The sequence below is a fragment of the Toxotes jaculatrix genome, chromosome 7, assembly GCF_017976425.1.
Source record: "Toxotes jaculatrix isolate fToxJac2 chromosome 7, fToxJac2.pri, whole genome shotgun sequence".
NCBI lineage: Eukaryota > Metazoa > Chordata > Actinopteri > Toxotidae > Toxotes > Toxotes jaculatrix.
In genome coordinates, this window is record NC_054400.1 from 23,839,356 (window position 1) to 23,900,303 (window position 60,948).

Here is a 60,948-nt window from a genome sequence, read left to right on the forward strand (position 1 = left end):
ATCTACTTCTGTCACGTGGACATGTTAGGGTATAAAAGGTTTGACATGGACCAGACAACCTTACACAGAAGGGTCCCCACAACAGACACAAACACCACTAACCTCTTTTACCTCCTACTCACTGTCATGTCAAATAGTATGGGGAGATTCTACAGAGTGAGCCCACAGACTGTATAAGACAGAGTGAGCCACAGAAGTACAGTCGAGTACACAAAACAAAGCCCAGACTCAGATGTTGCAAGAGGCTTTTCCCCACCATACACCATATGGCAAAGAACCGCAAAGATGGAAGCACATAACAGCTGAAGTTACAACTTACATCAGCAAAGACACTGTCCCAGTTTACACGGTCCACAAATGAGGGTTTTGTGAGTTGTTATTAATATTTATATAAACTATTTATTCATATATTGTTATCTGCAATTTCCAGATTTCCCCATTGTGGGACTATTAAAGGTTTATCTTATCTTATCTTATCTTATCTGGATATGAAATGACCTATATCAGGATATCAGATCTTGGTCATATTGCACAGACCTATGTTTAACTGGTTAATTGTGTGTTTTAATTTTCAAGGATGAGCTACAGGATTTAAGCAGCCTATGGTTTGCAGGGGAGTTTAAGATCTCTCCAGTTCAATACTAATGCACACACACACAAACACACACTTTATTCTAAGGCACAGGGCCTCTGTGCCTCTTACCTCAGACCCATTGCCTCTCATGACGTGCTCAGGAATGGCATAAATCTGATTTTCCATCTCCACCTTTTGCTTGCCATCAGCCATGACTTTGACCAGGAGGACTCGGAAGTTGGATCCGCCAAGGTCAAGAGCCAAGAATTCACCTTGTTCTTTGGACAAAAACAAAAACAAAAAAATACAGCATCAATCGCATTCAGCATCACACACACATACCCTAACCCTTAACCATCGCAACTTAATGCCTAACCTCAACCTGAACCCCAGGTTAAACCTAATTCTAACCTGAGCCCTAAAACCAAATTAACCCTTAAACAGCCCTTTAAGGTGTAAGGTCTATAACTCTAACCGCTGCTCATAAAGATAAAAGTACAAATACACACATACACGCAGAAACTCAGGAGAGTTCCTTCCTCATAAAACAAAAGTGCATTATTTACATCCATGTTCATATCAGCTAGCAGTCTTCTTCTTCTCCCCCTTATGCTGGCACATTGTTTTTTTGCCATCTCTAGCTGTCAGTCAGTGGACTTATGTGAAACCCTGGGCAGGAATATGTACTGCATCAGAAGTAGGGCAGCAACTAATGATTATTTTCATAATCGATAACAGATTATTTTCTCGACTAATCGAGTCGAAAATCACTTAATTTGAAAAAGGGGAACTAGCAAGTATTTAACATTTTTGCTTGTCAAATGACAAAATGATTATCAAAGTAGTTGACAAGCATGCTTGTGCATATATGTGTGTATTCTTGTGTGTGTGACAGTAGAGCAGTGAAACAAAAAAAAAAAAACGGAAAAAAAAAAGACTTATTCATCAAAGTGTTGATCTGTTAGTGGCAGCCGCTAGTGTTTGAAAACTCCACAGGTTGCTTTAAATCATACTGTAATATAGTCACAGCAGAAACACACTACTGACACGAGAAACCAGCAGGAACCGGCTGTTGAGAAAGAATGGAGACAGAATTACATTAAAATAAAAAAGCAATATACTGTTTTCTAAATCATAAACACGGTTATCAGGCCTGTACAGATTGAGAAGTACTGATGCATTAATTTCATACATTTTCAAACTAAAACCCGCATCTGCCCAAAATACAGAGGGAATTGCTGATTCACTGTTCTCTATAAAAGGTTCAACCACATTGTACCTCTGACTTCACCTCAGTCACTGAAGTCAGGGTAAGTGTTTCTCAAAAGCTGTGATCAGAAGAGCGAATCACCATAAATCATTATTTGGCAGCACATAACTACTGCTGCACTGTCCTGTGTGAGGCTCAAACTGTTGCACTTCTGGCCAAACCCCAACTAACCTTGTAGATAGTCTGACTGGACCTCATCTCTGAACCTGAACACGAATGACCATCAGACCATCTACATAGTTAGATACCACTGGAGGTAACTCAGAAAATATAGTATGCTAACTTGACATTGTGACAATATAACGTTGTGGTTTTGCAGTAATGTGTACGGGACTACAGTTACACACCTGACTCTCTGTGAATGAGAACAGCCAGATGAACTTAACACAGAAGTCTCATATGAATGGGTCTAATGTGGACTGAGTGTGTGTTCACTATGCCCACTTTATATTTCGTATATGAGAGGAGTGTTACCTGTTCCATCAGGAGTTGACAGCACAAACGTGGGCAGCATCTTGACAGCAGCTGTGGGGTTGGTGTCTCTGCACAGGCCTCTGTCCATCTCTCGTCGAAATCTTATTGACACGTCCATCACAGTCTCATCTGACAGCTGAAGATGGTGAAGGTATTTGTCCACCTAAACCATTTTGGAGGAGAAATATTTCAGACAGTTCCACTTAAGCTAAGAAGTCATCCATGGGGCTACAGAAATAAGTAAATAAATAAAATAGTGAATGTACCGGTATTATCATTTGATTTAACAAGCTATATTCAAATTAGACACCTCTGCATTACAACTTTCTTAGGGTTCCTACATTTTGCTTAGTGTATGCAGTATATAATGTCCTCCCAAGTTTCATATAAGGTCTGCGAGGAGGAGTGTGTCAGTGTGGAGCAAAGCTCAACAGCAGCATGTTGGAGACATGGTGCATCTGAAACAGATGCAAAACAACCTTGGCTGCTTGCTCAGCAGAAGATCTGCTTGTATTGCTGACTGACCTGCACCATCAGAGTGGATACTGTTCATTTAAAGTGCTGGTACCTTTATTTAGTGCTGCAGTGTTGCTCATTCACTCAAAGTGCAGAGTGTAAAATTTCTCTAACATAGGGGTTAGTGTGCAAAATGACTTCTTCCCCACTCCGGTTCTAAATTTAAGAAAGCACAATCTCACTGTTTTCTGACTACGTCCAAATTTGTGTAGTTTGGGCAAACCTCCAACACATCATCAAGGTAAGCAACAGAGAGTGCCATGTAAAATGGTGCACCACGAGATACTGAATGGACACTTCTTCTGCAGCTCCACTATCAGTTGTCCAATCAGCTTCCTTTTGGTTATCAGTTTCCTCCTTCCTCTGGAACAACCTCCCTGACTCTGCTGAGGCCTTTAAATCCACAAAAACTCATGCTTTCACTTTGAGATAGTGTCTGGTTATTTCATTACTTCAGGCCTTGTACATTATTACCATTCTCCAGCAGGTTGCTCTCAGTCTCAATGAATCCATTAAACATAGTACCTTCATGGCATGGAGCATGCTGTCCTTCAAATATCAACTTCATTCATCTGTTTGATGAGTTTCTAACTCATCTGTCCTATGTTCATGACTAATGTTTCATTTATTCAGTTGCTTATAGACATTTAGCTATGATAAATAGCCTCATTTTGCCAAAATGTCATCTTGTGTATTCCTTCAAAGAAAGACAGGGATCCTTGAATCAAGTGTCGAGTGAAGGCAGAAGTCGAGGGTTCTACTTCTGATTATAAGACAGATTTATTTATATTACTTATTTTCCCTTAAATCAAGGGTGGTAATTTTCAACAAATTTTCAAACTTAAAGTGTAATAAATAAGATACACAATGCTGTATAGATTGTTAAGCCTCGAGGCAAATTTGCAATTTGTGATACTGGACTATTCATATAAAATTTGACTTCATTAAATTTGGACTTCAGACAAAATTAGCTTAACAAAATAAAGTGAGTGTGAATTTTCTGTATGAGACCACAGAAAACCAGATCTGAAAATCAGATTTTTCCATCTCAGGTTAAGAAGTGAGTGGAATAAGACAAAATACGGGTTTAACATTCACCAAAGGAACAGGAGCAAATGCAAAGTTTTGTTTCAGGTGACACTTTTGTGCAATCAAAGGTCAGCATTTTATGTGTGTCTGCATTACCTTATTTCAGACTTCTGAGACCTATTGAGAGTGGTGAAGGAAAACCATACCAAAGACAAAAGTTCTCAACACAAATGTGTTTTTACATCTATGTGTTTTTGACTGCACTGCTCCCTTGTGTGAAATGTGTGAATGGCTACCTCAAGGGGACCTCAGAGAGTATTTCCTCATTCCACTGTGTTTACTATCAAAATATCAAAACGTAAATGAGTACAGCACAAATGCTATAATTTCCGTCTGGAACTGCAGAAGATTGCACGAGACTTCTATCACAAAATGTACTGAATAAGAAATCAAACAACAGATAACTGAATGAAAGTGACGACCAAACACATGCGGTGCAATATAAGCAAATGAAGCCGTTTGCAAAGGCCTTTTCCTCAGAGGAAATTTTGACTTGCCATTGTAGGGAAAGCACAGGTGTCACTAATAACATTAACAATGGCTTTGTTCTATTCAAAAGTCTAGTGTCTAATGTAAGTGGCAGTGTGACAGTGAGCCATCATGTACAATGCCAGGACCTTAAACACAAAGCAGCTAAATAGAATTCAGCCATCACTTCTTTTATCATTTACATTTTTATTTTTCTTACTGTGAAATGTCATAATGACTTCTGTGAAAAAGACCTATTGTCTCTTATGCCAGGTCGTATTGTCCTTGGTCACCTCGTCCAACATTCTTTCACTTATCAAACTGCTTCTGCAATCATTTCATCAAGTCCGAGCGCTGCACAAAATACAGTCTTTCATTGTGAAAAGTGAACAGAATAAAACAAAATGAATCCTTGTTAGTTGTGCTGACAAAGCTTAGTTCTTCCATGGTGTCACCTATGAACTCCCAGCCATTTGGAGTAGTGGACATTTACTAGGGATTCCTGCAACGGACTGGCTGGCGGGCTCCATGCAGGTTTAGATGTGTGCGTGAGTGAGGGGGTCACACATTTTTCTCATCTTATAATAAATATTTAAACCCAGTAATGTTTGCATTCTACCATAATATACTGTTAGCTGGCTATGAAAAAGCAATTAATGAGAGATTAACCAAACAAATTATCATCAGGCTGCCTTCACGTGCCAGTCAGAAACACAGCTTAAGCACTGGGCAGAGGTAATACATAAGAGAATTACACAGCCATTACTTAACTATCATGTCTGGTGAGTGAAATAATGTGACACTGAATATTTGAAAAAAACAACACAATGTAGAAAAGGCTTAGGGTTTTCCCGCTGTCTAATCCACAGTTTTATGCAGGCCCACCTGCAGACTGTTTGATCCATTATTGAACATTTCTCTATTTTCTTGTATTTAATGCTTCAGAGTTTTGCTATGTTTCAATTCCATACTGGGTAATAATGCCATGCATAATGATGCACTACACATGTGTCATTATAGAACATGAATTAATACAACATGTGCATCATGGACATTAGTCTCATGTAGTCCCCCAGTGTTAAGATGTTGCAGTTGGAAAACCACACATAATTAGTGACACTAATACTGACTGCATTCATTTTATGTTTATCATTTCCAGACTTGCTCTGGCCTCCTCACTATTTATGTCATTAATTACACTTCTATCACTGTATTGTTTCTGCTATAACAAGTCAGAAAGTCTGTTATGGAAAAGGCCTATTATTTCCACCTATAGTGTCCATCAAATGTGAATTAAGCACATATAAAGAGACCTTTAACTATATTTAACTTAATCAAAGTAGCAGAGAATCTGACCCAGTATATCAGGAAAAGCACAGCACAAATAACGATGGCTCTGTACCATTCAGTGTGTCCCCAGTAAATCATGACAGTGTGACAAGGAGCCAGCATGCACAATACCTTGAAACAAATTGTTATGATTAGTCACAACTGTGCTTTTCCTACTGTGACATGTCAAAATGTCTTCTGTGTAAAAGGCCTATTGTTTCATAATGCCTGGCCTCACAGTCCCTGGTCATGTCTTCCTATGTAAAGATCTGGTGTACATACTGCATGTAATGAGCCTCACTATTTTGTCATTTCACAAAGTGCTGTCTCATTACTTATGGCACCCAGGCCTTGCACTGACACATCTTGAAGAGCACACAGTTGATGTTACCTGCCTTTGATAGGGACGGATATTTAGTCTGAGCCAGAGCGGACGTGGAAACGTCACTACCTACCTTCCTTCATACCTGCTTGACCCGTTTTGACTTTGTCACACTAAGGCCACACATTCAAATGTCCCGCGGTGATACACCAAATTTCCCTGAAACAAACCAAACTAAGCGTTTTATACCAATACTCACCTTATGCGCTTGGTCATCATGGAGTTCGGTGCAGTAGTTAGCCAGCAGACTGGAGGCTAACATCGTTTGTTACTGATGTGTGACGACTTTACGCCCCGCTTTAGACAGGAACAAAATATACAAAAAGAACACTTTTCGAAGCGATAGCTTAAAAAAAAATAATAATAATATTTTCACCCGTCGCTCGGTGTCCTGTCTACAACTCTTACGTTACAATTGTCCTTAAAAACAGGGTCGTACTGTTGAGAAACTTCCAACTTCCTTGACTTGGTGGCTCGTTGACGTCATCCCCTGTTCGTGGCGCTGATTGGCTGCAGTGAGGGCGCGGTGTGGATGTACAGGAGCCTGGAGAAAATTCCCTTTCTGCAAAGGCCATGCAACACATTCCTCTTCTGTACACCACTGCTGTTTGTTTGTTTGTTTGTTTGTTTGTTTGTTTGTTTGTTTGTTTGTTTGTTTGTTTGTTTGTACACAATTTAAGTATTGATTTACACTCCACTACTACATATTCAATTCACTGGTGTGCTTTTTACTCCACTACATTTATTTCACGTACTACGTTCACTACTACTATATAAAAACTGCATTTCCGGAATTAAATCTAACAATGAATTATGACGTGAAATACATATATATACTTTTATGAGATTATTGTTAATGATGAAGTTACATGTAAACAATTTCTCTTTAAACACAGTGTTGTATACTTCATCAGTCTCACAGCCTTACAGGCCACACATACTCCTTCATATAAGAGGTTACATTCCACAGACACATCCATGGCACCTGTTGCAGCTTGTGACCAAAGCCTCTATCATTCCTTACTACAAAGGAACAAGCAGAAGCTCCTCTATAACACACTGTATCTGTGTGTGTCACCCTCATCTGAACACACTTGAAAACATGGCAGGACACCCCTCGAGGTGACATAAGCAGTGATAGAGGTATTATAGGAATAACTTTATAACTCAAGCTTTAAAGTTATGTTTGGTTGCAGGGACTGGCAGTAGTTTGAAAGAAAAAATAGCTGACACGTGATCAAAGCGTTCCTGATTGAAATGCATGGATCAAACTGCTTATGATTTTGTTTCTTTCACATTCTTCTCTTGTGCAAATGCTAACAGAAAAGCCTCTCATGTAATCTCTCATTTTTATGATCAGTTGTATAGTACAGTTTGTGTCATTAAACACATTTACCAGCAACAGCAATAATGTTTGGCAGTCTGACAAAAACATGCTACATGTGTCTTCAGGTAGCAGTCATTATGTATATGGCAGTTCCAAGGATGCATCTGAAGGGGAGAGCTATCTGTGGTCTTGGTGAACTGGAAGGAGGAAATCTTCCACAGAACAATCTATCACCATATAAATTTGACATTCCCACCTAATTCTACACGTGAAAGTGGTCTTAAGTAGTCTCAGATTTGATTTTAAATGATGACTAGAACAGTGCTTGTATCTGTGCGCAGATTTTATACAAGACATAAGTCAATTTTGAGTTTGTTGTGCTGAGAAGGTTAATGCAGGTTTGCAAATTCGCATCCCCAAGCCCAAAACAAATTGAACTATCTGCTCCTTTAATAGTGACAAAAGCATGAGGCAATACCATCCAAATCCATTTTGATTTAACATTTAAGATAAGCTATGCAGGGAAATATTTGCCAAATTAGAAAACACTAATTCAGCCATGGCTGCTCTTGCTTTATAACATTTCAGAGGTGGCAGTGATGTTTTGATGATGAGTGACTTCTAAGTTGTTTATCAACTGTATTCGTACTCAGGGTCAATTTAAGATTTATACAACCCCGGTGCAGCCAAAAGCAACTTGGTATATATAAAATCAAAAAATCAATTAAAGAGGACATTTAATTAAAGCCACCCGTTTTTCATTGCTATTAGCCTCACCTGTTTAAAACCTTCACCAATGTGCAGTGAATAGTTTCTGTTTTACTCTACAGTAGACCAAGACTGGTCTGCAGCAAAAATAAAAGCCCCATTTTATAAGAAAGGACTGAGTCTCAGCCAAAAACCTAGAACAAATGTTTGATTAAAAAGAAGTTTAATGCTGAAAAGTATGTGAAATACAGTTTGTGCTAGAGGGGAAGGAGCCTGGAAACAGGACAGGCATTGCAAATGATTCTTTGAGTCTAAGATTCACCCTGTGGTGAACTTGCATCATAAGTGATGCAAGTTGATGTTTCAGGTCTTTCACCATCAGACACTCTCACTCAGGAAACCCAGCCAGGGTGGATTAGAGCCCTGGACTTGTGTCCCAGCAGCAGCTCACTCCTTCACTCCTCCAGATCCATACCGTAGCCATCTGGAGGCTCTTTCAGCAGCTTCTGATATGGCCTTTATAGTTCTTCTCTCTGCCACTGCAGAAGTTTGATTTATCTGCAGAGAGAGAGAGAGAGAGGCCAGCAAAGCCCCCAGATCCAGACTGTATGGGTCTGCAAAAAGCTCTCCCTTCCCATTCCCGGCACTGCTCTACCAGCATCTAATATTTGGGCTTCTTTTTCTGTGCCTCTTCAATGTGATCTTCTCAGGCAGCTCAAAGAAGTGCACTTGCTTTGAGGTTTCTGAGAGTAGGGGAGTGGCTGCTTACCCTGGTACAGAAACAGTGACCAGTGAGTCACTGTACTGAATAAACCTCTTGACATTGTGGACTGTACCTGGGGTTGCTTTGCTGCTGTTGTGAGAGCAATGTGCCTCTGTGGTGAGCAGTTGATTGGCTGATGTGACGCCCACTGACTAGCGTCATCACCCCGTTGTGGAACCAACAATAACAGGCTCTTAGAATGGTCTTGGCACAGCTGCTCAGGATAAAGGTACAGTGACTTTACCTTTCAGGTTATAACAAGCAGTATGAGATAAATAAGGATTTTTTGAAACTGTGAACACTGCAGAGGTACTCTTGTGAAGTACCAGAATGAAAATATGGAGCCGGAAATGAACATGATAGGTCCCCTTTAACTTGCAAGAGTGCAAGAGTGTTCATGATCCTCACAACCTGATGCTCTCCATGGCCTCACCATCTATTGTCAGTGGAGGGTGGTGCCCTGTGCGGGCCTTCCTGAAGTCTTTGACCATTTTCTTGGTCTTGTCAGCATTCAGGAAGAGGTATCTTTCACCAGATCTCCAATCGCCAATTCTGTTATTTCCTAAAATTATTTAATCTTTGAGAATGATTTGTGTAGAAATTCAAGCCACTGCCAAATGTTCTGCACTTTAATAGGCCTAAAACTATGAATCATGTAACTTTTCATATAAAGTATTTTTTCTCTTCCCTTCCTAACTCCCATCTTTATTCTTCCTTCATTAACTTCATTTCTTCATTGTGTCCTTCAGGTTTCTTTATTTCCTTTCTTCTCTCACTCCATCCATACCTTTTGCACATTGGGTCAGCCTACAGAGACTTTTTTAAAAAAAAAAAACTTATTGTTTTAGTGCATTATTGTTTTAGAGGTTGAAATACCAGAACTCCAGCAGCAGCTGAAGTGTGAACACATGGGCTCCAGTCTGATCCTAAGTTCAGCTCACCTGTCTGTTTTCACGCAGTCTCACGTGGCCTCAGGCAGGGTCCAGATTAACCACACAGCACAGGTGTGATCCCTCACCCTCCCAGATTCCTCCTGTTATTTTTTTTTTGTTTGTTTGTTTTTTTACATGAGAACATGACATAGCACAGAGAAAAAAAGAACTGGTGGGAGGCATTATATTGTCAAGTTTAACATATGTTGCTAGTTAAAATGAAGGTGCCTGCGGAGGAATTAATGAGCGATATTTTGAAGCGTTTAACGGGAGAGTCTGCGCTGCCCGTCTACAGCAACATTGAAAAGTTCAAACGAGCGAAGGACGGTTTGTATTTTGTCGCCGAAGATTTCAACGAAACTGTGAAAAAAAGAGAGCTGGTCAACGCCAAGGAGCGACTGAGAGTGAGTGTTCAAGTGGAAACTACACTGTAAGGACCGAGAGTAAATGTGTGGTTGTTTGGTAATGTGTTTAACAGGGAGTACTGAAATAAGAAGGGGCAGCTCCTTCAAACGCCGTCAGGTTAGCTAACATTAGATGGCATGATGTAGCTAGCTTAGCTTAGCCAGTTTAAGCAGGTTATGGTCTGTGTTCATGTTTTTAATCATTGTGGTGGCCAACGCAACACAACAAATATACCGAATTTACCTGTGGCCATACGAAGCAAAAACATGGACCCAGCCTTGTTTTTAAGGGGTCTGTATTTGGCAGTAAGCCTGACAGTTTTAAATTTCAAGATTTCTTAAATGCAGTTTGGCGCAAAGCAGGAGAAAGCAGACTAGATGTTCACATTTTCACTGTTCAACTTGGAAAACAAATTAATTAATGTAAAAAGTTATATGATGTAAACATTTTTTTCCCTTCATTTCCATTTGTTACACATGACTTAACTTGGTATTGGGATGATACTAGGCCTAATTATAATGATGTGGCAGTAAATGATTTGTTTTGACGTTAGATTATTGATCTCAATGTCAAAACAAATCACAGTTTTCACAGAGTGTAGGTGGGAAAACTCTGCTGGATACATCGGTTTCAAATGCAACTCTTAAATATTGACTGAGCCTGCTGCATTGAAACTTGAACTCTACATTATAATCAGATAAGAGCAAAGAAAGGAAACATCATTACCACTTCTATTGCTTTTGCATGATGTGCTGGGTTTTGCCAACACAAAGACAGCTTAGATTGCTGCCAGGGAACAATGAAATCATTGAGACCTTGTAGCAGTCTAAGTATGCTCGTTTTGTATTAGAATGAATTTCAGTCGTCATACTGTTTATATGAAGCTTCAGCCTCTTTTCTGTGCAGATCAGGAACTTGAACACAATGTTTTCCCGCTTGAAGCGCATGGTGCCACTAATGCGACCAGACCGAAAGCCCAGTAAAGTGGACACGCTCAAAGCTGCAACGGAATATATTCGATTGCTTGTTGCAGTTTTGCAGGACACTGACAGTGTAAGTACGGCATTCATCAGGACTCCATCAAATGAAAAGTGTCCTCTGTTGTTTTCCAAGGACAGCACTATCACTTATTTTGAAATGTTGATTGGTGTTATTTTCTATTTCTCAGCATGATGGCAGTGGGACTGATTTCCTAAAGAATGCAATCACTTATGGTCAGACTGAAGGCTTGGGCAATGACCTATGGAGAGTGGATGATGTGAGTGTTACTCGTCTTTTCCACTGTGCAGTTGTGGTGACAGGTGGTTTGACACAGTTTAGCTAATGTAAACTAAATTTGTACTTCTAGAGCAGCCAAATATTCTTTGGAACTTATACACATAAAACTGTGCAGATGGGGATGTCATTATTGCGTGGGTGACACAGAAGCACCATATGATGCCCTTCTCAGTTTAAGCACTGGTGATATTGAACACTAATCAGCAGCTCTGTGTAAAAGCATATACTAAATGCCATACATACTATGAAAATGACTGACAATAAAAGGCAGTGTTTTTGTATATTCCTACAGCTGTACTCTTGAATGCTGATTTTAAAATAGAAAAACGGCTATGAGGTTTTAGAACTGCATTTTAGATTTAAGGTGCATACGTCCATGTTGGCGGAGTAATATAAGAATCACAACCTATTTTATGATAGAAAGCATCAGAGCAGTGATCCCAAATTGTACAGACAAAGTAAACAATTTTTTAAAAGCAAAACTGAAATGTTTCTGACTGTCCAAGTCACCTGTGTTTCACTTACTAAGGATCAGACTGGAGGCTAAAAGCTCCTGCAGCAAACAAGAACTAATGTAAATTAAAACACCCTTGGATGAAACTTGAGTGCCAATCAGTTGGGTATCACAGTACCAGAGGGCCATGAACAGTTGGTGTAAGCTGAACCACCTGCATCTCAGTGTCAGCAAAACAAAGGAGGTGGTGCTGGACTTGAGGAGATCCACGACTCTTGTTATGCCTCTTTCCATTGGGGAAGAGATGGCCGATATGGTACATGAGTACAAATACCTGGGTGTCCACTTGGCCAGGAAACTGGACGGGAGCAGGAACTCTGCCACACTCTACAGAAAGGGCCAGAGGCTGCTCTTTTTCCTGCAGAGGCTCCAGTCCTTTGATGTGTGTTATCAGACCGTGGTGGCCCACACCATTTTCTACACCGTGGTCTGCTGGGGCAGAAACCTGAGGGTGGCTGACACTAACAGATTCAACAAACTGATTGAGGAGGCTGCCTCACTCCTGGGGGTGGAACTGGACTAGAGAAGGATGTTATCAAAACTCCTCCAACATGGACGTCGTCTCTCACCCTCTACAAAGTGTTGTGGTGAGCCAGAGGAGCACGTTCAGCCAGAGACTCAGAATGAAAGTGCTCCACTGAACACCACAGGAGGTCCTTCCTTTCTGTGAGCATCCAGATATGCTCTTCCTCTCCTTTCTGCACAGACTCCATCACTAGTCTGCTGTTAAACCGCTGTTTGACCCACATTGCACTTTTCTTTCAGTTCACCTTTGTGAAGGGTGAATTGAGGGACTGTCGTGATTCATATAGTGTCTGACAACTAGGCTGCTGCAAGACTGTGAAGTGCTTTTAAGTCAAGTTAGACAATTTAAAAATCAATTCAAAAACTAACAGCAGGCAAGCAGTCAAATCATAATTGCTGTTTGATCTCAAGTTCAGTGTGCTGGAGAACAGAGGCAGCACAAGAGAAATGTGTCGCTGTACATAGATTGCAGTGTAAATACAGCTGTGTTTGCATCTCTAAAACAACAATTATATCATTTTAGGGCTGGACTGTACATTAGTACAGTAATAATTTCACTGATTTCAGATTGTTTTTGCATGTGTAACACTGTTAGAATCAACTTATCATAACTTGTCCTTATTAATAATTTTCAGCCAGACAGCAAACTTTCCATTACAAGTAAAAACAAGAATAGCAATAGCCACTATACTATATAAGAGCAAGTAAGTTCAAAATTACAAGTCAAGCAGTAAATGTACAGTATCCCTGAGCAGTGTTGTAAGCTAATAGTGCAATGACAATGAATGAAGTCACTAAGCAGAAAATGTCACAGGTGACTATGATTCAGGTCATCCAGGCAGAGTGTTGTTAGCAATAACCTTGTTTCAGCAGAACTGTTACTTCACAAAAAAGATTCTTCATTGTCCCCAAACATATGATGGCACAGAGAAGAACTTTTATATAGAAATGTTTAGTTGCATTCTTGGAAGAGGTAATATTTTGATTTTGAATTTGTGGACAAGGGGTGTAGGTATTCAGTCTACAGCTTTAAAATGAAATTCTTTTATTTGTTGGAAATGCCTGTGTCTGACACTGTGGTAAGGAACTGTTCAAAAAGGTGCAATCTGATTTCTACATTGTAAGTAGAAAATATTTTGTTATTGTGTGGAGAGAGTACAGTTAATGTAAGGTACTCTTACAATTTTGATTTGGTTTGGAACATTCTGAGCATATGGATTAATATGGAGTTTTATACTTTTTATACTATAAAAATGTACAGTAATAATTGTTTTCTGCCTTAATTTATTAAATGTCATTGATTCACTTCAGGCCTAAAGCAGGAGTGTGTTTGATAGTAGGATGCTGTGTGTCTTGATACATTTTTAGTTACACGTTTCTCCCTGACAGTTGCTGAACATGACAGACGAGCACATTGAAGATGGATTCACTATGGCTCCAGACCCGGTGACAGAGGACGGAGAAATGACCAGACTGGTCTTGCAACATTGTGTGATGCCTGCGTACCAATTCATCATCCAAGTAGCACCTGATCAGACTTCGGTAACTCATTTAACTTGCCTTACATTATACCTTATTTTATGCTTGGTGTTTGTCAGCTACATTTCTAAAGCTGGCATGTGCAGCTAGAGCAGCAATTATGAAGATGCACTATTGATGTGTGTTATGAATCAACGTTGTGCAAACTCTCCCAATGAGCCTGTCAGTCAGAGAGAAAAACATTAGTCATGACTCTGTTGTTTCTGCTTCTGAGTAGATGTGTCGTGGCTGTGCAGTTTGTTTTTACCCTAGGGGGTTTTACACTTAATTTGTGCATTTTATCAGGCTGAAAGCACATTTATTCATTTATAAAATCATAAAAATGGCTGCTTCCTTCCTGATAACTCACCCATAAGATTAAAGCATAGGTAACAACACCATTTCGTTTTTTCACATTTCGTGGTAAAGAAAAAAATAGGATTGAAATTCTAATAGAATTGAAATTTGTGCTTGTGCTATTGCATCCTGTGTGGAATAAAAGAAAGAGAATGCTGTTTGCCAATACTTTCAATAAGACAGTTCACACTGTCCAAATACAACAGACATTCTTTTTACTTTGTAATCCCACAGAACTTCTTAGACAGCCCCCCACTGGTCCCTCAGTTGTCAGCCTCCCAGGTTTTCTTCATATACCGTTTATCTTTGCAAAAACGGTTGTTTATGGCATTATAAGGCACCAACCACGAACCACGATGTGAACCACGATGTCACCAGCTTGCTTCTGGCCAGGCGTCTTTATGGCATATAGCTCCCCTCTCTTGAATGTAGTTTAAAAGTGTACTACCTTATGGTAGGGCTTACTCTGGAACACTGGGATAAAACAGCTTCTGACTTGATAGATGGTAGGATGCTTACAGGGGGGAGATCACAATGATAGCAACAGTTGTACACTTCGATGCAGTCCAATACAGGAGCCCTGTTAGACTGCAATCTTGAGGCTTATAATGATTGGTATTTGTTGAGAATGTGTCAAAGAAGTGGTGATTCAGCTGTGGTTATCTTTGAATGGTTTGCCTTATCATATATTGTGTAGAGTTTCTGTCCATCACCTTTGATGTACAGTAAAAGACAGAATCAGAATACAGAATCAAAATACAAAAAAAAAATACACATACACACACACACACACACACACACACACACACACACACATACATATATATATATATATATATTTTTTTTTTTTTTTTTTTTTTTTTGATTGACGAACCGTATGGTTAGAGAAAGCATCGTAAAACTGAGTTAATACTCTTTCAAAGCCATTGTGTTTTTGGCTGTGAATGTTCTCCACAGGCTTTTTGGACAATTTGAGTTGTGAATGAAAATCAATTATCATGTATGTACTGTTAATCAAGCGCTCACTTAATTACATAATTCAGTTAATAAGACTAAGTGGATGCAAAATCTTCTATCAGTTGTAGACAAATGGTGTAACCTTTTGATCACAACACAGGCAGCCTTCATATGCAATTCTAGAAAGCCAGACCCTTCAAACAATTGGCAATCAGATACATGTAGCCTGTAATAATGATCTGGCAGGAATATGCTACAGTTACAACTGGCAATCAGCAGGAAGCATTTGATTGTCTTCAGCGTGGCCCTAACATCTGAGACATTCAGACTGTCCTGAGTGCCTCGCCATTTGATTGGGTAATTCAAGGTGAAGAGGTTTAGATCAAGACTGTTTTTTTCGTAGTTCCCACACTTGGGCCATTATTCCACTCACAGATTTGGCCGTGTTGTGCTGTTCAGGTTTGAACCTCATTGTTGCTTTCACAAAAGCTGTTTGTCTGTGTACTTGGCCTTTGTGTGTTTATTTGTGTTTGATCACACTACAAACAACAAAACAAAGGCCAGGTTCAAAAGAGAGTTACAAAAGATTTCTTGTAAGCACTGAAAATTACTGAAAAATATTTTATCAGTGGAAAATTCTTTGCACTGGTTCTTTACCCTTTTACTCCATGAAGTCTCAGCCAGGAAAAATGATTAACACTGTAAGAACTCAGGCGTTGTCACCTTCTTTTTCATTCAACAGATGTCTCAACCCTGCTGAGTGGTGTGTAGAGCGGATGGCTTGAACCAATATTGGAAACCTGCCAGGTTGGTTTTGTTTTGTTTTTTTAAATACATAAATATTTAATCAGAAATATATGTTCAGGTTAAACCCAGGCATAACAAAAAGGTCAGATCAGGTGTTTCTTCTAATTATTATAGTGAATTGCATTTAGCTAATGAGTTAGTGGTAATAGTACGATCAGATTAAAATATGAAAATGAGTCTTAGAGTATACTAATGCTGCCACCGTGTGGACTGAGAGATCACTGCCATCTGTAAGAGATTTCCATCATCAGCTGATAATTTCTAATGTGCCCTGCTTTACAAGTCCTGATGAGCCAGCTAAGGCCTAATGAGTTAATGAAGCGGAGACCTTACAAATAGACACATGAAATAAAAAGGAAAAGTGCATTAACCCTTGAAGAAGCTCATTTTAATGCCTGTCTGTGCAGGGGTTGTATTTACTTCCTTTCACTTCAAAAATCAACAATCATTTGCCCAGAGGTTTTGCAGACATCTGTGTGTACACATTATATAGAGCATAAATTACACACACAGAATTAGGACACTCAAATAAATAAGGTAAATGCAGTATTGTGCGCTGTATAGCAAATAGTGATTTCAAACACAGCCTTCAATATGTCTTCCCTCTTAAGAACAGGATGACATTTCTATCAGCAAGTCAATCAGTATAGCAATGTGTTGAGGGACGTGTGTTGCTGAAAAGTACTGTCATCTTAGATGAAGTAACTTTTATCTTATTTATTTAGGGGCCTGTTGCTTTGAAGAATGAATTGTCTTCAAGAGAAATCCTGTTTTATTTGTCTTATTTAATTTTACTTTGGAAATTTAAATTTTGTTTGAGTATATATAAATGTGTTTTTATTTTCATTTTACAAACTGTATCCTTGGCAGCACTTAAATAAATTTACAAGCCAGCTTCAGTTGTTGTAATTTCTATTTAAAAGTGTTTTATGTTTTCTGCTTAAGACTAATATGAACCTTCTGTATTTAACCTCAACATGTCTATACGAAGATTGACGTTTGGTAATTATCAGATGAATATTATCAAATAAATTGTAGATTGAAGATGGAAATCTGAATTAAATTCTGTGTTTGCCAACTTGTTTCTTGTTTAAAACTTTAACTTCAGGTTGAATTTTCAGGCACACTACTAAACACTACAGCTGGAGCTCATTCTAAGTATTTTAATGTGTTTAATAGTCTCCTCTGTAAATAAATCGTTTTTAATGTCATTGGTAGTGTTTCCCTCTAAAAAGTATGGAATATAAAGTATAAATCTGTATTTAAGAACTCATAATTAATCACTTGGTTAATTTTCTGCAGCTGTTCGTTGTTCTCTAAATCTCACTGTAACAGACCCATCTGAGATGCTCCAGTGTGCAGGCTCTTCTCTGTTATAACAGATGGTGGCGCCTTTTTGACGGGATCCGCTTTGTCCGACTTGAACTGGGCCTCTCCAACTAAACAGCGTTGTAGGAGACAGCATCAGAAACCCCCTCAGTGCGGAGCGTTTACTAACAACAACAATAACCAAGTGCATCGCTAACATTGGTTTCCCACTGTAGCTGTATGAGTGGGAACCCCTGGGTGTCAGACTGAGGACAGGCGTGGCAGTGGGCTGGTCCAGGCGCTCTGAGCGGTGACAAAAACATCAGGGTCCATTGACTTGGAATCATCTGAGGCCCTGAAATAGTCTGACAAAGGATCCCTGGTGTCGCAACCCAACAGTGACAGATTTGTGATTAACCACATCTGCTTATTCTGAGGACGGCTCTGGGCTGTGGGTGTGCCGCACCCACACAGAGGACACGGTCCCGGGGATGCGCTGAGGTGAGTACGCTGGCCGCTTAGGCTGTATTTGTTTAGTTGTGTCGAAAGAGGCAATCATGGTTAAATGACTGGGCGTAGTACAGGGTCCTCCCTGACGCGTGCATGAGCGGTGTGTGCGCATTTCGCTGATGATGCCTCAGTCTGACACGGTGCTGTCCTTACTGCCCGCTGTTTACCGTCATCTCGGTGCACTCCGCTCTCTTTACGGACAGTCAGACATACATACTGTACAAATGAATAAAAACCTGCTCGGTTCGCTCTCCCGCAGCTTTTAGTCCATGTTCCGGTTGCTTTCGTTTCTTCGTCGTGTTGTGCAGATTAAGGCCTGATGTGTGTAGGCTCTCATTTGTGCAGCTTGTGTCGTGTGTTCACAGAGTGAGCCTGCAAGTGCTGTGATGGCAGTGCCCTCCCAGTGCTTCAGCCATGCAGTGTCTAATCTCGCTCATTAACGTGCCAGTGACGGCTTTTTGTTGTTTTCCAGTCACGCAGGCTGCAGGTTTGTGCTGCGGACAGAGCATCAGCAGCCTGTGCGGAGCATACCGAGCTGTTTGGGTGATTTGATAAACGTGGTGGCTGTAACTGCACCGAGCGAGAGCCGTGCGGTGTTGTGCCGTCGCCGCTGGCCTCTGCGTTTTGCGGGTGGCCATTAGCGGATCCTCCGCTCTGCTGGTGCTGATGCTGCAACGCGTGCTATAGTGTTGCTAGGCAGCCATGCTGAACGCGGGCCGCTAGAGGGTGGATGATGCCCAAAACCCATAAAACGATATTGTGCACTCACGTTGAAATAGGAGGCTGTAGATTTAGTGTTGTGTGCTGCACCCACATGACTGTCTGATCAATGGGCCTTTTCTCTTCGTCCTCTCCCATGTGACACAGCATCGTCTCTGGGAGTGTATACAGATTTATTTTTATTTATTTATTTATTTTATTTTGTTTTTTAAATCTCCCAGAGCACAATGGCAGACATTGAACTTGGCTCTCAGCCATAGCAGTGTAGAAGAAACTGATGTTAAAGTCAGTGTTAGTAAAAAAAAAAAAAAAGTTTCTATAAAACAGCCCTGTGTTCTGAATTAACTGACCTTTCCTATACCATATGTCTGGTATTGAATTACTGAATAGAATAAATCAAGCCTTTTATTATCCCCATCTGAATCATCTAGTACTAGAAACTGATTATAAAATGCAATAAGGTTCGTCAAGTTATTGGATTTTGTTGTTTTATTTAGTCAAAAATACCAAATTTATAATAATTGTAGCTTTTGAAAATCAAATGAGATTTTGAGTTAGTGATGATTAGGTGTGTAACAGCCTGACACTGTAAAAGGTCTGCTAAGCTTATGTGAACAAAATATATCTGCAGTTTGTTGAAGTTCTTGCATTATTATTTTGCAATTTCTGTCATATAAGGAACAATGCTGTTACTTTTACTGTTGCTAATGGGGATGAAACAACTTTAACACTCCCTTGAGTACAATGGACTTCATCACTTCCCTATTCCTTATACTGCTTTTACATTTGTGTGTTTTTGATATTGTTTATTATATTTCGTGTAGTATGTCGAGGTGGAAGCCAAATTTTCCATTAGCAGCTGTAGAGTCCAGAATGTCCTGCTGCACAGTCAGCAACATTTACTTCCTCATCAAACATGCATTAATGCATTTTCACCTTGTGTATGATGCATTTCTGCAAGACACTATGAAATGTATAGTTAATGAGTGTATTTATTTGGGGTTTGAATACAGCAAAGTCGCCCTTGTACGTCACAGTACATTCACATAGCATAGTAATTTTAGTTTAGTGTAGGCTTACCTTTGTCTTGCTAGACTGAAAGCTGTGTGAAAATAAATGATGTTCAACAAAAATGCAGTTGATGGCTAATTAGTGTGGACTATCTCATTCACCCTCATGCAAACTAACATGAAATCTACACATGTTGAAAGATTGTTTACCTCAAAATTAACAGGCAAATACGATGAGTTGAGTTTGTAAAGCATTTGCGAATGGGCTTTAACATGATCACAATTATGCAGCTTTATCTTATTTTGAAAAACTGTAGTAATGGCACTGATTTGTTAAAAAAACTAGCTCCATAGCTGATCGGGATCCACTGACCAGCCATTATGACATGAACCTAATGAAAGCGGAGCCAAAGAAAATCAATCCAGAGTTACTTAGGTAATTATACCCCTATCTGCCTCCCTGCTGCTGGATGTCAATGCTGAGGCTCAGACCTCCTAAAACCACTGCAAGTGGGTAGATTTACAACAGTCAATACAAACACATACAGTGGTTTCAGAAGGTATTCAGATGAGTATAAAACCATTTCTAAAGCTTTGAGTGTTCCCAGGACACAGTTTCCTCAATAATTCTGAAATGGAAGAAGTTTGGACCCAGCAGGACTCTTCTTCTTAGAGTTGGCCGTTTGACCAAACACCGGGCATGAAGGACCTTAATCACAACAACGACCATCTCAGCAGCAATCAGGCCTTTATGGTAGAGTGGCTAGACTAAAGCCACTAAAATAATGATAGCCTGTCTGGAGTTTGCCAAACAGAATTTAAAGGACTCTGAGAGCATGAGGAACAAAATTCTGTGGTCTGATTAGACAAAAAATGCTATGTCTGACAAATACCAGGCACTGATCATCACCTGGATAGAGAAAACTTGCTCCAGAGTGCACATGACCTGAGACTGAGGCTGTGGTTCACCTTTCAGCATGACAATGACTCAAAGCAAACAGCCCAAACAACACTAGAGTGACTTCAGGACAAGTCTCTGACTATCTGACTCTGGCTCAGCTAAGGCCCAGACTTAAACCTGCAGATGGTAGTTCATAGATGCTTTCCATCCAGTCTGATGGAGCTTGAGAGAATCTGCCAGGAAGAATGGGATAAACTGTTCAAATCCATGTGTGCAAAGCTTGTAGAGACGTACCCAAGAAGACTTGCAGTTATAATGGCTGCCAAAGGGACTTCTGCTGAATTGAGGGTCTGAATCCTTTTCGGGAGATTTCAGTTTTGGATTTTTAATAAATTTACAAAAAAATCTAAAAATGTGTTTTTGTTATTATGGATTGTTATTATGGATGAGCAATTTTATCCACTGAAGATAATGTGCACCAATCTATATTTCATAGAAATTTGGTGATTTAATTGGCCTCTTTGTAAGATCTCAGCGTGTGGCCTCATGTGTCTTGTATCAAATATCAATGTCAGCCAAAGCAGAGTGAAATTTCCTGATCCATGGGACCAGGTGAAGGAGTCATAATTAGGTTAGACCTGCCCTTATAAAAACCTTTTTAAAGTATTAAACTATTTAAATAATTCCAATTTCACTGTTTGGTTCCAATGTAAAATAAACCAACCTCTAGGAGAAGAAAGAGTGGCAGAAAATCAGCATGGTCAGCCATCATAGTGCGACTCAGGATAAGAGGAAGTAGAGATGGTGGGCCAGCAGCCGGATCTCCATGTCTCCCCTTAGTCATTAGGACCCTCCCTGGGGAGAGAGGCTTTCTATCTGCTGCCTGTCAGCAGATGTGCCCCCTTTATCCCCAGAGAGAGAGAGAGAGAGAGAGAGAGAGAGAGAGAGAGAGAGAGAGAGAGAGAGAGTTAGATACTCTCTGAACCATTCTCTATTGTGAGAGAGAAAAAGAGAGGCGCTGCTTGAAATTTAGTTTTTTATCGACTGACTGCTGCTTACAATAAGTCATGTGTTATATACATCCACCTGAATGAATTTTAATGTTATTTTACAAAGGTGTAAAAGTGACAAACTCATAATTAAAATGAAAACAACTGCTTTTAAAGTAAACACTGACATCAGTTTGGCTTCCAACCAACAAAATGCTCATATGTTATTGTATATTTAGGGAGCTCAGTTAATCCTTTGCTGATGTTTTTGGGTAGCTGATGTAATGTTTCAGTGCTTTTGTGCCCACGAAGCCTGATGTGAAAGTGCACAGTTTATCTACAAACTCCATTAAAGGTTTAGTCATCTGTCAGAGTTTCTCATGTACAATTTAATGAGATTTAGTAATGCACATGGATCTGATGTAACTTTCTCATGTGCCTCTGGAGTGTGCATCTTAAAAAATAAAGCCCGTCCTGGATGTTAGAGGCTTGAGAGATGGGATTGAGAGTGTGTGAGATCAGGGATGCACAGATAGACATGTTACAGTGATGCTACAAATCAAGTAAGTATTTAAGTCAGTTAGTCAGATGTAGCACGGGAGGGAGGGTGTGGTGTGTTTGGGACCTTATCTGCTCCCTGCAGAACTCTGTGTGTGTGTGTGTGTGTGTGCGTGTGTGTGTTTGAGTTGAGTATGTTTCATTTGGGGAGTGGCCAGCTCTTTTCTGAAGATCCTTACAGCAGTAACGCTTTACTCTTTCTCCAATTACCGAGTCATATCACCGGCTAACTTCCTGTTAGTGGTTCTGACGCTGCTGTCTGCATGTGAGCTTTTACTGCTAATGCTGCATTTTCTATAGCTCTGCCTTTCCACCGGCCAGTGCCCTGAGGAATCCAGCATCCTTAATGTGAGGGTAGGTTTTTCATCTTAATGCTGCTGTTTGAAAATGCAAAGGAATCGAGGCTTAATGTGCAGTCCACTATACTGTTTCTTTTTGGACTTGCCAACAGGATGCTCAGTTTACATGTTAATGTCAGATACAAACAGATTGGCTTGGGACTGAATTGTTACACAAGTGAGCATATTGATTGAACTAACAGTTGGTATTTAATATTTGATCACCTTTGTTGGATCTCCTCAGAGTTTTCAACTCCCTCGGGGCTGATGTGGGCCCCTGGATCTTTAGGCAGGAACCTGAAATCATAAGCTCAGGAAGATCAGCAAATATTCTTGTCACTGCACTTCTCTCATTTGCATATTTACTTACCTTTCTTAAGATAAGCCATGGTGGTAATGCCGTATCATGTGGAAAGGGATTATGGCTGCTGCTTTTGGAGCATAGGACTAGTATAATTAGAGTGGATGGTTTCTTCAAACTTAATTTCATAGACTAGCTTCTGCTGACATCTTTAAAGAAGTTATTTTCCATCTTTAGTATTTAAATTATAATTTACCCATTCCTGTTATACTGTATAACAGTAGCCTCTTTTGAGTTAATTTCATATTGGGTATGAACAGGAAGCATTGAACTGAAACAATTGACACCATGAACCAATAGTAATAATGATGATGACAATAATAATAATAATGATTTAAAAACAGACTCAAAACAAACCCCTGTGTCCGACCCTGGATGGATCAGGACACAGGGTTATGTTTTGTGTTGGCATCATCAGTAGGTTTGGTGACCATCCATCTGCACCTTAGACTCATCCTGTCTACTGCCATTATGAAGGTTTGGTTCTGTTGCTATGAATTGTTCCACTATTCCAATAAGTGAGTGTGTGTGATGTGTTTCTGACTGATGGTGTGTTGTGGTGCAGCTTCGAGCTGATCTCCACATTGTTCTAAAGCTGAGTTTACTGTGTTTTCAGACTCACATGTTTTGAAATGGAATCTCATCTGTCTCTTGTCAAACAGTTGATCATATTTAGTGCTACATCACCACAGCTGGCTGCATATGGATGACTTGGATTTTTAATCATCCAAACTCCAGTCAAATGCTGGCTTCAGTTCACCTTCCTGCCATTGTTGCTCTAAGGATGTTATTAGGCAAAGTGGAGCTTCTGTTGTGAAGTGGGTGTCATGAAATGTAGGGAGTTTTTCACAGTTACTCCTCAGTCTCTTTACAAATTAAACGAGATATAACATGATTAATTAATGAGGTTTCGAGGTGCTGGGAGGTAGATTTTGTTACCTTTGCACAGAGCCGGACAAGCTGTTTCCAGTCTGTCTGCTGAGCTAAGCTAACCATTTCCTGGCTGTAGCTTCATATTTAATGGACATATATGAGAGTGGTATTGATCTTCTCATCCAGCTCTTGGAAAGAAAGTCAAAAAGGTTATTTTCCAAGATGTCAGTTACCGTTTATGTCATCAAATGGCAGTTTGTCAACACTGCTCCATTTAAGTGCCGTTTAAGCAGCATTAATAAAATTTCTAACACCTTCTTTACAGTCCTACCCACCCACGCCTGGTTGTAAGACACCTACTACAAAACAGTAGAAGATGAGCAAGTCCCCCACCCCTAAGGGCACCCCGGTGCAGCGCAGCCCCAGTGATGGGGTCCCTGAGGGCCTCCAGTCTCCTCAGCACTCCACACCTGGCTCCGGACCCCAGCATAAGAAACGCATTTCCAGCCTGCTTCAGAGTCCGGTGAGATTGCTGTTTGTCTGTGTTTTGTATGACGCATCATCTTTTTCTTTCTCTGTCTCCTCTCGTCTAGATGTGATTATCTCCCCACATCAGAGGAAATCTGGTCTCAAATACCGCTTGACAGCCTGGGCTGCAGTCAGTGCTGGACTCCATTCTGTGTGCATATGTGTTTCTGCATATGGGAGGGCGAGAGAGAAGCTACATGACTCTGATGAAGTTGTGTGTGAAGTGGAGAGGGTGACCATGAAGTGAAGGGACTGATGGAGAGAGGCTGACTCATGAAATATGTTTAGTCACCCTCACCTCTGTAGTGTAGGAGTGTTTGTGAATCAGTGCATGTGTTCAAAACCCCCATGAATTTGTATGATTATAGCATCTTTCATATTATTCTCATGACATTGTTTGTAGAAAATGAGATGATCCAGGGTTTGGCAAGAACAGAACTGTTCAAATCCTACATTTTAATCAACTGTTATTCTGTGACGTTATTTGTGCTATGTGGTCTATGTATACAGATATGATAATGCATTAATATCTGTGTGTGTGTGGGTGTAGTCATTCAGGGAGGAGCTGGATGTGCTGATCCAGGAACAGATGAAGAAAGGTGGAAGCTCGTCCAACCTGTGGGCCCTGAGACAGCTTGCTGATTTCATGGCCTCTCATGGCTCTCCAGCTGCTCTGCCAGTCTCTCCTTCTAGTATGTGCACACAACCTTTATTTAAAGTTTTCAAAGAGCACTCTGTCGATCTATCATTGTACTCCAGGAACACCGTCAGACACATGATGGACAGTTTTTTTTAATGATCCAAAGTGATGCAGCAGAACCAGGGATATCGTTCTTTTTTGGTTCTACCTTGTTAAAACCTATTGCCTACGTTACCCACAATGCAACAAGAGCATCATTATTCATAGATTATTCTGCAAAACTCGAAGTTGCCTGAGTCGACAACTTAAATGAAAAGTGAGCAAGTTAAAATAGCAAATGTGTTTAGTGCTTGGATGTTTTGAGGTTGAGCTGCTGTCAGATACTAGCAAATGCAAGTACCATTAATCAATAACATTTTATTTTTAACCCAAGTGTTCTGCCGTTAGCCTCGGCCTCTCTTTGTCAGCACTGGATTATCCATTGTTAGGCGATCAGCTGTTACTCTGGGTATTCATTTCAAGATTAGACTGGGTTCTGTGTCCACCGATCATAAAATAGTGTGGATAATCTTCTGTTCTGCTTCCACCCTCACAGTCATGTAATTTGTTTTGTGGCTCAGTGATGTTTCATGTCTGCCTGGCACAGGTGTTACCAATAACATTAATTGTGTGTTTCAGTTATATAGCAGGACCTGATATCGTTCACCTAAGGCTAGAAATATTGCTTTTTTTTTTTTTTTTTTTAAGGAAAAGCCGTGAATCCCTCCGGGCAGGTAGTGCACATGGCACGTTTAAATAAATGAATCAAAGCAATTACACCTGAAATCAGCTGTACTATTATAAGCAGATGTAAATTGTAGACTATTTTTTACATCCTATGTAAAACTCCATTCAAAAGCAGCTCACACATTGATTTATGTTACTTATGACGCTAAATAGCAACAGCAGCGGAGGCAGCAGTAATAATGCAGTTGTACTTACAGTGTGATTGATCTGCCCTCAGGCGGCCCAGTGTGGGTGGTGTTGGTCGTCCCTGGCGGCCTGCTGTGTTTCTGGCCTAAATGGAACAGAGTCATTGTTAATGTTATTAGTTCCACCAGAGTTTTTCCTGCTATGATAAGTTAAGATGTCTGCCATGAGAAAGGCCTATTGCTGTGCCACTGAAAATTACCATTCCAGCAGCATCTGTCCACAGATGGGGACATTATAATTGAAGGAAATTAGTTGGTAAAAATATTAGAAGTGTGTGGATGACGAACACAAATAATTAAATTGTCTGCAAAGAGAAATTTGTTTGTGATATTAGTCTGTTGGTGATTGTTTAATTGGGGTGAGAGTTAAAGGCCCTCTACATCCACACAGGTGTTTGCTGATAATATCTGAGCTCAGGCTGAAGTTCAGAGGATTATATAACGTCCATGTACTAATAATACTGGTAAATGTGTAAGCTGCCCTGTCAGGTCAGAAAGAGGTATTTAGAGGACTGATGAATCATGGCAAGGGTAAGATATCCATGTAATCCATGTCATGGGTCATGGGAATATGTACTTAAACATCTCAACAACATCTCAAATAAATAATGTGATATTAATTGCACAAAAACATGTTTACTCAAAGCAACAAGAAAAAAGAAAGTCTTCTTTCTTCCTCCCACCACACAGACATGATGATGGTGACACCCATCAACGACCTGCATGGGTGGGAGCCTGGCAGCATGGTGAAGGGAGAGAGGTTGATGCGCTGCAAGCTGGCCAGCACCCACCGCCTGTTCGACCTCTTCGGCTGGGCCCAGATCAGCCGCACCTGTCTCACCGTTAGTTTAACTTATCTTTTCACATTATGTTTTTTTTTTCTACCTTCAGCACATATTTACTGAACAGGCCTTTCATCAACACAAGTAGTAGGTACTGAGATGTACATTTAACTGGCTTTGGTCAGCGTGTCTCTCTGTGGGAATCTATCTGACTGGAATAAGTTGAGTGGAACAGGCTGAATAAGCTCAATAGACACAAAAAGAAAAGGAATGGTCTGTATTGCTGCTGTGAATTGACAGCATTGTTAATGGACCATAAGAGTCAGTTCAAAATATGTATTAACTCATTAACTGTAAAATAATATTAACTCTAAGTAAAATGGAGACAGGAAGTTAGAACAGTGGACAGGAGAAAAGTGCTGCACAAGGTCACAAAGAAGCCTGCTATCTGTGATCGGATGATAAAAATGTTTTCTGCTCTGTTTTCACACGATAGCATAATATTTTGCATCATTGCCATTGTCTGTCTTTACCTATATTTGTTTTCCTCTCTGACAGCTCCGTGTCAGTAAAGAACAGGAACACTTCCTGGTGCTTCCAGACGGCCTGACCTACAGCGAGGTGACTGGATCCAGTCTGGTGAGTAAAACTAATCGTCAGGATGAGGGTTATACATATGTTGTTTATGAAAAAGTGAATTCAGCCTTTGAGTGTTATTGATATGACTGATATGATTTATTTATTGTATTATTAATCAGAAATACTATTTTTCGTGTATTTGTATTATAGTATTATGTATTCTGACATATTTTTGGTAATCAGTTGATCAATGGATATAAACTGATTGAGTGTTGTTTTTTTTTCAATGAAATGATTAGTCATATAGTCTCGACTTTTGTTTCCCAAACATCACATATGGAGAGGATCCTGTGGGTGTCTCATTTGGATGCAACACGATCCAAATCTGACTTTCCTGAGAAACACATGCTGACGGTCCTCAGTGGTTTCACAGGTGAAGGTGAATATCCTGGGTGAGGTGGTGGAGAAGGGCAGCACCAACCTTGGCGTGGACGCAGAGAACTTCAGCCTGCACTCGGCCATCTACTCAGCCCGGCCAGATGTTCGCTGTCTACTTCACCTCCACACACCGGCCACAGCTGCGGTGAGTCAGCCTGGGCTGATGCCAAGAGAGAGGTTGGCATTAGCTCACAGCTCTGTCCTGTCTTGTTTAGAGGAGACACTGTCACACTTCTGCTGGTCTCATCTAGACTCACATGGGAAGCCAGAGATCATTGGGGATTATGAATATTATTTCATAGCTGTAGCAATGCCAAGGTCATCTGGTTCTGCTTGAGCATGGTAACATTACACCATTTTCCAGCATTGATTTGCTTGTAAAGCACAATGTGTCTTCAGCATTGAGAATATGAGCCTGTTTCATGATCTTTGCTGCCACAACTGACAGATAATTATCTCCAGGTTTCAGCTATGAAGTGCGGCCTCCTGCCGCTGTCCCATGAGGCTCTGCTGGTTGGTGACGTGGCCTACTATGACTACAATGGAGTCATGGAGGAGGAGGAGGACAGAGTGGAGCTGCAGAAGAGCTTGGGACCCACCTGTAAGGTGAGCAGACCACAGGAGGACAAGCCATTAATATGATACCTGCATATCATCGCCTTATTCAGCAGTTGCTGCTCCTGTGCTTCCCACAAGGGAGGATTTGAACTTTAAGAATGAACAGAGAGAAGACGAAAGGTGATGTTGCCTTACACTGGATTAATTATTGAAGCTAGTGCTGCTGCTCGCAGGTTAAACCTGTGAGTTGCTTTTATTTCAGTGTTAATGTCGATTTTATGCGGATCCCAGGTTCTGGTGCTGAGGAATCACGGCATCGTGGCTCTTGGGGAGTCTGTGGAGGAGGCCTTCTACACCATCTACCACATCCAGGCTGCCTGCCAGATCCAGGTAGTACACACACACACACACACACACACACACACACACACACACAGTCTACTGACTAACAGCTGACATACTAAAGACAAAGTGTTGCCACTGCAGGATTGTAGGTGTGTGTGAGTGAGAGAGTGAGCTGGCATGTGTACATTATATAGATGTACCAGTGTTACACCTGGGCAGTTGCCCTTCTGTTGATACCCCTTCACTGTAACTTAGCCAGCAGCTCTGCACTTCATTATAACACACTGCAAAAGTGTTGCATGCCAAATATACACTGCAGTAATCCTACAGGACCAACAGTGGCCTGTGGGGGAGCGGAAATGTGACTGTAAGGTCATCCATCCTTCTGAACCATAGAGGTTGTTGTGTTATATGTTCCCAACTCATTGTAAATTAATTACCATGCTTTTATGAATATAAGTGTGTGTGTGTGTGAGAACTCTGCTTAAAAAAGAGAAAATGAGCAGAAAAACTGTTTTTGAATAAAAAGAGTTAAAGAAATGCTGCAGCTTGTTCTAAATCCTTTTTTATTTAGGTGTCAGCTTTGTGTTGTGCTGGTGGTGAACACAACCTGATTTTGCTGGATCGGACCACCCATAAACCCAACCCCACTGGCACCGTGGGCTGGGCTGGCTCCACCTTTGGGCCCCTGCACAAGAGCCGCATCGGGGAGCATGAGTTTGAAGCCCTCATGAGAACCCTGGATAACCTGGTAGGCATCAGTTACACTGAAGAGACACACATTTACAGTGATGATTGTTAAGATTTGCTGGATTTAAAAGGATGGCACACTAACACACTTACTTACCTTGATATGTTGGAGGTTTGCTGATTCACAAGAACTGCAGAAAGTCTGTCAGCTGCAACCCTTTATTGAACCAGCGTACCAATTTTTATTGAACATCAGCAGTTAGGTGCTGATGCTGCATTCATGTCACCATATTTACGATGTAGAAACCAGTCATGTCAACTTCCAAGTCCTAACTATCTATCCTACTGTACATCATGTGAGCGGAGCATAAGCACTGTGAGAAATACTTCTCCATTTCCTGAAGCTGCTTCACTGTAAGAGCAGAAAGGCCTTTGTGTGGTTTGCAGATGGAAAACGTTTGAGGTAAAGCAGCAGCAGCATGAAATGTTCAGATTGCATCAGCAGTAACTCAACAGCAAACGCATCTTTTATACAGTCGTTCTGTAGAACAAAAGTGCAAACCACAGAATCTCTTGTTGTACAATATACATCATATGGGAGCTGCTGCTGGGAGCTGACCACAAAAAAAATACTGCTTTCTCTGCAGAAACCTGCACAATCAGATATTAAGAGCAATGATGCAGCGTGTTTGAGGAAAAGCACCATCAAATGCTGTAATTCCCTGATGAGAGGTTGTGGTGGGTATGCATGTCAGTACAGCGTGAGGCAACACAAAGCAGATTAAGTGTGGACCAGGAGAAAACTGCATATTTTCTGTCCATCAGAGGGTCAGGTGTTGTCTACTGCATCTTTTCACCTGAAAACTTCCTCCATCTGTTGTTTTTCAGGGATACCGTACCGGCTATGCCTACCGTTTCCCTGTGCTGCTGGAGCGATCGCGGATGCGGAGAGAGGTGGAGGTGCCTGCGACCGTCACAGCGTTCCACCAGTTTGATGATGACGGAGTCCACCCAGCTCTGAGGCAGCACCCTTTTGCCCAGCGCCAGCAGCAGGAGAGGACCCGATGGCTCAACACTCCCAACACCTACCAAAAAGTCAGCCAGGAGCAAGCCAGTCCTGGGCATCAGCGCACCACTGTGAGGATCTGGGAATTATTTCATGTGATTTATTGATGTTGATGACAAATGTTCAAAATAAATGTGATGGTCCCAAAGTCCTAAAACTAATGGTTCATTGCAACATTTACAACATTGTGCAGACTGCGGTAGATTGTGGCCATCATGACCAAAAAGTTGTGTAATGTTTTCGACTCAAACAGTGAAGGTTGTGAAAAAAAAGGATAAAGAAGCTGGAGAGCAGAGGGATCAGAACCAGGAGTGAGATTAACGTGAGCTGTGAGGAGGGAAGGAGGAAAGGACTTAAAGCTTGCTGAGGTGCAGAGCTACACTTTAAAATGAAGACTGATGATCAAAGGACACAGACACAGTAAAAGATTCATTCAGTGACATTTGATGTACGTTCTACCAAGACCAAGGGTACTTCTCTATTTAAGATCAACTTCCTTTTCATATTGGAGGCTGGTGTAGATGTTTTTTTTCTGTACCTTAGAGAAAAGAGAGATGAGAGCTGCAGGGATGAGTCCTTCAGAGAGAAAAGCGATATGGGAGTGATTGTCTTACATCAGTGGGAGGAACTTGGCTGTGCCTCTCTGTTTTCTCTCCTCCTCCGTCCCTCCCACCCTTCTCTCTCTCCTCTTCTCTGCATTGCAGGGGAAAGCCCACTGCTCAGAGAAGACTATTGCAGTGCAGAGTCTGCCCTCTGGTGGCAAAATTCAATCCATATCAATAAATCTCTTCCATAAAATTTTACTTTTTAATTTTACAAAAATTAAGGAAGAAAGTGTTTTTTTTATCCTGTAAGCCCACATCTGACTAAATGAGATGCAGGATCCTCTATATTTTGGCCATCCTGAGTCTAAGACTTCCACTCATTTTTCTTTTAAAGTGGATAATGAGATATTGTTTTGATGTTGGTTTTCTCTTCCTTAGTGGTTGAAGACAGAAGAGATGACACAAGCTGGCAGCACATCCATCAAGATAGAGAACCCAAACCAGTTTGTGCCTCTTTTCACCAACCCTCAAGAGGTGATTGAGACACGGAACAAGGTAACTTGTCTTTGCTTTTGCCCTCTTCTGTCTTTGCCTTCCACATTCTGTTATGTGAATCAAATAAAAACATTTACAATTAATTTTGTCTCCTCAGATCCGACAGCAGAATCGTCAGGACATGAAGACAGCGGGACCACAGTCTCAAGTCCTCGCCAGCGTCATAACAGAGGACAGTCCTCCGGTAAACTGCAGTCTCTCTGCTCACCAAAAAAAAAAAAAAAAATCTGTCTCCTCTCCTCTCCAGGCCCTGCTCTTTTAACTGCAGAGCTAAAAGCTGTGTCTCTGCTTGTCTATTAGTCTCCAGTCAGCCCACCCAAAGTCCCACCAGAGCCAGAACCTCCCAACCCCTTCAACCAGCTGACGGACCAGGAGCTGGAGGAGTACCGCAAAGAAGTGCAGAGGAAACAGGACGGAGGCACCAATGGTACAGTTCATTCAAATCAACCCACAGCTGCTCACATGACTAACTAACTAACTCTATGTAGTTTCTTAACCATACAGCGCATACAGTACTGTAATAACACTTATATGTATAAAGTAGGTATCTGTTTATTCTTAAGTTCTCAACTAGATTTATTCTCAAAACAATATTAAAATATTATTTTTAACAGTTTAGTGTATATCCATATAGTCTTATACACTAAATGGCCAAAGTATGTGGACACTTGAACCTCATGTGAAAGATGAAAATCTCTTTCCATGTGTTTTGAAAAGGCCAAAGAAAAAAGTCAAATTAATTAGATTTTAATTTATTTTATGAACTGAGTGGAGAAAAAGGAAAATAAAAACTAAAAAAATTTTTTAACCAACTGAGTGGAGTTTAAGGGAAAACCATAAAGCTTAATATTTCTATTTACATACATTTCGACTATTTCACCAACCAACAGTGCCTTTTGTCAGTCTCCAGACTCCACGTGGGTGTCCACATACTTTTGGTTATAGAGTGTAGACATAGAGACAGCCCTCACTTTGACTAGTAGAATGTTGTGCACTTTCTTCTAACCATCTTAAATGTGCTGTGTGTAATGTCCTCAAATACCAATCAATATTTTTCAAATTAAGATTTATACCAAGATTTCACTGACTCCACTCCACCAAACTGTGAAATCTGTTGGCAATGCAACAGATTTATGATTTTTTGCAGTTAACTAAATGTAAAACACAGCGAACACAGTATAGAGCGGTTTTACATTTTATAGTTGTTTTTTGGAGCCATACACAGCACCCTTAAAAAAACTCAATTTCACTTGTGACTGTTGTGTAAACTGTGTTCACTTCTCTTTGCCTCACAAATTTAACTTTCTGCGCTGCTGAACCCTCACTGTCCCTCACTGTGTGTGTGTCTGTGTGTTTGCACAAGTAGGGGAGGAGGTGGCAAATGACAAGGAGCCTACCCCTGCTACCTCCCCCACAAAGGGCCCTCCGCCCAGCCACCCTCCTCTGTCAGGTGAGGCTTGGCAGAGCGCTGACCGTCTGCCCTGCTCGCCTTGCTTATTGGCCATGTGACCAGCAGCCTGCTCCAAGTCTTACATAGACTCATTTGTGACTGGCTGCTGTTTCTGCCCCCTCATGCTTCAGATGCTCACTGACAACCATGTTACTCCTCCTCATATGCAGTAGATACACATCTAGTTATAATTAATAATTTAACACCAAAAAAAAAAAATCTGTGAATCTGCATAACAAGGGCTGTGTGTGTGTTCACATGGGCCCACTTCATTCATAGGTAGAAGCTGAATATAATAAAAGTTATTGATTGTTTGGGAATTTAAATTAACCCTGATACAGAGGTTAAAATTCAGCTTATTGGTCAAGACAAATGACATTAAAAAAAAAACAAAAAACATTTACTCATTTACTCCCAGTAATATCTACACAATCTAGTCGTCAAGCCGAGAAGGTAGTTTTGGTTTTGTTTGCCCTGGTTTTGAAATATGCAGCTCATGTCTGAGATTTCTGCCTCCATCCATACAATTATTTTTTTGTGCTCACAGCATTAAAACCTTACACTTAAAAGACTCTGCAGCATTTTTGTCCAAACACAGTGTCCCAGTTTCTCTGGATAACACACACACACACACACGTGTCACTGTAAAATGTTTTCTCAGAAACTCTTTTCTGCAGATAAAAAAATGTCCGTGTGAAAACCACTGAGAGCGAGCTGTGTGGATTCTGTGAAGTGGAAAGTCCACTTACTGACATCTGGTGACATTTCTATGTTAAATATGATTTGGAGTAACATGGGGGGTCAGGTGTTGTTGTCTGGTACAGGTCTGTTGTTTTGGCTGTCACTGTTTGAATTACAATTTCTACACTTCAGCCCTTTGTAGGGAAATCCATCAGTCTGTGTATCTACTGTATCTGTTGTACTCTCTCCCTCTGTGTCTGTCTGTCTGTCCTTTTCTGTGTCACTCCTCACTGATTCATAGGGCACACTTCTGGTGCTTTGGTCTTGTCTCACTAGTAAGTACAGAGAAACTGTATGACAACCCACTTCTCATAAAGCCAGCATGTTCATCTGCTACAACGTGTCTAGCATGTAGCTTTGCAGCTCCACCCAACTCAAATCTCTCTATCTGGTAACTGAAAATCCTTTTCATTTATTTATTTTTTTTCCTACAATGTTCGGAGCAGAAGAGGCAAAGAACGACTCTTCAGCCAAACAGGAAGGAGGCAAGGAGGAGAAGCAGACGACAGAAGAATTAGAGAAGGGCATGAAGGCTCTTTCAACCAACGACACCTCCTCCACCCCTGCTGCTCCACCTGCCAAACCACAAGGTGGCACCCCTGAGGGTTCGCCCTCCAAATCCCCGTCCAAGAAGAAAAAGAAGTTCAAACCGCCGTCGTTCCTCAAAAAGAGCAAGAAGCAGAAGGAGAAAGCAGAGACCTGAGGCGTCCAGACACACCAGACCTCGGTGAAATACTACTGTGAAATATTTCTTAGTGTGTGGTGCGTGAGTAGCAGACGGAGTTGACCACATGAGATCCATTCAAACAGTCGGCTAAGATGTCATTCACAGACACAGTGTACTAGACTGACTTTCAAATGCTTTACTGTAAACTGCACTGATTTGATCTATGTGGTTATTCGTCTAAAGCAAGTTAAAAACACTGATGATTATTTTCACCTACTATTTGACCCAGGTCGGACACAACCCAACATTCTGACACACCACGACTTGTCTCTCTCACACACACACACACACACTTGCACACACACACACACACACACACACACACACTCTCACACGCACACACACATGCACAGTCCGTGTATTACTCATGTCTTATTTTCACCTGCTGTGCTATCAAACCATTACTTAACTTCACTGTATAGACATTCATACATGTTTGTTTTTCAGACTGGGATTACTGCTCTGATCCTGTGCACTTGCCGCTCAGAACTTGTTTCATTTTCCATCCACACCTTCGCAAGACACGGTGGAAATTTAAGTCCCCATGAATTATGCACCCCTTATCCATCTATAGGCACTTGACGTATGTATATTGACATTCTAGTACGTTACATTTGTTCATCATCATAGGCATCTCCTAGTCATGATTTGGTTTTAGTTATCAGATAGATGTTGCAGGTATGCTATGTGAGCACCGGTGCAGTACATGTAGAAATATACTGATAGCTACTGATTGTGCTCTTCTGAATGCTGGTTTTGTGTAATACTATCAGTCTATTGACATTATTACAGCAGGGAAAGACACAGGAAAAGAAAGCAGGGGAAAATATACTGGCTCGCAACAAAACACAAGCCGCTGTTAATGCCACTATTACCAAAAAAAAAAAAAAGGATAAAGCATAAAGAATTTGTTGCTTGTCAATGCAGTTCAAAACCCAGTAACAGAAGATACTGAAGGTACTAAACATTCCACTTTTCTCATTTTCTTTTCAATGTATGTGTGCAAAATACCTCTTAACAGTTGTAATTCTTTTCTGTTTAAACCAGTAGCTGTTATCAAAATGCTGATGTGTAATGTTTGCTCATGGTTTTAATTTATTTTATATTAGAATGTAAAAGTGAGTGTTGCAAGGTTACCATGTATCAGTCATTAAAGATCAAGTTTGATTTAAAACCAACTGCACATGTAGTTTATGTCTTATCTTTCTCTGCTTGATTATCTTGCACTTCTTTCACTTGTTGTCCTCCTGTATTTACCACTTGCCTCTGATGTTGTACAGTATAATCCAGTTCATTTGTGTGAAGTCCTAAGTCCTCCCTGAGGTACTCTACGGTGCTATTAGTTTAAAAACTAATACACGGTATTTTTTCTGTACTAACAATAGTCTAGGTACTATCCATTAAGAGCTGGTGTGCCATCTGAACAGTCCAGAACCATGTGTACTGGTAATATGCAGCTTTAGTACTCGTGATAATGCCAACAGCCTAATAACAGCACAGAGGAAGGTTCACCTCCAGCTCGGTGGGGGCGCTCTTACTCATTAAGGTCACCGGAAGCTCTTATACCCACCACAAAAGACAGAGGAGCGCTCTGGGTGGCAGCCATTAACGTTAACGAAATTAAAACAAGCCACAGTTAGTTAATATTTGCAACCACAAATTTTCTGTTTAGTACTGCTTTGATCTACGAGGGTAACATTTGATCTGTGAGGGAAATGGGCAGGAGCAGGAGCCGAACTCCCCAAAGACGAGGTAAGAAATTAGACGTAGCTAATTTAGCTAACGCTACACTGCGTGTGTTTATCTGGCTCTAAAGTTGTTTTCTCTTTTTCACTGGAAAAAAAGCAGGCATGCCTATGAGAAAATGTTAGTAAACTTATTTTCTCTCTTTAACACTGACTTTACACATTAAAGCGTGGCGCGTATAACATTTATTCCGTCTTTCTGTAAGTTAACTAAGCTAACTACACATGTTTCTCAGTGTAGTTATTGAAGTAACGTTAATCATTCAGCAGGATTATACTTGTGATTATACTATACGTGTGATATTAAATTGCTTTGTATCGTAGTGACTGTGTGTGTAGATGAGTGTGAGGATGTGGAGGTTAACAGAATGTTCCAGGCGTCTCCTAAAAATACTGGATATTTACAATTGAAAATACCGGAAAATTAGCTGCTGCACTAGCGGAAATTCTTGTGCATACGCATATTATAGCAATTTCATTGCTATTTTTGCACAGATAACGTCGTAAATTCAGACAAACTTAAGCTACTGGCTGTCGAGTTGACGTTGTTGTTTGTGTTTAGCCGCTCTGAGGCATTAATTTCCCCAGGAGGGATCACTGAAGTAAATAAAATTAAATTAATTAAAACAATTATTGAGAGATGTTTCATGCCTTGTTTATAGGAACAAATAGAGGTGGGCCAGTGTGTCTCCGTGTTATCAGTTTCAGCCATTATCCATGATGTATTTTATAGGATATTGTTTGAAAAATGTACCTTATCAAGCAGGGATTTCATTCCCAACCAATTTATAAAGCTTTTTGAAAGCACATTGGGTGAGATCAGAGGCTGAACATCAGCTGCATGCTAATGTGTTCTTGCAAACTTTGTCGGCCAAGATCAAAGAAGAACAGTCTTGATAACACTGCAGTATCTGTGATTATATCAACAATAAGAATTATTTACATGACCATTATATTGGCAGTTTCAGAGCATGTTTCTTCTTTTTCCAGGTCACCTATCAGTAATCCCTTTGCCTTGTGTTATACATTTGAATTGTATGTATCTTTGTAAAAGAAAACTCTACATAAAACACAAAAACATGTCTTGCATGATGCCAATGGCATTTTTACACGTTATATTGTGTATTTAAAACATGAAGACGTTTTTTTAAATTGTCTTTGTAGAGAAGAGTGTGGCAGTGTGTGGATGCCAGTATGCTCTGTTTACAGCTAATGTCACAATCTAATTTCCACCTTTCCCGCAGAGAGAAGACGTTCCCGCTCAACATCACGGGAGCGTGACCGAAGGCGAAGGGAGAGGGAACGCTCTCGTTCTCGAGATCGCGACCGAGACAGGCGCAGAAGTCGCTCACGGTCTCCTCACAGGAGGCGTTCGAGGTGAATAAGTCCTGAATGGTGTTTCTCTTTGTTGGTGTGTCTGGTTGTCTTTTCAGGTTAATGACAGAAATCTGTTTCAAAAATCAGTTCTTTTTTTAATTATTTTTTTTTAATTTCAAGAGAAATAGATGAAGGTATCTTGGACAAGATTATGTAGAAATTATATTAAAAACCACATGTTTACAAGTGAGTGTTTTCCATCTCCAGCACAAATGTTGTGGTCTGTCTTTCACATGTGAATTTGTGGTTCTCTTTTTTATTAGAGGCCAAGCATATTTTTGTGCAACCTAAACGGATTTTAAAAACTATGAACAACCTTAATCACTTTAGTCGCAGACATGTCTGCCCTCAGTAGTTGGGATAACTTGTCCTGCAGCCACCTGCGTGTTCCCTCTGCAGGTCTCCTGCTAGACGTCATCGCTCCTCCTCCCTCTCTCCTGTGAGACAGAAAGACAGACGTGAGGATGAACGTAAAGAGGTTAAGGAAAAGACAGCAAAGCCCATTCAGATTTCAGGTATAGTGAATCATATGTTGACATTCCATATTCATACACATTAAGCAGGAAATTCACCTTTTTCTGTTTATGGCATTTTCAAATGTAACATTTTTGCCGAAATCCATTGCCATCATTATTTGGCAGCGGAGGACATGCAGGGCAAAACGGAAGAGGAAATCGAGATGATGAAACTGATGGGATTTGGCTCCTTTGATACCACTAAGGTGAGAAAGGGTGTCCTGTGTTATGCAGCCACAAGGAGGTGCAGTTGATTTCTTCAGTTAAACTGAAGACAGGTACAGATGTATATTTGTAACTGTGAGCCTGCTCAATGTACCAATTTATCCACTGTGATATAAGTTTCCACACAGTGTGAACAGCAGCTACAGTTGATACAAACAGTAGCCTCTGCACAATTTTGTTGTTGTTCCTTGGATTTTTCTTCATCTAACAGGCACTGATTCCTTGTTAATTTCTATGTTTTAGGCCAGTTATAAAGGTCACTGCCCTAAAAAAATAGACTGATCACTTGACCATTAAAAAAAAAAAAAAAAACAGAAAAATCTAAAAATCTAAATTGAGTTGGCCAGTTGTGCATTAGCACAACTTGAAGAGTTGAAGCAGATATCTTGGAACTCTTTTGTCAGTGGATCGAAACGAGTCAGTATTATTAAATACACATTCTCATTGTTTTTATGATGTTTTAAAAGAATTACCATCTCGGTTACACCAACACCAGCTTGTACACCAACAAGTAAATCAAACATTCCATGTATAGTAGTTTGTTTTAATTATTTCTGCACAACTTCTCAGTGGTGTGTTTGCTGTAGTTTTGTAGTCCATTTTTAAAGGTTTGCAAAGGCTTAGACAGTTTCTAAACTGTCCCAACAAATTAGTTTTGTAAATAAAAGGCGCTATGGGGAGTCAAACAGAGACAATATTTCCTAATTCATGTCACTTTCTTTCTTTTGAACTGTCATGTTTGTGATGTTTCATATGTGGCATGCGAGATACAGTAACATTGTTTTCAAACAGGGGAAGAAAACGGACGGATCAGTAAATGCATATGCTGTCAATGTGACCATGAAGAGGAAATACAGGTACGTCAACAACAACAAACAGTTTCTAATAACACAGAGCTGTTTGTGGCTGTGTGCAGCCACAGACAGACAGTTTTTGCAAAGGTTTCATGAGCCTGTATTTTATTATGTAGTGATCTTTTCGAGGCTATTGTCTGAATCACGGTTGTTAGTCAGGTTGCTGAGTAAAAACGTCAACTTTTCAGTCCCCTGACAGTGAGCGCTCTCAGTGTAAACCACTGTTATTGTAGCCAATCACCTCTGCAGGTGTTTCTATGCAGAGATCCCAGCTCTCCCATTGGTGCTCGATGATGTAATCTGCAAGTGTTGCGAGGGTAACAGTGATGTAATGTTTTCTTATATATTTTTTTTTTTTTTTAGGCAGTACATGAACAGAAAAGGTGGATTCAACAGACCACTGGACTTCATTGCTTGAAAGTATCAGCAACTCATTGTGATACCCAAGAAACGTACCTCTGTCCTCCTCTCACAGTGGATGATATTATGTTATTTCTTGTTATTTCTAACTTTTGTGTGCAGCAACAATTCTGTATATACCTATTTACAAGTAAACACACAAATGTAAATAACAGTGCTTGCAGAAGACCACACCTGAGTATTTGGGGCGAGACCCTGTGTGGATACAGTTCATGGAGTTTTATGTTGTTGTTTTATTTGAAATAAAAGCCTTTAAAATGTGGTTGCAGTCCTGACTATGAAAACATATGTATACTTTTAAAGCCAACAGAACCTGCCTTGATGTACATCATGTATTAGTGTGATCACAGTATTGCAGTCAATGCAACAGGCTCTAGTTTATCCTACACTCAGGTATTTCTTGGGTATGTATTCTTGTGCAGCCAAATGCGATCCAATTTAATGTTCTTTGAATGTAGGCACTATCAGCCGGTTTCTCATTCGCGGATTAAATTTAGTCCAAGCCGAAGGGTGTTTTTCAATAAATAAATCCGTTCCATTTTGCTGTAGGTCCTGTCCTGGTTTATAATGGGCATCCATCTCCTTTTGATACGGACTTTCATTCCACTCATTTCTGAAAGCAGTGGGCGTGCGCCTGCGCGAGTAAACGTTTTGTGATAGGAGAAACAAGAGACCAATAGAAAGAGAACATGTGAATCTGGCCAATCCCTGATCAAGAAGCAAGTCAAACAACACCACGGGAGCCAGTCATTGCCATACACCGCGAGACAGCATGGCCGAGGGGCGTGTCTTCTGTCAGAAGCGGGCGTTGTCACTTTAGCTCGTGGGCATTACAGCCAATGGATATCAAGTTTATCAGAAAGCAACCAATCACGGAGCGCCAATGTGCAGCGCAGAAACGCTGTCCATTGTGGCTCCTCGTAGTGCATGTAGATAAATGTGAATTAGAACCAAAATGGCTGACGAAGGCCCTCGGTGGCAGTCAGTGCCGACCCCTCCCGGTGATTGACAGCTTAAGCGCCCAATAGCATCTTCATTTGTTATGTCCAGTACCCAATTATATCGCAGAACACAGAAGCTTTGTGGTGAAGTACAGTAGTTAGCCGTTGTGCAGATCAACAAGCCACTAATTTGGCAGCAGTTTGATAAACACTCACTGTTCCCTAGCTGATGTCAGTCGCTATCTGCATTTCCAGCGAGACGTGTCAGGCGTGATCATCGATAAACCAGCACAAAACTAGCCAGCCACATATCCCCGAACCGATAAGGTTGGATGACATCGTCGGTTGAACTTTAAGAGAGCTAGCTTGTTTTTCTTTCCATTTCACATCAGGCAAGTCTGTGACAACTGAACAAGCCAACAGCCTCCTTGTCTTTCGACTGGCTCAACCTTTATACTGTACAACCGAGCTAGGAAGAACTTTTCATCGTTATTCTGGCAGCTTGTCTATAGCGCTAACATTAGCCAACTTCTTCTCTTTTCTTTTTTTCCCCCCAAACAGCACATATACTGAGTACTCGATATATTTTATATGCCAAGAAAGCCTTCTTTCGTTTTTTTAACAAGCCGTTTTTTCGAAGAACTACCTTTAGCTTAAACTAACAATATTTGGCAAACAGCTTGCCTGTAAAACGGGGCAAAGCAACCATAGCTGCTGAAGACGTGTCAGCGCCAGCCTTGACTAGCCAGCTAACAACAAACCATTACCTGAACCATTTTAACAATCATTAAGGACGAAAACTGTTCGGCTTTCAAAACAGACTGGTGCTGTATTCATGACCTTTAACTTTTAAATAGCCAGTTTGAGACGCTGCAGGAGTAACTGTTTAACGTTACCTCTCGCCTTTTAAAATAATCACTGACAGAGCAACGAGCCACCTGAGTGTTAGAAGGAGAGCCAGTGGTAGGACCTGAGGCAGGTTGTGTACAGCCACGGAATCCCTCATCGGATTGTTATATTATCAGTGTTATTGTTGAAAATGGCGGCGATCGGAATGGTGCAGATGTTGATCGAAGCAGCCGAGTACCTTGATCGCAGGGAACGAGGTAAAGTATAATTACATTGTTTACTATGGTCTGTTTTATTTGTGAAGCATGACATCGACACCCATCCCCCCTAATCACGCTCATTTATGCACCTGTCATTTCGAAGCTTTCTTAAATCCTGTCTGCCTGTCCTGTATTTTATTTTAATTCTATTATTTTTATACCAAGTAATCGTGCCATGCATTAAATACATTACCGTTATCGGATTTTTGCACAATACAGCCGAAATCATCGCCTACCCAAGATAGGTGCTAATCAGTATTCAGACATTTTGGGTTTATGATGCATACGTGCAAACACACGTGCACTTGCATTTCTGATAATGAAAGAATGAATCCATATCTAGCAGATGCAGTCAAATGTGCAGGGAGACATTGTTTTCATGGAGGCCCCTCCTTTCCCTCTGTTGTGGTTTGCAAGTGGGGTTTATTCCAGTTCAAGATGACATCATTGTCCAGGCTGAGGGGAGAAAATACTGTATAAATATACTGCATGAAATCCATTCATTGCATGCCTGTGCTTCAGCACAAGATGCTGCTACTGAATGTCTCAAGGATCAAGATCAAATGTGGCACATTTTGCAGTTCTCCTATTCCTGGTTTGGCTTCTTTTCACTGTGGTGCCGATGCATTGCCAGAACATGTGACCACTATGTTGTTTATTTTTTATTTTTTTTGCAGAAGCAGAACATGGCTATGCCTCCATGCCACCCTTCATCAGCAGTCGAGAGAGGGAAAGCCTGAAAAGGAAAAGCAAAAGCAAGAAAAACACAAGTAGCAGGTAAAGGCTGTTCAGGTCCTTGTGGCCAAAAACTACACTTCATTGTTTTTCAGCTCAGCAATAAGCCGCCCATCATATCCCCACCTCTATCGTGCCCCCCCACAGTGCAACAGGGTCAATCCATTGTTCCCAGATTGGTGTTTGTTTTTCAAATCAGAATCATAATTGGCTGTTTGAGCTGGGAACACAAGCTAAAAACATTTTTTTTGCCTCTGGGCTCTGTAGATGATCTCACAGCTTTCTAAATGGGGGATCCTCCCTCTCTGATCACGTGATTTTATATTAAAAAAACCTTTTCTTAAGTTTTGTTAAGGTCAACGTCACATAGGTGCTCATAAATCAAATTTGATTCAAGTTTGTGTAACCGGATTTGATGAGCCTGCTTGGATGCCAGCTCTGAGCTTCACTGTGCTGTCTTTGGTCATTCAGCGTCTAAGGGGTGGTAAAAATTCAAAAAGTTTATGTCTCAAAACTGACTTCATGTTTTTCTCTGAAATTAAGAAGACATGATCTGTGGTGATGTCTCAGTCAGCATGTGAAATTTAGTTTCAGCTGATCAAAGTGCATGGGATTTATAAGCACGTTATAAAAACTGTAGAAATGCACCACTCAGAAAACTGTCAAAAGCACTAGAAGGTTGTAGAGATTTGATTGCAACACATCTTGCAGTATGTGACGAAACGTTGCTTCACCGCAACCAGCGCTCAAGTACAAACTCCCTCACTCTGCGTCTTCCAAAATTTGCATAATTAATTCTCGAAACTCCTATGCTACCAAAACTGAGTTACAGACTGTTAAGAATGCGGAAATGAAAGAACATTTCAAAATCTGATAAAAACCAAGGACGCAGTGACAATGAATGCTTCACCATAATATGTATTGTATAAACAAGATGGCAGTTGTGTGATCAAACTTCATTAAAACCTCTGTTGTATATAACTTTGGGGCTGTTAAAAGAAAACATGCCAAATTTACCAGCAGAGCTAATAGTTGAAGGGTAAAGGTGCTGACTATGCTTAGACCTCACTTCTTCACTGTCTCTTCTGGCTGTATTCCTGTTAGTTTTGTGTGTTTTTGTGCTGTGCCAAAAACCAGGGTAATACAAAATTAAGCTATCCACCCACTTCTGAAATTGTGATCATCGTATTTGTTATACTTCAAAATATAAAGATTTTTCTTCCCAACTAAAAGAAGCCATGTGAAAGCGAGCGATACTTGTACATGGTGTTTTTTTTTTGGAAAATTTACACCCGTGTGAAAAATCTCTGGTCCGACCCCAACCATTTGTTTCGGAGGAAATATAGCTCTGTCGATTAATGTCTAAAACATAAAATGTTCTCTGCTCAAATTCAGGTAGTAACACGTCCAAAACCTGACAGGTAATCTGTCAGCAGCACTGACATACTGTATGCATATCCCAGTTTAGGTATTTGGAGGATGGTTTATAACTGGCTGTGTTACAGACCACACAGTGAAGTGTGCATGTCGTGCTAAAGACATTTGTCCCCCCCCCCCCCCCCCCCCCCCCCCCACCTCTCAACTAATTCTCTTTATGGCTAAATGGCTAATTTATCCATATCAGAAAAGCTCCTTGGACATTCAGAGCTGTGGCTGCATGTGTACGTGTGAGTCTGTTGGTCTACGGTCACGTTTAGACTTTCTCTTGTCTTCTTTAAAGTGTGACTGACAGCAGCAAACACCAGTCTGGCTTTAAGTGAATGGCCACTCGGTAAGACAAACTGGGTCAGTCAAGGTGACTGCAGAAGACATTTCAGTGCAGGGGCAGGTCCTGGCAGCTCCAGTCACCTCAGTGGACTCTGCTGCAGACACATAGTGTACACTCTGAGTCTGTAACCTGAATTCCATAAATCAATCATATGAGGACAGATTTGTGTTGCATTCACGCCCAACAGATCAATGTGCGCTGTGATTAGATTGCAGTTTGGTTTCATGACCCTGTGACTTAGAATGTTTAATATATGTGTGTGTGTGTGTGTGTGTGTGTGTGTGTGTGTGTGTGTGTGTGTGTGTGTGTGTGTATATACAGACTGAGTGCATTGATTTTTTTCAGTGATGATACACTAACCAAGCACTTTTTTTGGAACACCTGTACACCTGCTAATTCATGCTATTATCTTATCAGCCAATCACGTGCCATCAGTGCAACACATTAAATCCTGCAGATACAGGTCAGGAGCTCCAGATAATGTTCACATCAAACATCAGAATGGAGAAAAAATGTGATCTCAGTGACTTTGACTGTGGCCTGATTGTGGTGCCAGGTCTGAATGTTTCTGAAACTGCTGGTTTCCTCAGATTTTCACACATAACAATAACTAGAGTTTAACTCTGAAGGGAGCCAAAAACAACAAAATATCCAGTGAGCAGAAATTCTGTGGACGGAAATGTTTTGTTGATGAGAGAGGTCAGAGGAGTCAACACGTCCAACCTGGTGGAGGTGCATGAACTACAACAGCAGAGACCACGTCCGGTTTCACTCCTGTCAGTCAAGAACAGAGATCTGAGGCTGCAGACACAGGCTCACCAAAACTGGACAGCTGAAGACTGGAAGAATGTGGCCTGTTCTGATGAAACTGGATGTCTGCTGAGCCTGCAGATGGTCGAGTCAGAATTTGGAGTCAACAATTTGGAGAATCCATTGACCCAACCTGCCTTGTGTCATCAGTCCAGGCTGGTGGTGGTGGTGTGATGGTGTGGGGAATGTTTTCTTGTCACACTTTGGGCCTTAATACCAATCAATCATGGTCTGAATGTTCACAGTCAGTGAACACAGTCAGAGTATTGTTGCTGAACATGTTCATCCCGTTATGGCCACAGTTCACCATCTTCTAACGGCTACTTCCACCATGATAATGCTCCCTGTCACAGAGCTAAAGTTGAGGCCTCCCCAGTCTCCAGGCCTGAATCCAGTAGAACACCTTTGGGATGTGGTAGAACAGGAGAATGGACACATGAATGTGCATCTGACAAATCTGCAGAGATGATGTGGTGAATCATGTCAACATGGAGCAGAATCTCAGAGGAAAGTTTCCAACATCATGAAGAGTCCATGCTATGAAGAACAGAAGCTGTTTAGAAAGCAAACACAGGCCCCACCCAGTATTAGTATGGTGTTCCTAATAAAGTGCTTGATGAGTGTAGCTCCATGAATAAAGGCAGTGCAGGTGGAGCCATATTCTTTATGACCCACATGATTTCATGGAGTATGTTTATAGTAACCAAATGCACAAGAAAAACCCTGGAAGAAACACCTAATACGTGCAACAAAAGAGTTTTCTTCTTGGCTGAGGTGGAAAAGTTGGCATGTCAGTATATGGAAGGTGTGATAAAGGCTGACGAATAAATGTTAAGATAAGCAGTGACACTGGGAGACCTGCTTTTTCAGTGGACACAACTTTGAGGCTGGATAAAAAGGGTGACGGAAAAAACACTGGCCGGTGTGTGTGGACAGAGTCAGTTAATTAGTGTAATACCATAATTGCCTTATGAGGTGGGAAGCAGCCGTGAAATGCCATGATGCAGAGTTACAGAGGAGCAGAGAGACAACCAGTCAGATAATGCACAGTAACCCATTCAGACTGAATATATATTTGCGGAAACGTACATGCAGGGCATATACGTTTTGAGTACACTACATATTGTGTGTATACACTTCTGTTACCAAATCACAGCCCCTTTGCACTGTCTACATCTCTGCATGCTACTGCATCCTACTAATCAAATCCTGAACACTTTCTCATGAGAAAGTGTTCAGGATTTGATTAGTAGGAGTTTCTCTTTTAAACTTGCTTTTTCCCCCCGGTTCTTTATACAACTACTTCTGTCACTTTTCCTGAGTGGAAACAAATGCCACATCACAAATGGCTTGAAGGAGAGACTGTTCAAAAGTCTGCGCCATTATTCCCATTTGATCTATTATCATGTCTTCCTCCTCTCTGTGATGACAGGCTTGTCACCTCGGCTTTGAGCATTTGCTGTTCAGAACAGCTATAAGCATTTCGGATGTGGCCGGATGACACGTTGTATGAACTAGTTTGTTTGGAGAATACCCCGACCTAAAGGGTCTACTCAGTGGCTAAATGTCATATTCACTATCCCATGTATAGATCACATGAGGTGAAGCATTTAAATAGACAGATAAATAGGTTTATGTATAGACCTGTTAGCCCTCATAACCCAGTGAATATCCAGCTATATTAACCTCAGATCTAAAGTTACAAGACTGCTCCACGCAGACACTTGAGTCACGCCTGGAACTGAATCTTTACCACTATATACTAATTGGGTCATTATTTATTTAGTTAATGGTTTGCTCTGTACACTTTTTATGAATACAGTTAATAGAGTCCAGCTCAAGTTCTCAAAGTCCAAGACAGCGTCCTCAAATATCTTGTTTATTCTGACCAACAGCCCAAAACCCACTTATTTTCTGTCAGTTGATTAGTTGATTAATTGGTTAATCGTTTCCACTCTAGTCGACTGACAAAATTGAAGAAATCAAAATAATTACCTGCATTTACCTCATCAGCCTACTTAATAACAGGAAGAGAATTTTCCTTCATGTGTTGATCTGCTAGAACTGCAACGATTAGCTGCAGTTTGATCAACAAAAAATAAAACTGCAACTGTTTTCATACTCAACTAATTGTTTAAGTAATTTTACACTAAAAATGCCCCAAAACTGCTGCTTTGACTCCTGTCCTTCTCTGTTTTGTATCATTGCAAATTGAATATCCTTTGGTTTTTGTTGGTCAAAACAAGACATTTGAAGACACCAATGTGCTCTTTTTGCTCAATTTTCTGACATTTTATAGACTGAATCAGGTAAATAAAGAAGAGACTAATCAATAGTAAAAATAATAATTAGTTGGAGCCCCAACATATATGTATGTGTGCAGAAAACACTGCCCTTTAAAAGGAAATTGGTGTTAGTCAAATATTTGGTTTAGCCTGTTAGCCAGGATAATGGCTGTTAGGCTTGACAGTGTTGTCAGTGACTGTGACATATTTGTAGCGTTCTTCCTTTGCCACCATAAAAACTAAAAGACACAGGATGTGGGGTGCTGCAGAAATGTACCTGCTTTGTGTCTTAACGTGCTTACATAGCACTACATTTTTAGACTTGCTGGGTGAAGTAAATGTGGGACTAGCTTATAATATGCAAAGTAGACAACTAGCTCCTGCAGGTTTGTTCTTGTTTCCAATCATGAAACCTTTTACAATCATTATTTACTTCACCATTTATTGGTGTTTAACTACAAAGTTAGGTTAAACTGCATCAACTTCCTCATCAGCTGTGAGCACTTTATCAGCTATTACTCATTACTATTTAAAGGCAGTACAGCCACGCTTGTTATTAATAAGGGTCTCTGCACAGCCTGGATGATTTGATACGGTCTGATATGATGTTGGCTCTCGGTCATAAATAGGCAGACCAGCACAGTGACTGAGGGATTTGCCTCTTTTGGGGGAGGGGGTGCTGGTGATTTCTGCCGTGGAAGAGCAGATCATTAATTGATCAGCCATGATCTTTTTTTTTTTTTTTTCTTTTTTCTTTTTGGCGCTGCTGAGACTGGCTGAAATGTAGGGCAGGCAGCCATGTATGTATTTAGTCATTCAGCCCAGTATGTACAAGCCCCTCCAGTTTGTGTTTTTTTTTTCCCCCATGGCATGGACGTGTGAGTAGTGGGGGATGGGAGTCACCATGTTTATGTGTGTCATCTGTAGTGACTTCCCCCATCCCTCCTCATCTCTCTCTCTCTCTCTCTCTCTCTCTCTCTCTCCTTCTTGGGTTTTCTCTCTCTCCTCACCTCCTCCACCCCTATGTGTCTTTCCAGCTCTGTTCTTAGTCTTGGCAGGCGGTGGAGAGCACCAGCTCCTCCATTTCAAAGATGAGGAAGTAAAGGTCTACATCATATGTGGAGAGAGAATGGTAATGAGAGCAAAGCCTGGGATGAGGATAGTCATTCATTTTCTCAGTTACTGGGCAGACAGATCCTGATCTGTGTCGTGCTCGGCATGTCTCTCTTTAAAGGAAATGCCAGGTTTCATACATCCTGGCTCTTGCATTCATAGTTTTGGATGTTATTCCTATCGCTGAAAATAAGATTGTTCTCACCAGCTCACTTCTTTGGAAGAGAAATTGAAAGTGAACTGTAGAATTATTATTGGAGCTCACAGACCGACTTCCTGTGGAATGAGGAATTCTTAGCCACATCTCAGCTGTGCTGCTGTCGGTTTTACCTCCAAACGAACGTCAGACTCTTTTGTAGAAATTCTACCACATGACCAGATACGAGCACAAATCTTATCATAACTGACAAAAATTATGGCCAGAACTATGAAAATAAGATACTATTAGACCCAAACTCAGGTTCACCAGAGAGCACTGACAGGTTGATTTCAACACTGTAAAATATTTGAAAAACATTACTATATTGTGTTCAGACCTTTTCAACTCCAAAATATTGGTATTAGTATATGCCTCAAAACTCTAGTATTGTTTGTTGTATGTGGGTGGTTATAGTGGGAATCTTTGAGAATCTCACTATTCAGATTCAGCTCTGACTCTTGATTCACAATTGTAAACACAAAGGAGGCAATTATAAGTCTGTAAATGATAAATACGCTAACTTTGTTAACTGTGTCTAGAAAAACCATTTTAGCAAGCCGAGAATCACAGCTTCTCAGCATTCATCGCAGTGAAGTTTGGCTGTAGCTACATTTCTCAGGTTTGGCTGTAGCTACGTTTCTCAGTGTTGCCAGCCACCTGGGTGGACTGGGAAACCAGAGAGCTTCCTGTTCTGTTCAAATTGTACATTTGTCGAGTGAATTAATCGAAATGGAAACGGGAGCAGTCACTTTGATCTGTAGATTGCTGAGGTATTTATTTCCTTCTCTGCAGAGGATTAGTTAGAGCTTTAGAAAATAGCAGTTGTGTAATATTATAGTAACATTGTGATTCAGTGTAATATAATGTAATCTAGTGCAATGACAAAGTATGATGAAGTCAGTCTGGTCGAATGGAAAGACCAGGATTTCAATGTAATATATTTAACGGAACCATATGTTATTCCACACTGCTCACAATGACAAATCTCATTACTCAGTATTATTTAATATCAGCTGTACCTTGTCGCGTCATGGATGTGTTAGGTAGTAGAGGGGCAGAGGGTAAATCGGACTAGGGCAGGAGGTGGGAGGTGTCCCAGAGCCTGAAATGTAGCTTGAATAAGTGGGATCGTTTCCCTGCTAGCGTTGTTATGTCACCAGTGGCTGCGTGCCCTGCACAGGAATTCACACTGGCTGGAGGCGGCCAAGTGAGATAGAGAGCACCCAAAGAGACGAGCTGAAACAAGGTGATACCCCCACTGTGCCCCACATACAGACACGGGCAAGAGACCCATGGCTGCTCAGAGGCTGTGACTGAGGATAGTGACAGACACTATTACTAAGCTTAGTTTTGAAGCTAAGTTGTCAAACATGAAGGTGGATCAAGGTGTGCATGTGCGTGTTCGTGCATGCGTGTGTGTGTCCTGTGAGGATCCCGGCCATGGCATGGTGACATTCTTGGGCCTAGCAGAGCTGAAGGTGCAGGGGCTATTTTGGGACCTGGGTTGGGGGGATCGGGGCGGGGGGGTCCGGTAGAGGTGGAGGAGAGTTCAGGAATGCAGGAGGGGATCTTCTTCTCTGCCCTCTGCCCCTCCACCACCACACCACCCACCTACCCCTTTTCACACAGGTCAGACCAGCACATTCCTTCCAAAAGCTGCACTTGACCCCATCTGATCATCCTCTCTCTCTCTCCCTCCCTCTCTCTCTCCCTCTCTGCGTGTGTGTGCGTGTGTGCCGCTTTAACACTGCAGTGCAGGAGTCGTATTGGCCTCTAGCACACTTCCATCGCGCTCAGTTTACCTTCAGCACTGTGGCTTCCCCCACCCCCACCCTGCTCAGCACTACATGCACAATGGATAATCAGGCAATATGAAGGGCCATAGTCTCCTGTCTCCTTCGGCTCCTGCCTATTGTTTCTGGTTACGGTTACTATGTTTACTCCCAGCCTCCTCATCATGTATCTGAGTGTGGTCCTTGAAAAAGCTCAAGTTTGCTCTGTAGAACAAGCCCCGGGCATCAGAATACCCGGTCTTTTCCTCTTTTTCATAGGATCTCATTTTGTCATCCATTCTGACTGCTCATAAACTCCCACACAGCCTTTTCTCTCTCTCTCTCTCTCTCTCTCTCTCTCTCTCTCTCTCTCTCTCTCTCTCTCTCTCTCTCTCTCTCTCTCTCTCTCACTCTGCTGCAGTAAGGCCTTGGACTGCAGTGATGGCACACACAGAGGGGAAATCTAACCCTGTTCAATCAGTGATCGTGTTATTATGTGTGCTGTCATTTTCTCATTTGTGTTCTGTTTTATCTCCACAGGTCTACGCACAATGAAATGGAAAAGAACAGGTATGTAAAAATGTCGTGTGTGTGCGTGTGTGTTAGTGCTTTTCTTCAATTCATAAAAAAAAAATCCTGCTCATACCACAAATGTCCTCCCACACTGTCACAGTGGAAGTGTCCATAAAAAGTTGTCAGTGGAAAATATTTCCTCATATCAGATGGTTATGAATCATTGTTAAGTTTGTAGGTTCGTTTTACCCAGAATTAAAAGTAAAAGCGAAAATAGAAACTTAAGAGAAAATAGTAAATAACTATTTTTAATATTCAGGATAATCGGGTCATAATTAAATGAAAATTTAAAAGGAAAAGGAAACTGAAAATCCAAAGCAGTCAATAATCAGTGATAATCAATAATTTGAAAACAAAACAAAAACAGATAGAGCTTCTTCAGGACATTCTTCCTGACTTTACTTTCTCGCTCCCGCTCCACACACATTGAACCAGTGACAGAGGCGAGCGTTCTCACCTGGCTTTGAGTGATCTGTTGTGGTTCATTTGGTTTTCTGCGTGAAAAGAAACTGAACAAAGTGGAAAACACATCACCAGCAGTTTACAACCCAAATCCACTGATTCAGCCTAGAGAAAAGGAACTGTGGGTGTGAAAAGGCCTTTATTCTACGTAAGCTGTGGTTCCATACTAAGGAAGAAACAGGGATTACTCAACACGTTGCATGTATACAGGGATTTTACAGTAACCACACTGTTACTACAGTGCATGACAACGCATTGTCTGACTTCCTGTGTAACCTGATTTCTAGGTAGTGCTGAACTGATAAACAGACATACAGCAAAACTACATATCTGCGTAGTGAAACTACTAAGCTTATACCTCTCAAGCTTAGGTTTCCTTTTTTAATGTTTTGTCAACATTAAATGAAAACATTTGTGTGTGCACTTGTGAGATTACTTAAGACTTTAGGCCTCAGGCAACTTGTAACAGGCAGGACCGGCCTCACGTCTTCCAGGACCACAGGTGACTAACTAATGAAGTATAAAAATAAGCAATTGAGGAATTAATAATGAAACTAAGCTTCATGCAGTGATGCAGTTAAAAAGAGTTCCTTTGCAGAGGTGGAAAACCAACAGTAAATGGGATAAGATGTTGACATGCGTCAGTATCCCAGATCATATCAGAATGACCCAGGAGCCTTATCAAAGTGTGTGCAGCTGAGTTCAGTGTGTGCAGGAGCACTGTGATTTTGTTAGCCATATCATCAAGAAATGACTCAATAAAAGGGGAGAACTTGTTAAAATCAGATTATTTAAAAGTGCATTCTTAAAATGACAGAGATTGATATGAATACAAACACAAGCAGTGGTTTCTCACCTCCCTCTGAAACTGATGAGACAAATGAGGTATCACGTTTGTATCAAGTGACTCAGTGTGCCCTTTGGCACCTGAAAACAGCTGATCTGGTTTCAATAACTTACAGCTGAGCTGTATCAACAGAGCTGCTAAATGTATGCTCTGTTTCAGGCTGTGAATTCATCAGTCCATTCTTACCCTTCCTGTTTGCTTCAGTTGATTAAGTCAGGTGTGTAGTGAAAAAGTAGTGGTCATCAGACAGATAGAATGGTTCACTAGCTAAGAAGCTGGGACGAAAAAAACGAATTAAACTCACTTGATTAGTTAATCAACCAAAAATTAAAGGGCAGTTATTTTGAGAATGGAATAATCATTTTTCAGTCAAAAATGCCTGTTATCCACAGATTCCAGCTTCTCAGATGTGAAGACTTTTCTTTGTCATATGTGAAAGCAAACTGAACGTCTCTTGGTTTGGGAATAGAACAAACATCAGAACACATCTCTCTGAGCTGTGGGCATTTTTCTGTTTTTTCTGACTTTTTACAGAAAAAGCGATTAATAAAGACAATACTCGACAGACTAATGGATTACGAAAATAACGGTTCGTTGTATCCCTGTCAGGGATGAAAGCCATTGTTGGTAGACAGTGAGAGTAAAGTACACAATGTGCATTGAAAGAGAGACATGACAAGTGTATTTATATAGTATTAGATTGTCTGAGGAAACTTATTTTGCACAGCTAATTTCTCACAAATATCCTGTTAGTGCAAGTCTTTGATAGCATGCTGCACATGTTTTTAATAAGGCCAACAAAAATCAAACTGCTGCTGTTTTCCTCAGGCCGACATTTTAGGTCTAAAATATGAATCTTTTTGTGTGTGTGTGTGCTGTCTGAGTGCGCCACATCCTGCCTGTGCTAGCTGATCCAAACCAGCAGCTCAGTGGACGGCCTGAATAATATATGGCACTGAGGCCTGTGCCTGGGATTTAGCCTTTTGCATGTGTGTGCCTGTGTGTGCCTGCGTGTGTGTGTGCGTGTGCGTGTGTGTGTGTGCATGTGTGTGTGCGTGTGTGTGTGTGTGTGTCTGTCTGTGTGTGTCTGTCTGTGTGTGTCTGTCTGTGTGTGTGCATGGGGACACCTTATGCACAGCAATAAGTCAAAATTATGGCCACAGCCGTATTACACTTGAGAACATTCATAGCCTTTAGCCAGTTTCTCCCACCAGTAGCTTGATGATAGAAAGCCATCACAGGCAGATAGTAAATTACTCATGGTGACCCAGTGTCAGCAAAGCCAGAGGGGTGTAAGACCCAGCTCCCCACCCCTTATTTTGCTCTGTTTTGTAAAACTCCTTTACTTGGTTGCTGTTGTAAAATTCAGACTCCGGAGTGATTGTGTGTGCATGTTTATGTCCACGTAACACAACTCCAGCCACCACCACGCCTTTTTTTTTTTTTCCTCCCAGCTTGTCATGGGCAGTAGTTGCTGGGGGTCAGAGGGCGAGAACCAGGGTGGCAGGGTGATTTATCTCTGCACAGGCAAAGTTCACCACGCTGACCTAGTTGTAGTTTTTAGTATGTGAGAAGCTACTGTAAGAGGAACCAATCTGGGTTGTAAGAAGTTACCCAGCTGCAACTGTTTGGTGCAACAGGTCTTACACATTCACCTTATTTCACACCAAAGCACCAGCAGGTGCGCTCAGACCAGTCGTGTGCATTAGAAAAGGACACAAGTGTGAAATTAGGGCAGAGAAATGTAGGTTTCTTGCCTTAGGCTGATAGCTCGCAAACCAAACCTGTAGCTCCACATACATACTCACCTATTGACACACTGCACTGAAGCCACACTGAACCAGAATAACCTGTTGCTGTGGCAATAGCAGTGTGTGTTGCTGCCACACCCGTAGTGTTTTCTCTCACTCAGACACCACGTGACCTGTTCAGTTTCATGAGTCTGCTGCTCTTCAGTTTTGTTTAACAAACATTATCTAGCTCCACTGATCCCTTATTATGTCAGAACAACACAGGCGAGGGCATTTCCATGTTATGTAATGACAGTCGGCATGCCCTTTGGACTGAGTCAGCTGAGAAACAGGCACTTAGCTTCAGCTGCTGAATACTGCTTTGTATATGCATGTGTGGGCTTCACTTGCAATGTGTGTGTGTGTGTTTTTTAAAAGGGCAGGGGGTAAGAATATATTTGTGTGTGTCCTCTGCCCACATTCAAATCAGTCTCCTCTCCATGTGTCCCACTTTGAATAAACTCTTTCAGGCAGTGACGCTCGCCTCAGGATTACCTGCAGCAGACAATAAATGAACAGCTCATCCAACCAGCCCTCAGCTGCCAAAATAACATTTTTACACTCACTCTCAGGAAGAGTCTGACGTACTCACGCCCACTCGCTCAGCCGCACACAGTCATACAGACACGTACACACTCCGCCGAGGCTGGAGCTGGAGGTGTGTGTTGTGTAACAGCGGGGTCAAGTGGTCACAAACACCCACCAGACCTTAGCAACTGCCAAGGCTGCCAGCTTAGAGCGGCTGAAAGCGATACAGGAAGAAATGGAGTGGAGATGAGGAATTCAAATGTGAACTGTGGGGTGGTGGGGGTGGTGGTGGTTATAGGACAGGTGACATTAATAATCAATTCAGATCTGAACGTATGTCACAGATGATCTTTGGATTTCACTATGTTTCGGCTTTCTTCCCGTCAAGGATGGATTTGTACATCACTGCTTGAAATATCCTATGTAGCAACATTATGTAACAATGTTACTGTGCTGACTTTCTGGGAAGAAATATACATGGGAGGGTCTCACACATCGAGTCTTACATGGCCAAACCTTTTACTCGCTGCCTCGTAATGTTGATGATTAACACTAGCATTTGTATCAAAATGCACAAGGACCAAAACACGCGCACAGTAGCTCACTGAGAAAATACACATATCTCAATGACATTTGAGTGTTTTTGTTTTTTTCTTGCTTCTTTTTCTGTTGGTTGGTGATATCATGAATCAGTCTCCCTGTTTCTTTATTAGTATTTATATATCTCTTGATCCTAAAGTTGAATGAAAGGGGAAGTCCATCGAAACTGTGTGAAATCTGAGCAAATTACATCAACTTATGACGACCATGTGGTGTAGTTGAAAGACAAAAAGTGTTTTGTTTTTTTTTTGTGCGTATGTATGTGTGTGTCTACATATTTTTTTTTTCGTTTTTATTTACATGATATTTGACAAATTTCTCTCTCTTTTTGTGTCTTCCTTTCTCTTTCCAGGCGGGCACATCTACGGCTGTGTTTAGAGCGCTTGAAATCTCTTGTTCCCTTGGGACCAGACGCCAACAGGCACACCACCCTCAGCCTGCTGATGAAGGCCAAAGATCACATCAAGGTGCCTGTATGCATGTGTAATAGTGTGTGTGTAGTACTCACCTAATGAAGAGGGCAGTATGCTCACTGCTGTGGTGGATAAGTGCATTAGTACTATGTGTTGGAGTCTTAGATAAGCCACTGAGGGAACATACACACACACACACACACACACACACACACACACACACACACACACACACACACACACACACACACACACACACACACACACACACACACACACACACACACATGACCTGTTCTCCTAAAGTGTTGTGTTTTTTCTCTTCCCGTCCGACAGAGGTTGGAGGAGAGTGACAGGAGAGCTCAGCACACCTTGGAGCAGCTACAGCGGGAGCAGAGACACCTTAGGAGGCGTTTGGAGCAGCTGGGGGTGGAGAGGACCCGCATGGACAGCACTGGCTCCACTGTGTCCTCTGACAAGTCTGACTCTGACCAGGGTGAGCCTCACACAGGCACACATATTACATAATACAATCACTGCTCTCCATAAAGAAGTAGATGGAGCAGGTGTACCTGTGCCAGTTGGTAACAGATAATATGTTACTGCGGTCATTTGTGTCTTTTCAGTTCAGTTCAGTTTTCAATTCATGTTTTGAATTTACTTTGATAAAGACAAAGGTTTTATTAAACTAAACTATTTAAACTTTTTATTTAACTGTAACTATTTCCTCAAGTATTAATTAAAGTTATTAATTACATTCTAACCTGTAAATCACAACAACGGTAACAACTATTTAGATCAAACTGATCAAAAACTAAACCACTGATCAAAATGATCCACTGTAGTGTACAAAATGGCTGTCGAGGTTCAAAGTATTAATGTACTTGTATTAATATTGTTAAAGTTTCAGTTATGAAAGATCAGTTTTTCATGGCTGACATTTAGACTTGTCATAATGGGAAAAGCAATAAGAACACAGGTGTAATTAATAACAATAATGCTGACTCCATTTTGATAAGCCCTGGCACTGAGCCTGCATGCAGAGCCCTGGAACCGACACGTCTACACAGCCATTGTTAATTATTATTCATTTTTCTGTAATGACATGTCAAAATGTCTGCACTGAAAAAGGCCTTTTGGAACCAGCTCCATTAGGATGAATTACTGTGCTTTCATATACGTCACTGCTTGGGCAGAGACTGCATGAAAACAAACAAACTGTAATGTATAGTGTTTACAATACTTCTAACCAGCGTAAGCACTCTAAAGTTCAGTGAGCCTTTCTGAAACTTAATGGATTAGCCAATCAACAGAATAATAATTGTCAACTATTTTGTGTATGTATTAATATTTGAAGTCATTTTTCAACCAAAAATGCCAAAGTTTACCAAGTTCCAGCTTCTCCAGAGGAAGGATTTTCTGGGTTCTGGACTGTTGTTGATGAAGACATCAGCTCACACTGATGAGACGTAATTGATTAATCGAGAAAATAATCATAAGATGATTTAAAAATGAAAATAATTATCCAACAGGCCAATCAAATTTGTGCAGGTAGTTGCATCTCGGGGTACAACAAAATGTAATAACAACTTTATGAAAGTGAGGATAATGTAACACAAAGAAGCGTTTTGCCACAGCACTGAATGAAAATGTCCAGTTTTCATGTTGTAATAATGACCCAGAATCAGCTGATGCTAAAACATTCAGCTCATACAAAAACAGGTGTAAAAAACTGTTGTCATCTCTTATTCTAAACACTGTTGCTGTGTCCTTTGTGTGGCAACAGAAGACCTGGATGTGGACGTGGAGGGGACGGACTACCTGCTGGGTGACTTGGAGTGGAGCACCAGCAGTGTGAGCGACTCAGGGGACGAGCGAGGCAGCCTGCGCAGCAGCTGTAGCGACGAGGGCTACTCCAGCGCCAGCCTGCAGCGCCTGCAGGACACTCAGGAGAGGGCCAAGCAGCTGGGCTGCAGCCTATAAACAGCACTGGTCACTGACCCAACACCCACCTCCTCCCCTCAGCCAATCCCATCCCAAGATTGTCTCACCACTCCCTGGTCCCGCTCATGACCTCACCCCACCCCCTCCCTTCCCTCCCCTGCCTCCCTTTCCACCAGGACTGACCAAGTCTGAAGCCTCTCCTCCAGCCAGGCCTCTGTGGACTTCCTGTCCCCACGGTGACTTCCATTCAGACTGCAACACCTCTGAGACACCCACCCACATCTAGTCCATCATCAGCGGTCAGTCTTTAGGGTGTCACTCGCTCTGCTCTGCACCAATCAAACGAGTGGGATTTTAAAGACACTCCACCCCCTCCGTCCCCTCCCCCCCGTCCGTCAGAACCACAACTTTCAGCCAGAGAATGTTACCACACAATATCCCACTGCCTCTTTTTCTATGCCTCAAGAGCCATGGGAAGCACTTATGAGATTTCACCCTTACTTCACATACACGCGCATACATTAACACACACACACACACACGCACACTCACACACAGACCCCCCCTCCATCGCTCCTATTGTCCAGCGAGACAGAGTCCTCCCAAAGGTGTGACACTGACATGAGGTGGGGCTTTTTTTTCCGCCCTGCTCACGGGTCAACCATCTGTGCACGATAATTTGCACTTAAAATTGCTTTTGTAAACAAGACTGTGTCATCTTTTTCAAACACTGTCTCTTAAAAACTCAAAGGCCCCCACTGCAGCTGCTGCAGTAATGTTACCCGAAGTGAGTGTTTGAAACGTGTCAGTTGTCTGCCTGTGCTGTACGGTGCAGAAGACTTTGTGGACACTAAACTAAACTGTCGGGGCCGACAGCAATACGTCCCTTAGTACTCGAGCTTTGGCGGGCAGTCTCGTAACTACCCTGTAATTTTATGTCCGCGCCTGCAGTTCAGAAGAGAAAGTAACACAAAAAACAAACAAAAAAAAATTGTGCAGCATGAGATTGTGAACGGGCCGGGGTATATGGGAGGGTTTTTGGGGGTGGGTTTGATGTTTTCTGCCTCTCTCTGATGACGGTGGCGTTTTTACAGCATCCTTTTATCATATGTGTGTATGTCACGTTTGAGCCTGGCGACGACAGGGGTCACTGGCAGGTTTGGAAACTTTAAACACCAGCCACCAGGCCGAATGCTGGTATATTTTTGGCAGGTGCTGGTACATTTTTGTACACTACTTCTTCACTGCCCCGTTCACCAGGTATTAAAAGGAAGGGAGGAACCTATCTACTGAGAGCAGTCGAGAGACTGGAGCACATTCCACTATGTAGAGAGGACAGGCAGGTGAGACTGAGAGCATTATTATTATTATTTTTTTTTTTTGCGAGTGGATGTTCCTGCCAATTATTTAGGAAGGAAGAGTTTAGTTTGAGACGAGGCGAGTCACCCTGAAACAGAGCGACTGGCTTTGGCTTTTCAGTGGGAACACACTGAGAAAGCTTGACTCTTTCTTTGTGTTCACACGTGAAGAGCACCAAAATGTTAAAAACCACAGATTTTCTCTCCTTCGCCTTGCCTTGATAGCTATTTATTGTTTCAGCAAAAATGTATACCTTTTAATGTAAATAGTTTACAGAAAGATCTCTATGTCTATCAACAAATGTATTTATTAGATATACTAAATATATAGATGAATATATATATAAATATATTTAATTAGTCATAGCCTATGTTCTTCTTGTGAGGTTTATTGAGAGTTTCCTATGTGTAGTTTGTTTGCACAGCCTAGTCAATCTATAGAATATTTAGAAATGTCTCTTGTGCCTCAAGGCTTTTGTGTCTGTTCAGAATTCGGCACGGTGCTCCTAGCAAATGAAATGTTTTCTTCGTGGTTGGTTCTAATTTTTAGCTTTTTTTTCGAAGCCATCTTGCCCTTTAGCGGAGGGATAATAGGACAAAAAAATCTGTATAAGTTCTAAAAATGTGAACTAAAAAAGTATAAAAATGAGAGGAGCAGGTGGCCGGGCTAAGGGCAGCGATGACTCCTCTGGCAGAGCGTGTTGCCTGTTCGCCCATCTCCGTGCCTAGGAACCTCAAACAAAATGGCTGCTCTCCCTGTGAGATTTTAGTCCTTTGTATGGTTCAGAATCATCACGGGCAGGGAGAGGATCGCAGCTTTTTGTATGTAGACGCCCTCAACCCTGCAGCACAGTGCCAAAGGAACCTCCCCTGCTCCTGCATCCGCCACTTGTAAATCTCAGTTAAAGCATGAAGATGGTACACCAAAAAAAAAACAAAAAAACAAAAAACTAAAATCAGAAAAATAGATATAAGATTGTTCAGTCTTTTGAGTGTGGAATGCTGCTTTTGTTTTTGAAACCTTTTCAAACGGAGAGGAACTGTGTAGCCACGCCATAAGGGGGACTAAGCAGGAAATGTATTGAAAAGTAGGTGTGAGTGGGCAGATGTGTTCACTGAAATGCCATCTGTTGGTGTGTGCATGTGTATACAGTATGTGTGACTGTGTGAGTGTTTATTTCGTCACTGTCTTCAGAGAGAATTTTTTTGGGGTGGTAGAGGGTGGGTGGTTTAAACAAACAAAAAACATTTGTATGTTTCTGTTCTGGTTTTCAGTTCATTTGTTTACTAGTAAAATGCAAAAAAAAAGTCCACTCAACAAAGACATCATGTATTAACCTAAGCATTAATGTCTGTCTGTGTCTCATGTTTCCTCTTTTTCTCCATCCATGACTGTCCGTTGTCTGTCTTCCGCCAATCTACATGTGTGTGCTTGTGTGTGTTTCCTGTATCCACACATGTGTTTGCACATGCACCCATGTGTGAACATGACTCCTTCCTCCACATGCTGCATTGGCCTCTATGGTGCAGGCGAGGCGAGGCGGGTGTGTGAGTGTATGTGTGCGTGTGTGTGTGTGTGTCTCAATGATCACATGCAACCATTGCTCCTCACCACCACCCCCAACTTCCCTCTACAAAAACCCTGGTGCTCTCAGCATCTGCCTTAAGAAGCAGGTGTGGAATCTCTCAAAGAACAAGACTACAGTCAGACCAGTTGTTTAAGCTACAGGTTTCAGCATCAGGGGAAACTCGTGTTCATGTGTATATTTGGTTTTTGCACATTTTGTCCCTGCTTACAAAGTGGCTAACAATGCCTTAAAACAGACACAAATGTACGACCTAACGGAAGTATATGATATGTACGAGTGTATATGATATATCAACATGTATCACAGAGGTCATTCCTTCTCATTGTGACAGTCTCAGGCGTGGTGCTTTCATGCATTACACAATACACACACAAACACACAGAGAACAACACCGCGTCATAGCTCCATGAACATCGTCGTCGCCTGCCACCTTTCTCCTCAGAAAGGTCAAATGTCTGTTTGTTGAACAATTACTTAAAGGTGGACGTTTTGTGCACTTACTTTTTAAGAATTGGAGAATTTGGACACTGTCTTCTAAGCAAATCACTTCAAATGTGGGGGAAAAAAACCCTTTGAAAATGAATTGTGGAGCAACAATTT

The 60,948-nt window shown here is 41.3% G+C and overlaps 5 protein-coding genes across 11 annotated transcripts in view; 4 read left to right on the plus strand and 1 right to left on the minus strand.

The window, feature by feature from the left end:
* hk2 (hexokinase 2) overlaps nucleotides 1-6,578 on the minus strand; it is a 25,241-nt gene extending 18,663 nt beyond the window's left edge. The window contains exons 1-3 of the mRNA XM_041041397.1: nucleotides 6,302-6,578; nucleotides 2,319-2,481; nucleotides 704-852 (exon numbers count right to left, since the gene is read on the minus strand). Of these exons, the coding sequence (XP_040897331.1) occupies nucleotides 704-852; nucleotides 2,319-2,481; nucleotides 6,302-6,364 (375 nt within the window). The 5' untranslated portion in view covers nucleotides 6,365-6,578. The remainder of the gene's footprint in view (nucleotides 1-703; nucleotides 853-2,318; nucleotides 2,482-6,301) is intronic.
* Nucleotides 6,579-9,996: 3,418 nt separating this feature from the next.
* figla (folliculogenesis specific bHLH transcription factor) lies at nucleotides 9,997-17,232 on the plus strand. Its single transcript, XM_041042683.1, has 6 exons — nucleotides 9,997-10,236; nucleotides 11,144-11,290; nucleotides 11,406-11,495; nucleotides 13,944-14,096; nucleotides 16,129-16,193; nucleotides 16,919-17,232. The coding sequence occupies exons 1-5, from the start codon at nucleotides 10,036-10,038 to the stop codon at nucleotides 16,144-16,146; spliced, it is 609 nt and encodes a 202-aa protein (XP_040898617.1). The 5' UTR covers nucleotides 9,997-10,035; the 3' UTR covers nucleotides 16,147-16,193; nucleotides 16,919-17,232.
* Nucleotides 17,233-17,861: 629 nt separating this feature from the next.
* Nucleotides 17,862-35,293, plus strand: add2 (adducin 2 (beta)). 7 transcript variants are annotated; one of them, XR_005894302.1, is made up of 16 exons: nucleotides 22,401-22,543; nucleotides 24,087-24,284; nucleotides 24,840-24,981; nucleotides 26,591-26,742; nucleotides 27,241-27,321; nucleotides 27,695-27,844; nucleotides 28,162-28,305; nucleotides 28,549-28,647; nucleotides 29,177-29,353; nucleotides 30,181-30,429; nucleotides 31,342-31,458; nucleotides 31,556-31,642; nucleotides 31,759-31,885; nucleotides 32,822-32,908; nucleotides 34,096-34,411; nucleotides 34,824-35,293. XR_005894302.1 is itself a non-coding variant. In XM_041042271.1 (16 exons), the coding sequence occupies exons 2-15, from the start codon at nucleotides 24,138-24,140 to the stop codon at nucleotides 34,350-34,352; spliced, it is 2,016 nt and encodes a 671-aa protein (XP_040898205.1). In that variant the 5' UTR covers nucleotides 22,401-22,543; nucleotides 24,087-24,137; the 3' UTR covers nucleotides 34,353-34,376; nucleotides 34,824-35,293. The 7 variants fall into 7 exon arrangements, 6 of the variants coding, with proteins under 6 accessions (XP_040898204.1, XP_040898205.1, XP_040898203.1 ...); XM_041042271.1 differs by having other exon boundaries at nucleotides 34,096-34,376; XM_041042270.1 differs by lacking the exon at nucleotides 22,401-22,543 and adding an exon at nucleotides 17,862-18,002 and having other exon boundaries at nucleotides 34,096-35,293.
* Nucleotides 35,294-35,954: 661 nt separating this feature from the next.
* Nucleotides 35,955-39,774, plus strand: snrnp27 (small nuclear ribonucleoprotein 27 (U4/U6.U5)). The gene is made up of 6 exons (XM_041042276.1): nucleotides 35,955-36,128; nucleotides 37,366-37,498; nucleotides 37,898-38,013; nucleotides 38,140-38,219; nucleotides 39,031-39,095; nucleotides 39,456-39,774. Exons 1-6 carry the CDS (start codon nucleotides 36,092-36,094, stop codon nucleotides 39,508-39,510), a joined length of 486 nt encoding a protein of 161 aa, XP_040898210.1. The 5' UTR covers nucleotides 35,955-36,091; the 3' UTR covers nucleotides 39,511-39,774.
* Nucleotides 39,775-40,658: 884 nt separating this feature from the next.
* mxd1 (MAX dimerization protein 1) lies at nucleotides 40,659-59,750 on the plus strand. The gene is made up of 6 exons (XM_041042864.1): nucleotides 40,659-41,559; nucleotides 42,240-42,339; nucleotides 50,785-50,814; nucleotides 55,397-55,511; nucleotides 55,794-55,953; nucleotides 57,244-59,750. Exons 1-6 carry the CDS (start codon nucleotides 41,493-41,495, stop codon nucleotides 57,438-57,440), a joined length of 669 nt encoding a protein of 222 aa, XP_040898798.1. The 5' UTR covers nucleotides 40,659-41,492; the 3' UTR covers nucleotides 57,441-59,750.
* The last annotated feature ends 1,198 nt before the right edge of the window (nucleotides 59,751-60,948 follow it).

What these genes read in the sequence shown, in the direction of transcription:
- snrnp27 (XM_041042276.1), top strand. Translation starts at nt 36,092, where the DNA reads ATGGGCAGGAGCAGGAGCCGAACTCCCCAAAGACGAG. An exon ending in CCTCACAGGAGGCGTTCGAG is followed by an intron (nt 37,499 to 37,897) that starts GTGAATAAGTCC and finishes TTCCCTCTGCAG; the next exon opens with GTCTCCTGCTAGACGTCATC. An exon ending in AAAGCCCATTCAGATTTCAG is followed by an intron (nt 38,014 to 38,139) that starts GTATAGTGAATC and finishes ATTATTTGGCAG; the next exon opens with CGGAGGACATGCAGGGCAAA.
- mxd1 (XM_041042864.1), top strand. Translation starts at nt 41,493, where the DNA reads ATGGCGGCGATCGGAATGGTGCAGATGTTGATCGAAGCAGCCGAGTAC. An exon ending in CCTTGATCGCAGGGAACGAG is followed by an intron (nt 41,560 to 42,239) that starts GTAAAGTATAAT and finishes TTTTTTTTGCAG; the next exon opens with AAGCAGAACATGGCTATGCC. An exon ending in AAGAAAAACACAAGTAGCAG is followed by an intron (nt 42,340 to 50,784) that starts GTAAAGGCTGTT and finishes TTATCTCCACAG; the next exon opens with GTCTACGCACAATGAAATGG.
- add2 (XM_041042270.1), top strand. Translation starts at nt 24,138, where the DNA reads ATGAGCAAGTCCCCCACCCCTAAGGGCACCCCGGTGCAGCGCAGCCCC. An exon ending in TCAGCCGCACCTGTCTCACC is followed by an intron (nt 26,743 to 27,240) that starts GTTAGTTTAACT and finishes CCTCTCTGACAG; the next exon opens with CTCCGTGTCAGTAAAGAACA. An exon ending in AGGTGACTGGATCCAGTCTG is followed by an intron (nt 27,322 to 27,694) that starts GTGAGTAAAACT and finishes GTGGTTTCACAG; the next exon opens with GTGAAGGTGAATATCCTGGG.
- figla (XM_041042683.1), top strand. Translation starts at nt 10,036, where the DNA reads ATGTTGCTAGTTAAAATGAAGGTGCCTGCGGAGGAATTAATGAGCGAT. An exon ending in TTTTGCAGGACACTGACAGT is followed by an intron (nt 11,291 to 11,405) that starts GTAAGTACGGCA and finishes TCTATTTCTCAG; the next exon opens with CATGATGGCAGTGGGACTGA. An exon ending in ACCTATGGAGAGTGGATGAT is followed by an intron (nt 11,496 to 13,943) that starts GTGAGTGTTACT and finishes TCTCCCTGACAG; the next exon opens with TTGCTGAACATGACAGACGA.